Below are 68,198 nucleotides of genomic sequence, written 5' to 3'. Positions count from 1 at the left end.
ATGTGGCTCGCTGAAGACTGAACAAGCGTGTGGGCAAGTGAGCCAGGCCTGGAGAGTCACAGCTTGATGACAAGGCACAACAAACTCATCTGAACTCCCTTGGAACTCAGGGACAAGGCACTGGCACCACAACAGTCCACAAAGCAGAAGGGATCACCAGCGGCCATCACTCTCTTGTGGAGGGCGGCAGGAGGACTTCCTGCACTTGGTGGTAGGTCAAGGTCGGGGCCTATTGCCTTTCTGCAGTTCACAATCCTGCAGCCCAGCTGTACCAGGGAGAAGCTTCCTGTCTTCCTGTTGGACCACTGGTCATCCCCAGAGGGACTAACGTCCCCCAGCATGAACCCAGCAACACTCACCCTCTCCAGGAAAATGAAGCAAACAAGGACACATGGAGACACACACTAGGAGGGAATGATGGGAAACAGCTCAAGAAATTATGGTGCCCAAGAAGCTCTTCAAGGTGTCATCTGCAAACTGGAGAACCAGGAAAGTTGGCAGGATTCAAACCCTGAGACACCAGAAACCGGTGTGGCCAGTCTGAAGGCCTGAGCCCAGAGCACTGTGTTGGTTCCCGTCTCAAGTCCAGTGGATTTGCCCCTCCCTCCAATTTTACTCTCCACCCCCACCAGTCTACTGAAAGATGCCACCAACTTAGGTGAGGAAGGGGCTTTCCTCTAGCTCCTGATTCATACGCTAATTAATCTTTTCCAGAATACCAGTGTCACTGCCCAGCCACACCATAAGAAGCATTTGGGGGCTCAGCCCTGCCCAGTTAAGCTGACGTATCAAATTAACCAACCCACTGAAGGGCTTCAGGTTTAGTTTTTAATCTTCTCAAAAACCAGAAAACATCAGAGTTCTCCAGTTTTCCTAATCCCTGAGGGGCTTTTGGCAGTTGCCACCCCTGCGTCCAAGACACCCAACTATTTCCTCTCTCCTGAGTGCCCACCTCCACTGTGGCCACATCATGTCCAGTGCCCCCTGAGGAGGAGCAGGCCTGGTCCCTCATTCTCATGTTCAAGCCGTTCCTTTTGTAGCTCTCATCCCCGCCCCACCCCCTAAAATAGCCCCCAAAGCCCTAGCACCTGGCAAAGGCAGAGAGGGCCTGTGTCTCCCCAGTTTCCGTTGGGCTTGGCCCTGCTTCTGGTAGACCTCTGCACCCGAGGCAACCTGACCACCTCTGTGGAGGTGAGAGGAAAACCAAGTTGTCCCCTGGGTTCTAGATGGTCGCCATGTAAGACCTGGGACCCCAACAGGACACCCAGAAAGCCTTCCTGACTTGTGTTCCTGGCACCTCTCAGCACTTAGCTTGGCAGTACCTACCTGAGGAAGGACAGCAACCTGCCCTGGAGGTCAGTGGTCAGCCCTGCCCTGGCTTGTGGGCGGCAACAGTGAGGCAGGTCCTCTGCCACTCAGAAAGGGCCTTTTAGTTGTCCTGGTCCTTTGTACTGGTTCCAGAGCCTTGAGGCTGTGACGACACTACCCTTCTCACCCTGGCTCCTTCTCCAACTCTCAAGCAGCACAACCACAGAGTACCTGTGGTCCCCAACACTTGTCACACTGGCTGCTGGTGGTGACCACAGTCCCCAGCTCTGGCTCCCCCAGTGCAGTCCATCCTCACTTTGAGTGGTCACAGATACTCAGGGGCCCAGCCCACGATGGAGACCTTGACCACCTTTCCCCTCTTGACAGCTTTTAGTTTGGAACACACAGATGAAATAGCAAAATACAAGCCAAGCCCCAGATCCTGGTTCAAAAGCTTTACTAGGGAGCCTGCTCGCCCACCTCTGCCTTCTACAAAAGGAGGCCCCGGCTGGTCAGGCTTGGGGTGGATCCTAAACTGACATGTAGAAGCTAAGTATCGTCTAAAGCTTCCTCTCGTCCCACCCCCAGCAAAAAAGAAAAAAAAAAAAAAGGAGCCTAAAATGAGTTGAGTCATTCAGCAAACATTTACTGGGTACCTCCTGTGTGCCAGACTCCTCGAAAGACTGACTGGGGAACCTTGCCCCATGCCTGCTCATCTGCTACGGACCTGGAGAACAGGAGAGCCAACACTTTCTTCTTGTCCCGGGACTAGCCTAGAAAGTGGGACTGACCTGGCAAGCATTGTACAGCTTTGCTTCACCAAAGATGCACAGAGTGGTAACTCAGCCCTTCTGCTCAAGCAGGCAGTGCCCAGCTGATGCCATTCGGCCTGAGGCTGAAGGACTTGCAAGCAAAAATGTCTGTCAAACACGGAAGCAGGACAATTAGCTCCTCTCCAGGGCACGACAGCACTGGGTGGGCTTTGCCCTACTCAACCTGTCAGAACTTTTGTCAAGGTACCAGGTGGTGGTTGGGGAGGAGGGGGCCTCTTCAGGGCCCAGGTGATGTGGTATAGCCTGTGCTCTCTCCTCCAGCCCCCTGTTTAGACAGCTCCCAAGAGTGGGTCTTTTGCTGGCGGCAGCCTCCCCAGCCTGCACCCAGCCATGCCAATGCAAAGGCCTGGATGGAAGTTCTGAATGTCTTCATTCCCACGACTCAACAGGGAGCAAGCAACAAGGCACATGAAATTCACAGTCCTTTGGTCTCATGCCAGGCACTAAGCTGAACCCCCCTCTGCCCAGGGCCCCAGCCCTGGACACTTGACTCTGGGAGACCAAGGAAAGTGCCCTAAATGAAGAGTGAGAAGCTAGAAAAGTTAGTGTTGACACGGGTGACATCTCTTTCTTCTTCACACACACTCGGAGAAAGGATGAACTTGGCCGCTCTTGGGTAGCAGTCACAGTCCTCACCAGCCAGACATGAACTGTCACCACCACTACAATGCTTGCACGGACCCAGAGGCCCTCGGCCCTCCACATGAGATGTACGTCACACAGTGTATGTCAGCACAAACAGTGGACGCAGCCGGGCTTTCAAACAGATCATCCGAAACCACAAGCTTTGCCGAGGTCAGAGCCATGTGCAGCCAGAAGCCATCCACACTGCTCTGGAGACGATGGACTCCTGAGCCCCAGCCTTTGCCCCGGCCTCCAAACATGCACAGTCTGTCCAGGCACTGGGTAGCAGTCCTAAGGCACACAGACCAATATCCATGTAACCACACTTGCCTTCCAGCAGCCTCAGATATTCAAAGCTTTTCTCTACCATGTTTCCCCCTATGCATGTAATTAAACACTTGTGGGAATCACTTTAATAATAAACAGGAAATGAGCCTAAGTATTGTCCATTTCTCATTTTCTTTAGAGTTATGACTGGGGGTATGGGAAAGGCCATTGGAATCCAGAAAAGAAAGCAAGCAAGAAACAAGGGCCTTGAACTTTAAAAGCTCCTGTCTTCAGACTCCGTATTCCAAAAGCAAGTTCCGGAAGAATAGATGTCTGGTCTTGTGATGGCAAAGATTTCTTAATTTTTTTTGTAAAGGTTTTATTTTACTTTTAAGTGTATGTGTGTGTGTGTGTGTGTGTGTGTGTGTGTGTAGTGTCAGAAGATGACTACAGTGTCTATAGATGCCAGAAGATGTCTGAGATCTTGGAGCTGGAGTTAGAGGTGATGTGGATGCTGGGAACTGAACTCAGGTCCTCTGTAAGAGCACTACATACTCATAGCCACTGAGCTATCACTCCAACCTGAGAGTTTTCTCTCCTCTCTCTCTCTCTCTCTCTCTCTCTCTCTCACTTTATAGTTTATATATGAGTGCTCTGCACATATATCTACATGCCAGAAGAGGGCACTAGAGCCTATTATAGATGGTTTTGAGCCACCATGTGGTTGATGAGAATTGAACTCAGGACCTCTGGAAGAGCAGTCGGTGCCCTTAACCGCTGAGCCATCTCTCCAGCCCCCAAAGTTTTTTTTTTTATGCTTTTTTTTTTTTTTTTTGAGACAGGGTTTCTCTGTGTATCCCTGGCTGTCCTGGAACTCCCTCTGTAGACCAGGCTGGCCTTGAACTCACAGAGATCCTCCTGCCTCTGCCTCCCAAGTGCTGGGATTAAAGGCATGCACCACCACTGCCTGGCTTATACTTTGAATATTTTATACCTGTGTATAATGTATGTTGATCATACCCATGCCCCTCCCAGCTTCAAGTCCCCCTTTGCCCCACCTAGCATATCTCCCTCTCAACTTCATGTATGTATGTATGTATGTATGTATGTATGTATGTATGTATCCCATTGAGTCCAATTGGTACTACCCATATGTGCATGGGTACAGGACTATCTGCTGGGACATGGGCAGCCCACAAGGTGACCATACCTAAAGAAAAGCAGCTCTCTCCTTCCCAGCAGCCACCAAGATTGATCTTGGGGGAGGGGGGAACCACAGCTGCTGTGAGCCTGTGTGTGCAGGCGACAGCCACGCCACTCCCAGAAGACATCATTTCACAGCTCTCCTCCCATCCTCTGGCTCTCACATTCTTTCCACTACCACCCACTTCCTCGGGTATTCCCTGAACCTTGGTGGTGGGGAGGTTCTAGAAAAGTCAAGTCTGAGCACTCAGCAGTCACTTACCCCCAGCATTTGGACAGCTCTGAGCCTGCATACACTGCTGCCCAGTGCAGAAAGCAGCTCTTGATTATGACTGACAACTACACAAAGCTATGGAGATAAACACAAAGATCCAGAAGGCAGTTTGATAAATGGGCAACACAGCAAGGCCCGTCTTGAAAAAAAGAAAAAGGGGCTGGGAGATAGCTCAGTGGGTAAAGGGTTTGCCTGACAGGGATAAAGGCCAGAGTTCAGATCACCACACCTATATAAATACCCACCTTGAGTGAAGACCTGCCTGCAATTCCAAAGCTCAGGAGGTGGATACACGGGGATTCCTGGAGCTAGCTGGCTGACCAAATCAGCAAGCACTGGGTCAAAGGGCATATGCACCCATACACACATGGACATGCACACACCATACACATAACACATATGCCAAAAAAAAAGGAAAACAAAAGTCCCTAACATAACTTTTTCAAATCTCAAAAGCAAACTATATTAATTCAATGAAACATACAATCCTGTCTGATAATAGGATTTTTTCTTCCAGACAGGGTTCCTCTGTGTAGCCCTGGCTGTCTTCTCTCTGTTGACCAGACTGGCCTCAAACTCAAGAGATCTGCCTACCTCTGCCTCTTGAGTGCTGGGATTAAAGACATTCACCACCACTGCCCAGCTGGATTTTTTTTTTTTTAATTTAAGTGCATGAAAATGTTGAACATCCTACACAGTATAATTATTTCTTTATCTGGGTATAGAAGGTAAACAGCAGCAGGATTGCTCCTGAGACCAACCCTGGTTCTCCTGCCTGCAGACTGCTGTCTCTCTGGATGAGGTATGGGTGGAATCCTTGTGCACTGGGCTCTGTGGTGCACGAGCATCTCACTTCCTATGTGAAGCACCACTCCCAGCACACAAGCCTTCTTCAGGGACCAAAGCCACGTTTCTGAGGTTCATGATGCACGAGCCTTTATTTACCCCCACCCCAGGTAGTTGTACATTGATTAAATACACATTCGGTAGCTAAATAAAGAGGTGACTTTTGAGCTGAGCCTGAAGAGAGATAAGAAGTAGCCAGGTGTGGCAGACAAGGGCCCTGTGTAGAGAGCCACAGGATGAATGTCTGCAGCCAAAGGCCAGTGGGGAGAACTCTTAGCTGAGGGACAGAGTGGCAAGGAGTCTGGAGAGGGCACAGGGCAAGGGCTTGCAGAGTGGTGGAGGACGTGTGGGGCCATGAGAGGGCCTCCTCTTTAAGAAGAGTGAGGCAGAGCAGCGGTCAGGGTCAATCTCAGCAGGGAGAGGCTGCTTTGCCTGTAAGTGAGGTCACAGGAAAACCGCTGAAATGGCTGCCCCGTGGGTAGAAGGTTTTCACTGTAGATGTGAGAGGCCAGCCAGAGGCATCTGGAAGAGTCCAGAGTAGCCATGGCTACCTCTGGGAAAGGAGAACAGAGCAGACTGGCCACAGCCAGAGCTGTCTCTCTCAGGAACAGAGAGAGGTTAAAAAAAATGGGGTGGGGATGGACCCTGCCATTATAAAGAGGGGAGTAGCTGGGGGGTGGGGTGAGCTGTAAGCTGGAACAGCCTGGGAACTGGCATAGTGGAGAAATGAGAAGGGTCAGGAGGCTAGCATGGAGGTGTTGGTATTTATTAGGGGTGCATGTTACTAGGGACCAGAGGAGCCTTGGAGGTTAGCTTGGGCTCTGATATATAACCACAGATACATGGCAATAGAGAGCCAAAGGCAAGGGAAGATAATGGAAGCCGATCCTTTGGGCAGGCAGAAACCTGTCTCCTGAGCAATGCCGTCAGCAATCCTTCTATAGTCACTGCCTTTAGGGGTTTGGGACCTAACAGTGCATTTAGAAGTGCTAGGGGACGTGTGTGTGTGTGTGTGTGTGTGTGTGTGTGTGTGTGTGTGTGTGTGTAGCTACCAGGAAGCTACAGCTATTTTTGTGGTTTGACTGGGAGCAAGGTAGGTTGTTTTTGATAGCTGGGCATATTGTTTCTGCAGGCAGAGTAGAATGGTCAGGCCAGAGCAATTCTTTAAGGCTAGGGGCTATAGCCCAAAACAGCATGACTCAGTTCCTCACGACCTGAGGCTATGACCCAACATCCTTCACATGAGTTCCCAACACAGGCCCAAAGCAGCAGGGTCAGGAGACCATGGTCTGCAATCCTTGTAACTGAGAACCAAACTAAATGAGGTCCAGTTTTGTTCTCACCTTTACTTTTCCATTTTGGCCAACCATAGATAAACTTTATATATATACACATAATAGCCACATAATAAACCTAGCAATTGACTATGAGAACTGATTTGTGTCAGTTGAACACAAATCACATTCGCAACAAAATGAATTAAGAGCATATTGCTAAATAAGCTTCCTATCTGTGGCAGATCTTAGACACACATTACTGTTGCTTAGAGTTTTAAGAGGGATCGTTCATACATTCTACTCTTTGTCTCACAAATGTCTGGGAGTTTCAATGTTACACAGCAGTGAGAGTTGGCCAACGTAACAGAATGTCCAATGACCTTGTAACAGAATGTCCAATGACCTTGGACAGCAAACCGTCTTGTACAAAGCAAGAAAGCAGAAGGGAGAAAAAAAAAAAAACAGAGAGACAAACGTGTATATGTTACAAAAGGCATTGGCTCCCCCAAGAGTGGAGAATGAGTAAGGGGCTACCCTGTTTTGTTCATAGAGCTACAAGGACAGTTAGACACATTTGCCAGAACATGGCCCAAGCGACTGTTACCAAGAGTGGGAGTTGTGGCACTTCCTCTCTTAGCCAGAGAGCTGACAGGACAGAACAGAAAGGAACATTTAAATCAGAGGCCAGTCAAGCCTCGTAGCAGGCCCCCATACCTTAGCACAACTGACGCCATGATGAAAGTACCATTCAGGCCATAAACCTCAGCAGGAAACAGCCACCACCTGCCAAAAACCAGAAGCAAAGCCCTAATCCATCGAAGTCCATAACTCTGGGAAAGTTGGCTTCTGCAATCACGCTTCTGTCTAACTGTTCTTTTTGTTTGTTTTTCAAGAGGGGGATTCTCTGTTTAACAGCTCTTGGCTGTCCTGGAACTTGCTCTAACTCACAGAGATCCACCTGGCTCTGCCTCCCGAGTGCTGGGATTAAAAGTGTGCACCACCACCGCCTGTCTCTGGCTAACTATTCTTGCTAACTGATATATGTCGACCCAGGATATGGTTTTTTGTGCTTAAAAGCTCACACTGAGAAAGGATTATACTGTGATTCTGAACATCCACTGTAGGCATGGGCAACCTAATAAAGACTTTCTATGGACTTAAACCTGTGTTTGAGTAGTCTTCTCTGGTGGATATCCCATAACAGTATAACCTGGGAATGAGAACAGACTAGAACAGAAAGCATTTAAAAACCATAGTCCAGCCAGGGGTAGCAGCTCATGATTTTAATCTCAACACTCAGGAGTCAGAGGCGAGTAGATGGATCTCTGAGTTCCATGCTGATCTAGTCTACATAAGGAGTCCCAAGACAGTCACTGATGGGGGAAAAAAATCCAAACCTTAAGCCAGAATCAAGCCTTAAGCAAAGTGATTCAATTTACTAGGTAAAATTGAGGAAGGGTTCACCAGGAGCCAGGAGGAAGTGACAGATGTTTCCCAGCCCACCCACCCCTGGTGGGATTTGGGGGGCAGACAGCCAATACTAGGCTATGTAACTGGAGTACCAGAGTTAGTGATACCTGCCACTCAGAAGCCAATCACCACAGGGATCGAATCTTCTAAATTGTGCTTTATTCACAGAGTCAGAAATCAGAGAAGACAGTGGATTAACAACTTAAATGGGGCTGGAGAGGTGGCTCAGTGGTTAAGAGTACTGGCTGCTCTCACAGAGGACAGGGGTTCAGTTCCCAGCACCCACATCATGGTTCATAAACATCCATGACTGCAGTTCCAGGGAATCCTACACCTTCTTCTGGCCTCCACTGTTGTGAAGTAATTACACCAGAAAACCTACACAGACACTTTTTTTTTAATGATCCCTTTTTATTTTATTTTTTTATTTTTATTATTTTTGATGTTTTGTTGGCATGTATGCCTGTGTGAGGGTACCTTATCCCCTGGAGCTGGAGTTACAGACAGTTGTGAGCTGCCATGTGGGTGCTGGGAACTGAACCAGGGTCCTCTAGAAGAACAGCCAGTGTAGTGCTCTTAACTTCTGAGCCATCCTCCAGCCCCACACAGACACTCTTAAAGTTGAATGGAAAGTCTGTATTGCTGACTGGCAGCTGCGCAGGGAACTTGCCCAAATCATGCAGCCCCAATCTCACACTTCTTAGACTCATTTATGCACAAAAACCGCATCCTGGTCAACACACTTCCGTTAGTAAGAGGCAGAAGTACAGGAAAGTACAGGAACCAGAAAGCAAGGTTAGGGTATTCAGGGACTTTCCTGGATCCTGGAACTATGGGTCAGGTCTTTGATGGATTAGGCCTTTATTCCCATGTGGGCAGGTGTTGGGGCCTTCCTCTAACAGGGTGTTAGTTGTGCTGAGATCAGAGGGCCTGTTACACACGGGCACCAGGTACACACAGGGCACACCATACATACATGCATCAAAACACTCATGCACATAAAATAAATCCATTGAAAAGATTTTGAGCTGCCTTGTATCTTATCTCCAGCAAATTATATGGGGGTGGGAGGACAGGACAAACAAAGTCTACTGTTCCAGAGCTCGGTCTTACCCCTCCAGCCAGCAAGGGGGTCAGTTACCTTTCCGTGTTCTTCCTTTCCATGGAGTCAACTGTGTTTGGTTGTTGGGGGTGTAAGTTGGTTGGCTGATGTTTTTGATTGGTTGTGAATATGAGTCTATATGCACAGGTGGTGGGGGTGTGCCTATGTGCACACAGAGGCTGGAAGAAGGCACTGAGCATCCTCAACTGCCATTCTCTGCTTACTCCTTGAGGAAGTCTTTCTCCGGACATAGAGCTCCCATTTTCTCAGCTAGACTAGAAGCCAGAAAGCCCCGGTGATTTCCTGTCTCCACTTCCCTCAGAATTGGGAGCTGGGTGAGTGTGGTGGCCCCTTAATTGCACTTGTGGAATAACTCTTTTGATGGCACACCCAGTTATCATACCAAGATATTGCAGCCTCTAAATTCAGGGAAGTTGAATTCCAAAAGAGAGAGAAGATTCACCCTACCACTGGAAAGGTCTATAAGCCTTCAAGGTATGACTAGGATCCCTACATGATGGTGTCTTCCAATGCTTGGGAGGTGGAGGCAGGGAGATCAAAGGTTCAAGGCAAGCCTCCAGGACAAAGTGAGTTTGTTGATCAGTCTGGGCTTCATGAGATCCAATGGCAAAATGGTGATGATGATGGTGATGATAACCAAGACCTAGGAGATGGCTCAGTGGGAAAAGCACTTGCCACGTAATCTTGATGACTTGAGGTTGACACCTGGGACCCACATAAAAGTGGAAAGAGAACAGACTCCAGAATGCTCATTCTCTCTCTCTCTCTCTCTCTCTCTCTCTCTCTCTCTCTCACACACACACACACACACACACACACACACACACACACACACACCCCAAAATAAAAATTAAAAAAACCTGGAAAATGGCTTAGTAGTTAACTGCTCTTGCAGAAGATCCGGCACCCCATGGGTAATTCCAGTTCCAAGGGACCTGACACCGTTTTCTGGCCTCCACGAGATGTGCACATACATGCATGCAAGTAAGCACTCATATACATAAAATTTTTTAAAATAATTTTTTTAACTAAAATTAAAAACAACAAAACTCTAACAAAACAAAATTGTAACCAGTAAGAAGAGGACCGTCGTCTGATCTCCCACAATCCCAGCCTCACCTGCCCCTCGAGGACAAACTCTTCCGGTTCTGACCACGTGGGGCGCTCTAAGCAGCACTCCCAGCATCCCCCGCGGCGGTCCCGGGGATGAATGGAGGGAAGACACACACCCCCAGCGCGCGTGCGCACACTCGGGACCTCCCAGCCCGGGACGCAGGCGCGTGCGCACCGTAGGCTTAAATCCGGCTGTGGGCGGTGCTGTGCACATCCGAGCACCATGGAGGGCCAGCCGGGGCAGCAGCGCGGTAGCCCAGGCCGCGCCGAGAGGCTGAGCGAGCGGATGCTGGACGAGTTCGTGTCGCTGCATGGCCCCGCGCTGCGCGCCTCGGGCGTCCCGGAGCGCCTGTGGGGCCGCCTCCTGCACAAGCTGGAGAACGAGGTACGGAGCGGCGCGAACTGCGAGCGGGCTGTGCGGACGAGTAGGGAGCACAGCCCAGCGGCTCCAAAGGGGAGCCCCTGCAGGCTCAGGAGTGGGATATATCCGGGAGTCATAGGGGACCGGCCGAGAGCTGCGCCTGTGCCGCCATCCTACAGGACCTGGGTCCTGCCAAGGATGAGCTGGAACCTGCAAACTGACATGCGCTCGGCTCGGCGGCAGCCCAGCACCTCTACCGCGGTGTAAAGAATAAGAGTTGCTTCCCACGGCAGGAGGGTGAAAGGTGTTCCCTATCCTTGAGAGAATGGCTCTTTCACCTGAGCTCTAGGGGTGTGGGGCCTCTACTGCCTGAAAACTGGGCGGTGGGTTTGAATATTAAAGCAGAGCAGCTGCTGGGCTGAGCAGAGGGCTTTTTCCGAAGCTAGTGCTTGGCTTCCCTTCGCGACACCGCCTCCCAACAGAGACCCACTAAGACTGCAGGTGACCAGGAGAGGCCCAGAACTAGGCGTCCCCTGAGCCTTACTGTGGGGCCGACTTTGATCCCGTTCCACAGTATATATGAGCCAGATGTCTCCTGCTTAAAGCCTGTACATAGGGCTGTGGTGCAGCACACAGTGTAGAGTGCTTACCTAGTCTTGGGGAGAGCATTCCATCCCTAGCCCTATGGGTTGGGAAGGGAAGTGCAGAGATGCATTCAATGGACTATGATGCAATGTAAATGGTCCTGGGCAGTGTCCCGAGGTTTCAGCTCCCAGTCCACCCCCCGACAGCAGGGCAAAGTGACTGCAGTGGCCTGTGTGGTAGGTCAGGGTATTAAATGCGTTTTCCACTTTCAGTGTGGTGTTCAGGCACTACCCCATCATAGATGGGGGACTTCATTGTCAGAGGTACCCCCTTACAGAATGGTACTTCATAGAACTGGGTTCCCTTTGCTCATGTGCTGGGCCCTCCCCTTTTCGGCCACTTTCTGCAGACTTGCCTTAACCCCAGGCCAATGCTGAGGTAGAACCCGGACCCCCATTTGTTAGTGAGGATAAAAAGGTACCCATGATGCTGCCTGAAAGGACCCTTTTTTTGGAATGCCCTGGAGCCCAACTCAGCCAGCTTTCCGGGGGGCCCCCTCACTTGGACAGGTGACTCCCCACCGAAGCCATGTCTCATTTGGAAAGCAGGGATGGAGGCACCCGAGCACCTGGCTCCCTGGGGGTAAATGAGCTCCAGCATGTGTCCTGTCCCTTCTCACTTAGGCTGCCGAGGCCTAGTCAGGGACAGCCATCATTTCCCCCCCCAGGCCCTCCTGAGCCATTCCAGACAAAGCTGAGTCACCACAGTGAGACCAGCCACCAGGCCCAGAGGGAGTGCTCGGCAGGACTGTGTACCTGCCTGCAGAAAGCCACCCTCCCCCACCAGGCATCCAGCCCTGGTTCCTTTCCTTGATCAGTTCCACAGAAAAGATGGGAGGTGTTTTTAAAAACATCTACTGCTCTTCCCTCCAAAGGGGTTACAGCTAAACAGGGCAGGATTGGTCCCCCTCTACCCCAGCAGAGGAAGAGCCAGGCCAGGCTTCTTCAGGTTAGAAGGTCTGGGGTGAAAGGCTGGGGGTTGGAGGACCAACGGTCCCTGAGTTGTGGGTTCCAGTCCCCCAGTCTTAAGTGAGGGTGAGCCTCCCCCCAATGCAGGGCTGCTTCAGGGATCAAAAGAGGATTGGTTGAGATTCTGCTCCTGTTCTCTACCTAAGAGCTCCCCTTATCTTCCTGTTGGCCTGCCAGACTTCACTCTGGAGTGTGGTAACCTCCCTGCTCCCTCCCACACACTTTTATGTGCATTAATTGTGTATGTGTGTGTGTGTGTGTGTGTGTGTGTGAGTGAGTGACATGAATACATGGAGGTCAGAGGACAACTTTCAGAACTTGGTTCCACCTTGAGAAGTCTGTGGCCAAACTCAGATCATCGAGCCTTTGCCCCATGAGGCATCTCAGCAGTGGTGCCCCACTGCACCCCACCCCCAAACCCTTTCCTTTCTTTCCCTTCCCAGCCTGTGGTCACTTCCCTCAGCACCCTAGAATGCCAGGCCTGACTCTTTCCCCAGTGCTCCTCCCATAGCTTCCCAGCTCCCAGTAAGTTGAAAGAGTCTGGCCCTCGTGGCCCCAGCAGAGAAGCCCTTGTCTTCTGGCCTTACAAAGCTTATCTGTGCCTGAGTAGGTCCTGCCCAGAGTGGTGGAGGTTTGAGGGAGGAACTCGCCTGTTAAGTCCCATTTCATCTGATTCTCGGCGGGTGTCCTACCGAGTGGACCCTAACCCCTTTCACACAAGTGGGGAAACTGAGTCTCAAGTTAATTGTGGAGCCTGGCTTGTAAGAGCCTTTGCCATCGCCCAGGCCCCATTCTGTGCCTTGCTTTGTTAGTAATTAAAACATCCCAACAAACCCAGACCTTCCCACCGTAGAGATGGGGAAATTGAGTCACAGAGAGGTTGAGTTAACTTTTCCGAGATCACGTAATATGTGGCAAAGCCAAGGTTCAAACCTCCCAAGTAAGCCTCAGATTCCAAAGGTCCAACCCCCACCCCCACTTGCTGGCTTATGACAGGCCTGAGGTGGGAACCGGGAGGGAGCGTGGGAGAAGAGGCCGGCTTGTTGCTTCTCCAGCTGTCCTTGACTCCCAATTCTTCTTGGCCTGAGAAATCCAAGCCCACGTCGTACAGTCCCCCTCTGCCCTGAGAGTACCCCCAGCACCCTCAGGCCACACTTTCTGCTATGCTGGTATGGGGAGGTGCCTGTGGGCTGCCTCAGCTGTCCTGGTATCAGAATAGCTCTGGTGAAAGCGAAGTCAGGGTGCTCCCTGCCAGCCACCATCCTGATCCCCCATCTGCCTCCAGCACACCAGAGCCACCCTCTGCTTCGGGGCCTCATTTCCCCTGTAAAGCAAGGGGTGTGCACTAAGAAAATTCTGCTATGGATACTTTGTGCCTTTTCCAAAGTGTCCTGTCCTGTGGATGGTAACACAGGAGTGTAGCAGAGGTCTCAGTTCTTCGGTTAGATGTTACTAAGAGGATGTGTGGCAAACAGGGCTTGCTCCTTGGAGGTGAAGGGGTCAGGAGTGGGGTCTCCTACCCATACCCCTGATTCATTGTGCTCTGACCCTAGGTTTTTGATGCTGGGGACTTGTTTGGGATAATGCAAGTGGAGGAGGTGGAAGAGGCTGAGGACGAGGCTGCCAGGGAGGCTCAGAGGAAGCAGCCCAACCCAGGGAGCGAGCTGTGCTACAAGGTCATCGTGACCAGTGAAAATGGAGTCCAGGCTGATGACCCCAACAGGTAGGACCCGAGTCCGGGCATTTGTTTTTTTAAGTTTCAGACTTTGTTTTAGAGAGATTCCACCTAGACTCATTTTCCCTGTGATGTGTGTGGCCAGTGGTGTTCCCATGGGCTTTGGGGGGTCGTGTCTAAACCTCTACTGTTGACAGTCTACCAGGAATCGTGCTTGATGACCCCAGATTTTTCTCTGTAAGTTCGAGGCCAGCCTGGTCTACAGAGCAAGTTCCAGGACAGCCAGGACTACACAGAGAAACCCTGTCTCGAAGAAAAAGGAAGAGACAGGTCTCTCCCATAGGAAGTTCTTAGTGCCCTTAGGTCCTGGGGTACATGCGCATGCATGCATGTGTGCTGGGCTGCAGCCCTGCTGCTGCGCCCAGTGTGTAGAGAGACTTGGCTTGTGTTGAGTGCCTGTCACTGCACTCAACACCTGCAGCGAGCAGGGCGGCGGCATGAACCTTCACCCTGTGCCTGCAGCCAGGCTCCAGCATTTACCTGAGTGGTTGCAGTGAGCATGACCACATTTGTTCCATGTGATGCTCATGCCCATATGGGGTTGGAAATGGGGACCTCCCAGTGTCCTCCTTCAGAGTTGAGAGAAGGAGGTCTTGCTTCTCAGACCCACACTGAGTGGGGTGGGTGGCAGAGCCGTGGCATTGGGCCGAGGCACTGGGCTGTGGCAAGCAAGTCTCAGAAGGGCTGGGCACCAGAGCCTGGGCCTGCTCTACCTTCTGCTCCCTTCTCCCTTTTCCTTCCTGCCCTGCTTAGTGAAGTGAGTGGTTCTCAGCCTGTGGGTCACAACCCCTTTGGGGGGTCAAATGACCCTTTCAGAGGCGTCACCTAAGACCATTGGAAAACACAGAAATTTGCGTTACAATTCAGATTACAGTTATGAAGTAGCAACAAAAACAATTTTACGGTTGGGAGTCACCACAACATGAAGCACTGTATTAAAGGATCTAAGTATTGGGAAGGTTGAGAGCCACTGGCTTAGTGGTTCGTGTGTGGCTTATACCCGCAGCATCTTCCTCATCGACCATGCCTGGACATGTCGTGTGGAGCATGCTCGTAAACAGCTGCAGCAGGTACCTGGACTCTTGCACCGGATGGCTAACCTGATGGGCATCGAGTTCCATGGTGAGGTGCCCAGCCCAGAAGTTGTGGCCCTGGTGCTGGAGGAGATGTGGAAGTTTAACCAGACCTATCAGCTGGCCCACGGGGTGAGTAAAGAAAGTCCCTTTCTCCCAGGACTGGTCCCGGTGCCGTTACCAGAAGTATGTTTCCAATAATAATGAAAAGCGAAACAGTCGGGTGACAGCCAGGCGTGGAGGTACACCCCTTTACTCCTAGTACTTGGGAGAAAGAGGCAGATGGATCTCAGAATCCAAGGCTAGCCTGGTCTAACCCTTTTTTTTTTTTTTTTTTTTTTTTTTGAGACAGAGTTTCTCTGTAGCTTTGGAGCCTGCCCTGGATCTCACTCTGTAGACCAGGCTGCCCTCAAACTCACAGAGATCCACCTGCGTCTGCCTCCCGAGTGCTGGGATTAAAGATGTGTGTGTGCCACCACCGCCCAGTGGTCTGGCTAATTTTCAACCAACTAGGGATGCATACAAGACCTTATCTTGGTACCTGGGACCAGCCAAGGCTGGGGACTGAGGTGCCTACTCTGCCTTTGCACTTAAGGGACACAGGCCTCTCTCTCTCAGACCTCTAAAACTGAGCTCCAGTGACTCGGCTGCCCCTTCCAAACACGTTACCCTCCATGGCTCTTGCCACCCTTGCAGGCTCATCCTCCTGGCTCGAGCCCCTCCCCACTCTCAGCTTGGGGAAAACCATGTGTGTTTATTAAGGTCTAGCTCCTTGACCCTCCCTACGTGGCGTAGCACATGGGACACGTCCCTGCCGTTACTGAACCTAGTGCCCCATTTCCACAGGCCTGGGCCAGTTAATGGGATTGGGGGAACCTCCAAGCTCAGAGGAAAGCAGAGATGAACAGTGGTTGATATTGGGTACACCGGTCGGGGAGACAGCAGGTGGGTGGACATGTGGCCGAGGATTATTGTATCGTGCCCACAGACAGCTGAAGAGAAAGTGCCCGTGTGGTACATCATGGATGAGTTTGGCTCCAGGATCCAGCACGCAGACGTGCCGAGCTTTGCCACCGCTCCTTTCTTCTACATGCCTCAGCAGGTGGCCTACACACTGCTGTGGCCCCTAAGGGACCTAGACACAGGCGGTAAGTCCGGTGCCCGCACACCCCAGAGGACGGACCTTGGGCGGGCCTCCTGCCACCCCCACTGATGGGCATGCGTGTCTTGGCGCAGAGGAGGTGACCCGGGACTTTGCCTACGGAGAGGCAGACCCTCTGATCCGGAAATGCATGCTGCTGCCCTGGGCCCCTGCCGACATGCTGGACCTCAGCTCCTCCACGCCCGAGCCTCCTGCCAAGTACTATCAGGTGTGGCCCTGCGCCTGCAACCCTGGGCCTAGTGTTTAGTGGTTTCTGGAATGTTCTCTATCCGTTCACCAAATGTTAATGTCAACTGGATTCCAGGCTCCAAACCAGCGTCTGTGGGAATCATTTGGCAAACACCTGAGAGATAAGGGGCTTAATGTTTGCCAGCTGCCTGGGCCATAGTTTGTCATCTGTCCTGATCTAGATCCCAGGTCGCCTGGGTTTGGGAAAGGGTGGCCTATGCTGCTAGGTGTGGCTGTACACGCTGCTCTGCCCCTCCTCTTCTTGTGGTGCTCCCCCACAGGGTACAGGAAGACACTAGTTGTTCCTTGGTGTCCATGGGGATGGGTTGCAGGACCACACAGATACTAAAATCTGTGGGGACTCTGGTTTGTCACTTGAAACGGCCAGCACTGCCTCCAGTATCCCTTATCTTCTCTGGATTGTTTGTAGTTCTCGGGAGACAATCATGTGATTTGGGAATGACGGCACAGAAAGACATCTGCACACATTCTCAACAGAGGACTTTTTCCCCAAAAAGCACTTTTGACCTCCTGTTGGTTGAATCTGAAGTAATGGAGCCCATAGGTTCAGAGGGCCAACTGCATTATAGGACATTTCACAGCACAGCAGACCCTCAAGGGGTCCTTGCTGTTACTGGAGAGCCTGTAGGTCAGGACTCTGTGGATTCACTCGGAAATGCCTGGCTATGAGGAGAGGACCAATACCAATCAGTAACACAGCCCCTAGTGGCTAGACAGACAGCTTAGTGGTAAAAAGCACTGGCTGCTACTGCAGAGGACCTGTGTTTGGTGCCTAGCACCCAGGTCAGGTAGCTTCACAACCGTTTATAATTCAAGTTCAGTGGATTCCAGCACCCTCTTCTGGCCTCTATGGGCACTGCACACACGCGATGCACAAATATACGTGTGCAGGTAAACACTCAATGCACATAAAAGAAAATAAAAAAAATCTTTAAGGGGATGCAAGAATCTTCTCCCTTGTCCCCAAATCTGTACACACAGGAGCCTGTGCCTAGTGTTCACTGTTCTGTTGATGGTAAACACACTGGGGTGTGGAGAGTTAAGAGACCAAGGCCAAGGCACCACAGGGACTCTACTGTATTTGAATCTACTCTGGCATGCAGACATCTGATACCACTGAGTGCCTCCAAAGGTTGTAGAAGGATTAAGCTCATTAACTCAGGCTGTAATGAAAGCTGTGTGAGTTGCTGACTGGCAGGGGCAGACCACAGTCATGGTCTTCTGGCACCTTGCTGAATCCAGCAGACAAAAGGGGCTAGGGGTTCAGAGTTGGGCCCCTAGCCTCCTGAGTGCTCGTGTCCAGTCAGGGTTTGGTGAACATGGAATTGGGTGCTCTGAGTGAGGTTTGAGGACGGTTAGGAAGGTCCCACTGGCCTCCAACTGTCTATCAGTGGACCATGAAGAATTGGCACCCCCTTTGGGAAGCTGCTGCAGGCAGGAAAAGAGACCCAGGAGGCCAGACACTCCTCACCTGAAACCTTGTTGCACAGGACCATGGGTCCAAGCTTCGATCTGGCCCTGGGGTGGCCTGTGCTGGTGACAAAGGACTCTAGCAGCTTAGGACAGCAGATACTTATTGCCTCCCACAGTTTCTGGGGGGCAGGAACTGGAGACAGTTGCTCACAAGTACTTTTGGTTCGGGGTTTTCTGGGCACACAGACTGTCCCCCAAAGCTGAAGAGTCTGAGCCTTCCTGGAGTTGAGACGATCGTATGTAGGACTCGGGCCTGATGAGTCAAGCTGGTTGTCGCAGGTGTGGGTCTCTCCCCCAGTGCCTCTCTGAGGGCTCCTGAGTGTCCCAGAGGCACGGCAGCTAGCTTCTCTTCAAGCGAGTGATCCAGGAGCAAGGAGCGAGTTGAGGAGCCTGTGATCTGGGCTCAGGAGCAGTACTTCACCTTGTCCCTGCTGCTCATTCCAAGTAGCTAGCTCCTTGGGGCCTGGGATGGACTGGGCTCTGCCTTTCAAGGGAGTGTCAGAGTGTGGGTGTGTTTTAAATGTTAGTAAGCCAGCCTCGTCCGGGAACAGCCCTGGGGGCTCCTCTCAGACCAAGCGGCCCCTCCCTGCACAGTTCTGGCACCTCTTGGCCACCCGAATCTGGAACGCAACGTGGAGACTGAGAACAATGGGTGTGTTCTTTGCCCAGCCTGGACTCTTGGGGACCACTGAGAGTTAAGGATGTGAAGAAGGGTGTGGCCTGACCTGTGGGATTGGGGAAGCTCGAGATCATTTGCTCCCTTCACTGAGGTCTGTTTCTACCTCTGATTCTAGGCCATCCTGGAGGAAAACAAGGAGAAACTGCCCCTCGCCATTAGCCCAGTGGCACGTCCCCAGGGCCACATCTTCAGGTACATAGCCCTTGTTCTCTGCTCTCACCGAGACTTACCTTCAATCACTGCCGTTCCCAGGTCCCAGAGCAAGTCAGTGGCCCAGACAGGCCTTGGAATCCAGGAATGTTGGCGATGGTACCAGGTCCAAGGTTCTCAGAACCACAGAGGAAAGCAAGAGGGTGGGCGGGGCTGCCTGCAGGAGGCAGCTGTTAAACTTGCCCTGGAAAATTAGAAACAGCTGGACCCAGTGGCACATTCCCCTAATCTCAACATGAGAGAGAGAGACAGGAGGATTACCACAAGTTCTTGGCCATCCTGAGCTACAGAGTGAGACCCTATCTCAAAAAAGGAAAAAAGTTGCCAGACGGTGGTGGTGCACGCCTTTGATCCCAGCACTTGGCAGATCTCTGTGAGTTCAAGGACAGCCTGGACTACACAGAGAAACCCTGTCTCAAAAAACCACCAAAAAGGAAAAGGAAAAAGGCACCTGTATTTCCAGGAGATCCTGTCCAAGGAGTCTGAGGATGTGGGCAGTGACGGGGAAAAGACATGGCTGTACTTCATGCCACAGGGCCTGGGTACAGAGCCGCGCCCACCTAGTGCCAAGCAGGGCCTCTGCCTTCCTAGAAACCCTCTCTCCAGGCCTCTAGATGCCATATCCATGACTGCTTAAGCTTGGTTCAGCTAGAATAGGGCCGTGTGCTCCACTCTGTCAAGTTCTGCCGGGTGCTAGGGATGGCCTCCCTCTACTGAGTCCTCCCCGTCTTGCCTGAAGCCAGAGCCCTAGCCAAGCAAAGCGGGTATCCTGAGACACAGATGTGGCTGTGAACCCCGTTCCCACCACACTCTGTCCCCTCTGCAGTGGACTAGATGGGGACCCAGAGTCCTGCTTGTGGCCATGGTTCACACTCGCACTCCTGACTCAGGCGGGTTACCTGCCTGATGCCAGCCCTTCCCAGCAGGCCCGTGCCTCACTTTGAGCCCTCCCACTGAGCATCCTCCAGCTGCCTTGTGCCTGTCCCTCACGTCCTGTGTCCTCTTTGCCTTCACACTCTGTTCCTTCGGAAGTACAGCCACCTCCAGGCCCGTCCTCACTTCTGTGCTGTGTGTGAATCATGACATAAGACCTGTCCCAGGACACTTGTCTTGACAACACACCCACCAGAGGCCTGCAAATTCAGGAGAGCCCTCCGGGGACTCTAGCTCTCTCTTCGTGGGCTGAGATCATGGGGATTGGGAGGTTAGTAGTGTCTCCCAAATGGCAGCGATTGAGGTGTTTCCAGGATTTTAGTCTCTTATTCAAGAATGAAATACAAGGGCCAGCAAGATGGCTTGGCCAGTAAAGGCACCTGCCGCCAGGCCTGGTGACCTAAATTCAATTCCTGAGAGCCAGCTTCCTGCCACAGGTGGTCTTCTGACCTCTCCACACGCACAAACATGCACAGACAAATGAATGTAAGAAAGAAAGTACACGGATCACAGAGTAGCAAGGAAACTTATTTCAAACAAAGTGATAGTAGAGCTTAGAAAGGAACACACTGCCGAGACTGGTGGAGTGAGTGGGCCACAGACTGAAGGCACTCGAGGGTCCAGTTAGTGTTTGGGGGTTCCTTGTGTGGGGTTCAAGAGGGCTAGTTTCTGGGGGTGTAACTTCGGGTGGTTCCCCGTTTTTTGTCTTGTTTGTTGTTTTGGTTTCCAGACAGGGTTTTTCTGTGTGCACCTTGCTCTCCTGGAACTCACTCTGTAGACCAGGCTGGCCTTGAACTCAGAGATCAGCCTGCCTCTGCCTCCAGAGTGCTGGGATTAAAGGCGTGCGCCACCACCACCCAGCTTCTCCATTTTACTGAGAGGCTTAGATTACTCTTTACTCACTGTGCATGTCCATTCCTAAAATGCATCCAACCTTGATTTACGTGTTGCTATTTACTCATGGGCATATAGTGGTAAATAAGAGTCTCCCTAAAAGTTGACAGTTTGGGCTTATTGCCCGTGTACCCTAAGCCCATCAGACCAGACTGACCCTTCTCCCAGGATGTATTTTTGAATTGAAACTGTGCAAGTTTGGTGTCATTATGGAGAGGAGAAATTTGCTGGTGGGAGAGTGTAGCCCAAGCCAAGCAGAGTCCCAGGGTGCTAAGCTCTTCCTATGCTGGCCTGCCTCATATCCATCCTGTTTTCCTAAGAAACCAGCATCTACAGAACACCTAAGCCATCCTGTTGCCCTGATGGAGATGTGAGGCAAGCGCTGTGCTCTCACCTTCTATAGGGAACCTGGGGGCATAAGTGTCTCTCTATACCCGGGCAGAGGAAATAGGTGTAGCCCAGGCTGCTGATGCCAGGAATTCCCTGGGACTTGCTGCCACAGAGCCAGGGTGAGCAGGAGCTCCTACCCACCGTTGGGCCACTGCTCACTCAAGTCTCTCCACAGAGTCCACTCCGACATGCAGCAGGTACTCTGCCACCTCTCCCACCCACGTTTCGCCTTTACTGAAAGCGAGGCTGACGCCGACATCCTCTACCACTTCTCACACTTCAAGGACTACAGGTGGGTGGGTACCTTGCAGCCGGCAGGGCCTCACACCCAGTGCCTCTGCCTGCCTGCCTGCCACTGTCCCCAGGGCCTCAAGCTTCCCTCTAAAGTCCCCACACCCCTCTCGGGATGCTAAGCCGACCTCTGAGTTAGCCATACCCACCTCCATCCACAGGACGCTCAGTCAGGAGAGGCCACAGGTACTACTCAACCAGTTCCCCTGTGAGAACCTGCTGACCGTAAAGGACTGCCTGGCTTCCATCGCTCGCCGGGCTGGGGGTCCTGAAGGTCCCCGCTGGCTGCCCCGAACCTTCAACCTGCGCACTGAGCTGCCCCAGTTTATCAGCTATTTTCAGCACCGGGAGAGACAGTAAGTCCCCTAGACTCAAGGCAGGCCAGACACTCCTGGACGCTTCTGTTACAATGCTGCAGCTCTGCCCCATCCTTATCCCATGCCCAGCCTGCTCCTTAGCTGAGCACCTACTGGCTCTCTGGTTGCTTCTGTGTGGGTAGGGGTGGGGAGTGCAGCTTCCACCTTGTACCATTTCTTAGCTTGCAGCAAACTCCTCCTGATTACCCCAGTGCCTCTGTGGCACCGGGTTTCTAACAGACATTGCTAGCCAGTCTGCCTCCAGATCCTTGGACACATTGTCTGAAAGGCGGGTATGGCTCAACTATGTCTTCCCCAGGGGTGAAGACAACCACTGGATCTGTAAGCCCTGGAACCTGGCCCGCAGCCTGGACACTCACGTCACCAACAACCTCCACAGCATCATTCGGCACCGAGAAAGCACCCCCAAGGTGGGCTTGTAGCTCCCCTCACCCAGATGCTCCAAGCACGGGCAGCGACACCAAAGAGAATAGGGCCTCAGGACCTCTGGCTAGGTCCGAGGTTGGGAGAGTCTGCTGTGACTCAGGGTCACACTCTGTGGGGATCAGAGTGTACCACAGCAGCACATGGGCCCATCACCCATGGAGATCACTACCATAGACCCAGGGGCTCCATGGGTGATCCTGTAGGGAGGGCCCTCCAGTGGCTGTGTGGGAGAGCTGCCTTAGACACAAGGCTTTCCTAGGCCCTGGCTACAGTGGTGGGACACGTTCGTGGCAGAAGCAGGAAGAATATGAACTTGGAGGACTGTCAGTCATTGTGGGGACCTGAGACAGCAGGTGGAGTGAATGGAATGACTGGTGACAGTTCCTCCTTTTATAACCTAGAAGTCAGGGCTAGGGAGATGGCTCAGTGGTTAAGGGAACTAGCTGTTCTTCCAGAGGACCCAGGTTCAATTCCCAGCACCTACATGGTAGCTCACAACTACCTGTAACTCCAGTTGCAAGGGGATAGGACACCTTCACACAGACATGCATGCAGGTAAAATACAAATGCACATGAAGTCAAAATTATTTTTAAAAAAGCCAGGCAGTGGTGGCACAAGCCTTTAATCCTAGCATTCGGGAGGCAGAGCCAGGCAGAGCTCTGTGAGTTCAAGACCAGCCTGGTCTACAGAGCGAGATCCAGGACAGGCACCAAAGCTACACAGAGAAACCCTGTCTCGAAAAACAAAAGGAAACAGAAAAGAAAGTGCTTGCTTCACAAGCATGAGAACCCAAGTTCAATCCCTAGAATCCATGAAGGAAGCAGGGGGTGTCAAAAAGAGCCAAGCATGGTCAGTCAAGCCTGCTTGTCGCACTCCAGGCTAGTAGGAGACCCTGTCTTTTAAAAAAAAAATCAATATGGATAACCCCCAAGGAATGGTAGCCAAGGTTGGGCTCTAGCATGCACACATGCATGTACACACAAGTGCTGAAACTTGATGGGATTTTTTTTTCTTTAAATAAAAAAGGTAGGAATTAGAGGGGTGGGTTCATGGTTAAGAACACCTGCTGCTCTTGCAAAAGAACCAGAATCTGTCCCCAGAACCCACATAGTGGCTCACAGCTGTCTGTAACACCAGTTCAGGACATCTAGCACTCTCTTCTGCAGATAAACACTCTTACACATTAAAATAAATAAATAAATTTTCTAAAGTATAAAATAGGGCAAGCGTAAAGAATTTGCCATGATGCCGGGCGGTTGTGGTGCACTCCTGTAATCCCAGCACTTGGGAGGCAGAGGCAGGTGGATCTCTGTGAGTTCAAGGCCAGCCTGGGCTACAGAGCTAGTCCAGAACAGGCTCCAAAGCTACAGAGAAACCCTATCTCGAAAAACCAAAAGAAAACAACAACAAAAAAAAGGTTGCCATGCCTTAGCTAGTTTGAAAATGCAGGTGAAGTAGGGGACAGCTGTAGCTGGCCGTGATGACAGGCAGAGTCCTGTGGACACAGGTGAAGGAGATACTCCCTGTCATGGGGCTCGGTGCAGGAGGCCCCAGGTGCTCTGTCCTGCCCAGGTGAGGTAGGAGCTACTGGCAAGTCCATATCTGTCCTCCAGGTTGTGTCCAAGTACATTGAAAGTCCCGTCTTGTTCCTTCGAGAAGATGTGGGGAACGTCAAGTTTGACATCCGCTACGTAGTGCTGCTGCGCTCGGTGAGGCCACTGAGCTTGTTCGTGTACGACGTGTTCTGGCTACGCTTCTCCAACAGGTAAGTAGGACAGGCTGGGGCCCAGGTGCTGGGAGCAGGGCGGGGAAGGGGCTGGACAAGGAAACCCCTTCTTCACCGTGGCGCCTGAAAGCTTGCACTAGACTCCCTCCTCCATATCATGCAGTCCACAGCTCGAGTGTTCAGTGACATCATTATGATCATGAATGTGACACTCCTGTGAGCTGGACATTAACACAGAATCATGACGTATTGTGGCTCGCAGAGACTCTCCACAGCACATTGGGCTGAGGGGCTGTGCCAGCCCCAGCCAGCAGTGTGTGGCTGCTCTCCATGGAGCTCGGGAGCCCACGCTTGTCTGTCCACTTTTCTGCAGGCCCTTCGCACTCAATGACCTAGACGACTATGAGAAGCATTTCACCGTCATGAACTATGACCCAGATGTGGCGCTGAAGCAGGTAAGGCCTGGCGGGGCCCAAGAGCAAGTCTAGATTCTGGCTATGGCAGTCAGGTCCTGTGTCCTCTCAGGAAGTCTTTTCCACCGTGCTAAAGAGTAGCCACTGTTAAAGATGGAGGAGCAGGATTTCCTGGTCCCAGGATGAGCCAGTGCAGTGAGGTCTCCATAGGGCTCACTGCCACACAGCAGGTACTATGAGGTGGCAGTGCCATCTGCAGGCCAGGGCTAAAGGCATCAGGGCAGACAGAGCAGGCCAGCAATGTACCTGGGACAGCAGGGTGCTGGCACCAGGTCCTACCTCTGGGTGTGGGGAGGAAGGGAGCGGTAGACTGATTTGTTACATCAGGGTCCTCTCTGACATGGTGACTGGCTAAGGAGTGTAAGCTCATAACCCCTGACCCTGTCCAACCCTGTACTGTACCTCACTCTCCTCCCTTCCCGGAATGTGTGATTTTCCTTTGCAGGCACACCTTAATTCTTTTTGTATTTATTTTCAGTAGTTATTTTTTGGTGTTTTTTGAGACATGGTCTCATGTAGCCCAGGCTAGCCTTGAGCTCTCAATTCCCCTGACTCAGCTTCGCATGCGAGTACTGGGTGCAGAGGCTGCTTCCCACGGCAGACTGCTCTCGGAGGTGCCTCTCTGTGCCCTGTCCAAGCGTCTTCTGAGTGGGTTTGTGAGAACGGAACTACCACAGCTGAGTGGCTGTGCTGACTCAGATCCTGAGTGGCCCTGTTGCATCTTGTCTCTCTTACCTTTGATTGGGTTGAAAGTCAGGACCTAGACTGTGCATCAAGGCTCTTGGCATTGTTGGAAGCCAGCCCTGAGGACACTGAGCTCTTTTCCTCTGCCTCATGATGGCATCACCTGAGAAGGCCTTTGTGCAGGGACTCATGTCCCGTGGGGCCTGCACAGGGGGCTCTGCAGGGGCCCATGCTGGCTCATCCTCTGGGAGAAATCTGAGCCACTTTACTGAGATGTTTGGGGTAAAGTCTTGGTCTAGAGATCTTGTCCTAGGTTGCTTCCAAAGGGGGCCCTGCAGTATAGAGCTGAGCTCTACTGCCAGTTGGCTGAGCTGAGCTGGATACAACAGCCATGCCTGATAGCCTTTGACCTCACTTGAACCTTCAGCAGCCCTGTAAAGTCAGTGGACTGAGCAGGAAGTGATACCCTTTTCATAGAAGAGGAAACTGAGGCTCAGAGTGGTTATTCTGCTTGTCTAGACTAACCTTGGTCTCCTGTCCTCGTGTATCCTGTGGGCCAGAGCTGGACTGAACCCTGTCCTGTGGACTGGTGGCCTGCTTTCAGTCTAGAGACCGCCGCTGCCATGGTAACTGACTGTCATCTGTTGCAGGTGCACTATGATGAGTTCATCCCCCAGTTCGAGAAGCAGTACCCAGAGTTTCCCTGGAGTGGTGTCCAGGTGAGTCTTGGACTCTGCCAGGCTGGGGCTGTGGAAGCCACTCCCTTCCCTCACAGATAGAGAGGTCATCTTCTCACTGGGCAGGTAGAGATGGTTGGACTAAGATCCCTCCCTCCCTGAACTCTGGGCCTGTGTGTGGTGTGCCTGGAGGCTCTTCAGAATGTTCCTCAGCAGGAAGGAGGGAATTTGGAGCATCCTGAGGTAGCCCAAGAGCAGCAGTCTCCACCAGCCCCAGAAATCCAAGCCCAAGGGGCCACGGAATGATGGGAGGCTAGTCATAGGACAGGCAATCAGCAGATTTGCTGGAGGGAGATTCCTGCACTGGGGCATGGCTTGGAGATGAGTGCTTGCCTGGTATGCACGAAGTTCTGGGCTCCTTCCTTAATGCAAAGCAGAATGGACTCCAGGAGTGTGGGGACAGGCAGCCATGCCGTCTTGCCAAGCCTAGAGACATGCAGAATGTAAGAGAGATGACCTGGATGACAGGGCTCAGACAAAGACAGTGGGCCTTGTCAGTTCCAAAGTCAGGGTTGAGTACACCCTGTGATGGGGCATTCCTTGTCCCCAGGCTGAGATCTTCAAGGCCTTCACAGAGCTGTTCCAAGTGGCATGTGCCAAGCCACCACCCATGGGCCTCTGCGACTACCCCTCATCCCGGGCCGTATATGCTGTTGACCTTATGCTCAAGTGGGATAGCCATCCAGGTGGTAAGGGGACTCTCTGCACACCAAAATTCTCTGCCCAGTCCTCCTGTCCCCGGCCCTGCCAGCAGTGCCCAGGACAGCCCTCGCTATCTTTTGTTGTGTTTTGTTTTATGTATTTGAGGTGTGTGTGTGTGTGTGTGTGTGTGTGTGTGTGTGTGTGTGTGTGTGTGTGTGTGTGTGGTGTGTGGTGTGTGCGTGGTGTGTGCGTGCCTCGTATCCTGAGGAGTCAGAAGACACAGAACCCCTGGAACTGGAGTTAAGAATGATTGTAAGCTGGGCGGTGGTGGCACATACCTTTAATCCCAGCACTTGGGAGGCAGAAGCAGGCGGATCTTTGTGAGTTCGAGGCCAGCCTGGTCTACAGAGCGAGATCCAGGAAAGGCGCAAACCTACACAGAGAAACCCTGCCTCGAAAAACCAAAAAAAAAAAAAAAAAAAGAATGATTGTAAGCCGCCACGTGGATTCTAGAAACTGAATAACTGAATCCAGGTCTTCTGCAAAAACATCAAATGCTCTTCACTGCTGAGTCATATCTCCAGCCCATGGCTGTCTTTTCACAGAGAAATTTCCCAGGTGGTCCAGCTTGGGTATCCTGGCTGATCCACTGAGACAGGGACTACACCTGCATCCGAATGCAGGGGGAAGGTAGCTGACTGGGGGCCACCATAACTCATAGGACAGGAGAAGGAGCGCTAGAGCCGCCCTCCCAGCCCTGCACGCTGCTCCCTCTGACCAAACTGGTCATCGAAGCTTGAAGCGACATGTGCTCATTGCCCTGAGGGCAATGAGGTTAGGAGTGGCTTCAGTCTTGGGGAACAGGCGTCAAGCCAGGAAATCCATGTTCTAAATCACACCCTGTCACCCACACACTGAGACTCAGGGCCTGAGTCTGTGCCCTGCATCACAGTCCCAAGACAGATGTGTACCCCGACCTTGCTGCCTTCAGTCTTCCTACCTCTCGGTCTTGCCACCAGGAAAGCGGGTGATGCAGCCCCAGATCCTGGAGGTGAACTTCAACCCAGACTGTGAGCGAGCCTGCAGATACCACCCCACGTTCTTCAACGATGTCTTCAGCACCTTGTTTCTGGATGAGACCAACGGCTGCCACGTCACCCGCATCATCTAGGTGCCCAAAGCCCTCCTGCCTGTGCTCACAGCTGGTTCCAGCCCCTGCTCTTGGAGCTGCTTCCTCCGGGCCAGTCTTCTCCCTCCTCCCCTTCCTCTCTATCTCCTCCTTCCCTTTCCAGCCAGAGCCTTGGTCTCAGTTAGGCTCTGCCCGGAGCCACGTTCCTGCTTCTTATGTGGGACATCAGGTCTATACCATGTGGCAGAGCTGGAGAATAAGTGATGTCCACAGGCCTGGGTACTGCCCCTGGCACGCTCCACACCTCCTAACACCCTCTGTCCTCTGATGAGCCTGAAGCTCAGCCAAGGGCTTTGTTCCTGGCACCCAGAGTTTTCGTACAGAGGAAGAGGTGTTCCACAGAAACAGGGTTCCATAGGGAAGTGTTTGGGAACCCTGTATCCAGCAGGGCCAGGGAGTTCTCTCCCAGAATCTCTGCCCTCCTTTCCCATGGCTGCTGTAAACAGGGTATTAGTACCCTGTATTGTACCCACAGGTCCCAGAACAGCCAGGGGAAAACATTTGCCAACCTAGCCTTATGCCTAGGCATCGCCTTCTTCACCAGCAGACTTCCCAGCCAAGTGTGGCTTGGTACTTCCCTTATGGGAAGCTGATCTCTGCATGCTGGCATCTCACTGAGTTCCACTGGCCTCTTGAGGTGGTCAGGGTGCTCTGGGGTTGTGAGGCTCCATGGCAGACTCCAGGCCAGGGTGACAGTGGAAATGCCAGAGCTGCTCAGATGGCTCTGGGGAGAGCTTCCTGTGGAAGTCAGGCTGCCTCTTGCCAAGGCCTAGAGTCAAAATGTGTGTGTGTGTGTGTGTGTGTGTGTGTGTGTGTGTGTGTGTGTGTGTGTTTGTTTTAACCTACAGAAAGAAAATGTAAAATCTAGTTCCTCATTTTGTTACTGGAATCTGGAGTCAGCCGCCATTGTTTCCGTGACTGTGGGGCACCTGGGTCCAGCCCACTAGTGAGTGGTCTGGTTAGAGTGGGTGGGAGGTGCTTCCAAGATGATCTGCCGCTCAGGATGCTGGGCTCTGTGGCAGGTGCTGTCGCACCTTTGAAGGTAAAAGTGACCCTCTTAGCATAACTGGACATGGTTCTCCCTGCCCGTCTCTGGGCATGTGGGCCACCTGCTGGCGAGCCTAGTGATCCATGTTGGGTCCAGCCATTGCTGGGGCAGGACCAACCCTTGTGGTTTTATCTCTGGATAGCTGAGGCCTCCCTGCCCTTTTATACTGCAATAAAATATGTCTCCTTTTCACCTGGTCTTTTCTCTTGGGGGCCCTGGAGGCATGGGCCTGGGCTGGCATGACAGCTGTGACCCCTACTGTTGTGGGCAGAACCCAACATGCCGCCGTGTGTGCTTTTAGAAATGAGAGAAGAAAAAGAGCCAGTAGACCTCCCAGCTCCCTCACCCATTTTACTTCTTAGTGACAGTCCTGGTTCCAAGCTGGAGAAGAGCTCTGACCTGTGCTGTCTACACCCCAACCCTCGGGGGCTTTGGTGTTCATAGGGCCTAAGGCTTGGCCCACCTGGTGGTCTTGGGAAGTGACATTTCTGTGTGTTGTCTACTTGTTCTGGGGTGGGAATGAGAGGCCCCAACTCATGGGATGGTCAAGAGGGTATGGGGGCTGATGAAGGACACCAGCCCTACTGAGTGGCACCATGTTAAAACACATAAGGCAGAGCTGTCCCAGGAGCAAGACAGCCCAGAGCAAGGCCACTACTTCTGAGCAGCCACCAACAAGGGGTCATCTGTGCCCTTTAGGACAAATGCTTGAGATGCCAGGGCATTTGTTTAGCAGTCCCACGGGGATGGCCCTCAATAGAGGACCAGCAAGGCACCTGCTGCCAACCCTGAAGACCTCTCTAGGACCTACATGGTGGAGAGAACCAACTCCCCCAGGTTGTCCTCTGGCATCCATGTGTCCACCATGGTACTTGTGAGTGGTCATGCATGTACACACAATACAAATTTTTCTAGAGCAGTCAGGCTCTCTCCCCACGTGCTCCAGTTGGCACAGCAACCTTGGGCTTGGCCACCAGCCAGCTGGAGAGAAATCCACACCCTGACCACTTTCTCTGTTTAAGGGCTTACCAAAGACCAGCACATGAAGTTAGCTAGAGAACCCAGGCAGCCAAGGCAATGCTGCTCAAGGAAGCAGGAGGCAGAACTCTGGCCCTTGGCTCCAGGGAGATGCCAGTTGTTGACCACAAACTGACAACCCTCTCCTATTCTGAGTCAACATGGCTTCCCTGCTGACGGGTGGCCACCCAGCCCCTCTATCATCAGTTGGCTGGGGACATAAATGTGAAGGTGTAAGGCCTCTGCTGTAGGAAGGAGCACAGACCAGGGAGTGATTTAAACCAGCAGATGCAGCGTGCCCTTCTCATTAAAGGCTGCAGAAGCTACTGTGGTTAACTGCTGATGGCAGCATACACAAGAGGGTGCCTCTAGTGGTGGACTGGGGAAGCACATGTGTAGGTGGCAGATGGGCCTCCATTTGAGCAGAATTGCTTTGTGGCCTGCAGGTAGCATGCTGTGGAGCTCTGCTGGGGCTGTGTGACCTGCATGTGTGACCATGAAAACAATGCCAAGAAAGCCCCTCCAAGCCTCAGGTGAATTGTCCCTAAAAGTGTCCAGCGTGGGTGCCCTGTGGGGACCATCTATACCCATGAGGCATATGAAAGCAGGATGGGGGTTGAGACAGTGCCTGTGTGAAAGGCACCTTCTCCTGTCTCCCAACTGCTGCCTAAAGTGGTTCTCGGTCACCCAGATGGAGCCCTGGGGAGGGGGAGGTGACAGCGCCTGGTGTAGGCAGGTCTGGGCCAGCAAGATGGCCCCCGTCTATGGTGCTGGGAATCAATACACCCGTCCTGCAAGATGGGTGTTGGCGAGCCACTCTAGGTTGGAAAAGCTGGATGATGCAGCCCAGACAGGCCCAGCCTCAGCAGCAGAGCCATGCTGCATGGCCATAGCCCCTGCTGTCCCGCAGACCAGGTGCCCGACAAAGTACAGTGTCTGCTACACATGAAGTTAAAAGATTTTATTTAGCTCTAAAAGCCCCATGTTCCTAGGGCATGCCTGGAGCAGTGCAGAAAGGCAGGTACAACTGTCCCTGGATGGGACTTGGCACTGACCACCTTGACCTGCCTGGTGGCTCCCTGGGCCAAGCAAGACCCAGGTAGACCAGGCAGGCCCAGGGGTCTTGAAAGCATGATGGGCTACCATCCGTGGTACCTGGCCAGCAGTGCTGTGGTCTTGATGGGCAGGGTACACTCACTCTGGGAACCGTGGGCCACCTCCCCGGCCAGGGTTATCACGCCATACATAGTAGTTGAGCGTGGTGGCAAAGGCTAGCCAGGCCAGGTAGGGGTAGAGCAGGCGGGCAGCTGACGGGCTCACTCGGTGCCAGGCTAGGGTTGTGGCGGTTGCAACCCCACTGACGAGCACAAGGTCTGCCAAGGCCTGCAGAGACAGGAGGTGGGGAGGCTAAGACCCTGTTGGGTCTAGAAGTCAGAAGTCTCGCTTAGCCCTGACTGCACCCCTGGGGTGTGATGGCTGCCTCTGCTCTCTGTTCTCAGCCTCAGTTTCCTTGTCTGTAAGTCCCTGCCTCTGTGCATGGAGACAGCCCTATGTATGACAGACAGGGACACAGCATGTCCAAGGGTGAAGCAGTGGCCGGAAGGCATCTGACCTGAAGATACAACGTTGTCAAGTGCTGACCCGAGAGGCCGGTGTGAGGGGGGTCAGACGGCTGTGGTGTGCATGTCACAGGCTCAGCAATGACATTTTTTTCAAGGTCTCACTATGTAGTCTTAGCTGACTTTGAACCAGCTATGTAAACCAGGTTATCAGACTTAAAGCAATCCTCCTGCCTGTCTCTGCTAGGACTGCAGGCCAGGCATATATCACCAAACCTGAACAGGAACATTTTTAAGGAGAGGCTTTGTCCCCAAGTGTCATCACGCACAGCATCAGATGTGATGCTGGTGTCTTCTTGCCATGGCTTCTAAACCCAAGATTACAGCCCCACCCACTTCAGTCTGGCCCTCTGGACTTTCTTCACGGAGGGAAGATGGACTGAGGTGGCGTTAGTACACAGGTCACTGTCACCTAGGCTGGCCTAGCACCCTCCCGCGCTCAACTGATCCTCCCACTTCAACCTCTTGAGAGCTGAGACGGTACCTGACTCACGGAACTTCTAATGGGGCTGCAAGCCACAGGCCTCCCCTGCCACCTGCAGATACTGATGTCATCTGGGATATGGTATCACCTGTTCTCCCAGGGCCATCTCCAAGACCCAAGAGTTAAGCTGTGGCCACACTTACCCAGCCCATCTGCCGGGCACCAAAGAAGATGGGGGGCCATGCCCAGTTCAGAGCCAGCTGACCAGTGTAGAGACCCAAGGGGACCACAGCCTCTTCTGTGAAACCTCCCAGCTCCTTCCAGACCATGTAGGAGCCATACCTGAAACAGACAATGGGTCAGGACATCACAGGGCAAGGCCAAGAGTGCTACTGTCCTGAGACCACTCGGTGATGGCTCAGATATGCCCTGCCACTGACTTCTGTGTGATCTCAGAGAAGCTGCTTGCCCTCTCTGGGCCTTTGTCTCTTCTAAGATTGCTATGAAGATTTGAATTGAGACCCTGGTCAGTGTGGAGCTACAGGATGAAGGCTGGGGGTAAGGGGACAAGCAAGTGGCAGCTTGGTCATGCAGGTTCTTGAGGCCATGAGGCAATGGCTGCAGGGGTCTGGTTCTGTACAGTACAACCAAAGGGCACAGCTGCTGCCTGTTCATCTTGGCACATGGTGCTGTTGTCCACATTGACCTTTATACATGGGGCAGCCTCGGTAATGTGAGCCCAGGCTGGGTTCCCAGAGGCAAGCAGGAAAAAGTTCAGTCTTGCACTGCATAAGTTGGCAGCCTTGCCACCCTCCCTTTCCCACGGGGGAAATGATGCCACTCTGTCCTGGGGCCTCCCTCTGCACAGGGGTTCAATGCCCAGCCTGATTCCATGGGGAACAGGGCACTGCAAAGTGGCACCTGCAACCACCTACCCCATGGCTGAATACAGTGTGCCCCAGATGGGACCCAGTGTCCAGCGAGGTGGATGCCAGGAGGGTTTCTGCAGGCTAGCATACCAGCGGAGGCCCTCACCACGCACAAAGTAGGAGCCCATGAAGCCTCCCAGACTGGGTGCCAGAGTGAGGCCCACAGCAGGCACCCAGGAGGGAGCCATAGCTACTGCAACTGCTGTTCTGGAAAGATCTGAAAGAGAACACAGGGTGAGCGGGAGAAGTTCTAAAGAACCATGGGGAGCAGCCCAGCATTGCCTTCAGCTCCTCTGAGGTCCTGTCCCCCAGGATCAACCAGCCCACCTATTCCTGACGGGTGAGGCAGGAGAGCAGAGTCCACACCCCCATCCACACTCATACCCCTGCCCAGAGGTTTCACCCAGCATTCTAGGCCAGGCTCTGCCCTGTTCACAAAGCTATGCTCACACAGACACTCAGGAAAACACTGAAGACTGGGTCCCAGCCCTCTTTCCATGTCTTACAGCTCGTCTCGGGCCCTCTGCAGTCAATCTCTGGGCTGGAGTCAAGACTCTGTGAGTTAGAGAATGGGGGACCCTAGTGTGGAAGTCCAGGGCCCACTCTGCCTCTGCTCTCTGTGGAAGTACTAGGGCAGTCAGTACCCTGACTGGGGCTTAGTTTCCCCATCAAAAAATTGTTCCCACTAACACCTACACTGACAGTAGCTGGAGAATTGGGGTGTCTGCTTGCATTAGATAAAAATGCAATGTTGGGGAGGTGGTCCAGTAGGTCAAGCATTTGCTATGTAAGTGTGACAAGTGGAGTTTGGATCCCCAATATCCATATGAATGCTGGGTAAGTATGGTGACCCACCTGTAAGTGGAGTCAAGGATAGGGTTCCCAGAGCAAGCCAGCCAGACTAGCTGGAATTACCAAACTCTGGGTTCAGCAAATAAAGCAGACAGCTATAGGCACACCTTTAATTCCCACAGAGCCAGGTGGATCTCTCTGAGTTCAAGGCCAGCCTGGTCTACAGAGCGAGATTCAGAACAGGCTCCAAAGCTATGTAGAGAAACCCTGTCTGGGAAAAAAAAAAAAAAAAAAAAAGTGGACAGCTATTGAGGAAGACACTTAATGTCAACCTCTGGCCTCCAGAGAGAGAGAGAGAGAGAGAGAGAGAGAGAGAGAGAGAGAGAGAGAGAAGGTAAACTAGAATAGCCCAGACAGACCTTGAATGTGAGGACTTCCTGTGCCAGGCTCCTATGTAGCTGGGATGACCCACCATTGAGTCATGGCTTAGAGGACATTTTTAATGAGTTGAAAACTGTTTTCAACATAATCTTTTTTTTTTGGGGGGGGGGAGCATACAGGTAACTGCAGAGGATGAGCGACAGGAAGTAGGGTGGGCCCACTTGGGTGGGAAGGTGGCAACTTCTGGAGGTCAAACCTGGCTGAGAAGCTTTATGGAGGGGAGTACTTGGGGTCTGAGGGGGTGCCTGGGGGTCTGAGATGCTACCTGGGGAAAGAGGAAAGTGGATGGGCCGTTAGTTCTGCATTTGTCTAAGTCTGGACCAGAAACTGCACTGTCCTGCCAACACGGTGCATCCTGTAGCCCCTCAGCACTGGGGAGCCCGAGGCAGGAGGATTGTGGGTTCTAGGCCAGCATGGATACACAGTGAGGTTCTGCTTTAATAAGAGGGGCAGAGGGAGGAGGAGGGAGAGGATGACTGTCCCTGCTGGAGGTCACTGTTCCTCCTGTTGCCAAGACCCCATCACAGTATCACTCCTGCTCTAAGACCTGGGTGACCCCTGTCAGGGCTTTCTATTGGTTTTGTTGTTGTTTGGTTTTTTTGTTTTGTTTAAACAGGAGCCCAAGCTAGCCTAGAACCACTCTGTAGCCCAGGCTAACCTTTGAATGCATGATCCCCCTGCCTCAGTCTCCTAACTCCTGAGTGATAGGATTACAGATCTGCACGACTGTAGTAGTCTGGTTTACACTGTGGCTTCCTCTCCTCTCTTTTTTAGGGCACAAAGATACTATGTAGCCCAGACTAGCCTCAAACTGATACTAGTCTTCCTGCCTCAACTTCCCAATGGCTCAGATTACAGGAAGTACTACCACCACCATTAGCATGTTTCATTAGCTGAGGTGAAACTCCCCAAATTTAAACTAACGATCTTGTGGCCAACACCAAGTTCCAAACTTGGTGTCCATCTCCCACGAAGAAACCAATGGCTGCTGGCAGTCTCTCCTTGCTCCAACCTAGCCCTGCCCCTCCCCATAACCACGAACCCCCCATAGTTAGGTCCCTCAGCACCTTCTCTGGATATTCCTTACCAGGTCAAAGCCTGTGTACCTGGCTTCCTTCCTGAGAACCCCGTCTTAGACACACACACACACACAACCTGTAGCAGTACCTCTTTCCTCTCTGCAGGCTCTGTGGGGGACCCACTCCCACTTTTTCTCCCAGGGTACTCTTGAGGGAGCAGTGAGAAATACTTAGATGGAAATATAGAGGGAGAGAGACAGAAACACAGGATAACCTCGGGAGGGCCTGGATCAAAATCCACCAGCCTTTTCTGTCTCTTCTAAAGGGCTTTTAAAGGAATGCCAAGGGGTGGAGCAAAAGACCTCCCCCCAGCACAGCCAAGTGCAGACCCTTCCAAACACCTGGTAACGACACGTGGTCCAGCCATCCCCTGATGCAACCCTGCTGTGTAAAGCAAGCTCAGATCTCACTAGGAAACCTCTGTGGACCCCAACAAGGCTCTGCAGGCAAAAGTGCTCCTGTCACAGCACCCAGCATGTGCAGGGCAGGCCTAACTCTGTGCCTAGGAAGTCCCAAACAGGATCAACCAATGTCTCTACTAATGGCTTTCAAAGACAGCAAGTCTCCCATTATCCATCCACTCTACAGAAAAGGGTGGTAACTATCCCAAAGGCATACCATGAGGACAGGATCTGGGGACAGGACACTGAACCTCAGGTTCCTGCTACCATCCTCCAGCTGTCCCCCAAAAGGCCAGGCTGTGTCATACTCAGCTGCACTGAGATCAGAGGCAGGACCCCTATTGCGATCCAAGGTCACAAAACAAGACAGTCACCCATCCCACTTGAGACTGAAGGAGAAAGTTAGTTAGGCCGGGGACCTTCCCAGGGGCCTCTTGGAGACTGCCCAGTTCCTGAGTCACCCGCCTGGAGGGGTGGCAGACAGGCATGGGTGGGGCCCATGAAGCTGAGTCACCCTGGGCTAGGCTGAGCTGAGTAGGAGACCAGCCTAGGGTGGAGTCCCGGGAGGGTATAGGGGACAGGGCAGGAATACTCTGAGTGGGCAAAGCCATCTGCTCACCCTTTATTTCAGTCTCTCCAGAAGGCACACAGCATCCTAAACTTTACCCTACTACTAGCTTACTAGGGGGTCTTGGGATGTTCCAGGAAGGAAGTCGGGACACCAAGACCTCGCCGGAAAACTCCACACAGGGCTGTGGCTACCAGTGAGGGACCACTCAACTGCTTCCTCTAGGGGAGGAAGTGACTACCTCTCGACCTCTGGAGAGCACCTTGGACAGAGGACGTAGTACAAGAGAGAGCAGACCATTATTGCAGGCCTTTTCCACTTTCACTGCTCCAGGACTCTGGGGAACAAACCAAGGCATCACAAACTGCTCAGTGTTCCTCCTTCACCTGTCAAAGCTTCCTGTATTCCTCACAGCGGCCACAAGGCAGGGGTCAGCCACCTCTCTTTCATCCACACAACTTGCTCAGTAGCCAAAGGGTACTAATGCCCTTGCCGGGTGAAGAAATTGAGGCTCAGGAAATTGTAGAACATTCCAGGCCTGTGTCTCTAAAGCCCACAATGACACACGGCCACTCTGGGATAGCTTTGTCGTCTCTGCTTGGAAATATAGCACTCTGGGCAAGGATCAGGCCCACAGGCAGCCACTATTCTCTTCCCAGTGTCAGAAAGGTCTCAGGCCAACAGCGCCATCCTCTCCATCCCTTGGTGCTATCACTACGTGGAGCCTCGGGGCCCCATCTCTTCCTAGGACAGCCAGATAGGATGCCTGAGCCCTCCCTCATGGAGTCTGGAGTCGGCAGCCTCTGTAGTATTTCACTCCTGGCTAGGCAACCACAGACTACTGTAGGGGCATCAGTGCTTCTTAGGGGCATCAATGTCCCAGTCTGTGAAGCTAGGGCAGAGCCAGTGGGTCTAGGGCACCTGTTGCTCTGGGGCTTCCCCCAGACACAGTGACCCAGAAACAGAAGGGCTCCAGCTCCTCCTTCCCCTGCCTGAAGCTCCTCCCCATCCTTGAGCGTCCCTTCCAGCGATCCATTGCTGTCCCGAAGAATTTTAGGGCTTTTTATTCTTAAGGAACTTGCAAATCCTCATTAGACCTTTTACCAGCCTTTCTCATTCTGAAAGTAATCACGGTGTCGGTAAGAGGTCGGTTAGGACCGGCAGGAACTGGTCCTCACGAGATCTGGGGTGTGGGGAAATGGCGTTGCCGAGTGGCAACTTTTTCATACAAAGCAGGCTTTTAGGCGCCGCTTGCATAACCCCTAACAAGGGGGACGCAAAAGGAAGAAGCCGAAAAGTCGGATCAGGGAAAAGCTGAAGGATGGAGAGAACAAAAAACAAGCCTGCTGTCTGTTGATCCCTCCCGTCAGGTACCCACTTTCGGCAGTTTCTGAAGGCCACCGGGTCTCAGTCCAGCCACGGCCAGGCACCGATGTGCACACACAGTGTGCGAGTGCACACATCACTGCGCAGGAGAGGCGGCCACACTGTGCATGCAGGGGAAGTAGGCTTTGGCATCAAAAAGCCAGGGCGCAAGTCCTGACTCCTACCCGCTAGTGTGAACCTTTGCACAGCTTCAGCTGCCCACGGATCCCAGTGCTCCCCCACTAGGGAGGCAGGATTGCCAACAGCCAGAGGCCCCCTCCCTTCTGAGCTCAGCTGCCGCCAGCAGCAACCTATCCGGTCCCCCCACCGAGGCGCAGGACCTTGGCCGCTGTCCCCAGGGTGCCAACCACCCTGAGCTGCACACTCTCTTGGGAGGAGTCCCTCCCGTTTGGTGCTAGCCTCAGTTTCCCTTTTGTCTCCCAGCTGTCGGGGTCTCACCTATCCGCAGCCCCACTCACTCACGCAGTTGCTGGCTGCTCCCCGAAGGACACTGAACACAGAGGCGGTAGCCGCTGACCCCGCCCCACCCCACCCCGCCCCGCCCCGCGCAGCAACCGGAGGCACCCTGGTTTCTTATGCACGCCCTTGGCCAGGCATTCCTGTCTTCTTGGTGGGCTTGGACAAAGAGGGGAGAGATCCCTGCTCTGCCCAGAGCAGGGAGGCCATTGTTTTGCAGATAACCAATGTCAGGCTGTAGTGGCACTTGCTTGTAATCCCACCACCATAGGCTGAGACAGGAGGATGACAGTGAGCCTGCAGCCAGTCTAGGCTTCTTTTGCGACTGTGTCTGACTGAATTCAACCTATCAACTTATTCTGATTTTTTTTTTTTTTTAAATGAGGGACTGGGGATATAGTTCCGTGGTGGAGTACTTTCTTTGCATGCGCTGGCCCGAGTTGAATTCCTAGCACTATCCAAAACAAAAGAAAACAAAACTTAACCACTTTCTGCCCCTTGTGGTAGTAAGGCCCTAGGCACTCTGCCTGGCCACACCCACTTGCTGGCAGCCCTCAACCTCTTCCTGTGAGTCAATTAAAGTAAACTGGCTGGCCAATGAGCCCCACCCGGATCAGCCTGTTTCAACTTTCTGGGCCCTGGGATTATAACTGTGCACCACTACACCCAGAGTTCTGGAACTGAATCTCAGATCCAGGTGGTTACAAGGTGACCCACTAAGACATCTCCCCAGTCCCAGGTCTCCTGTTCTTTTTGTTTGGTTGGTTGGTTTTGTGAGACAGGGTTTCTCTGTGTAGCTTTGGGCCTTTTCTGGAACCCACTCTGTAGACCAGGCTGGCCTCGAACTCACAGAGATCTGCCTGCCTGCCTCTGCCTCCTGAGTGCTGGGATTAAGGGTATGCACCACCACCACCTGGCCTGGATCTCCTGTTCTTAAACAGCAGCACAACAGAAGGGGTGGTTATGACATCTCTCAGCACACCTCTGTTCTCTTGCCAATCCCTGGGGCAACTTACTGTACATGCCCATCACCTCTCCGTCTCTCTGTACCTCCCTGAAACCCTTGTTTCCCTCCTGGATGGGTTTCGTGTCCTACTGTGTATTTGCCAATGAATGTCCCCTGGAGGGAATCTCATAGTCCCCACAGTGAAGAATCAATGGGCGGAACCAGGTGGGCCTTGAAGAGGGGATTAAGTCCCAAGGACTCACTGTATGGCCTCATCCAGTCGTGATTCACACGGGAATAGATCCATCCATTATCCCGAGTGTGGGTCTGGTATCAAAGCCAGCTGGTGCTGGCTGTTGGATGAGGTCCCTCTTGCCAGATGATGCCCTGCATACCTTGGATTCTGCAGAATCCCCACCAGCAAGGAAACCCTTGTCAGATGCAGCCTCTGACCTTGAACTTTCCAACCTGAAGGTTGTCCGTAGAATAAACTTCTACTCTATGTAAATGAACCAGTGTGCGGTGCTTAGTGATAGCAACAGAAAAACAGACCAAGCATCTTCCCCGTCAAGGGCCCCTGCTTTGTCTGGCTTGAGCCAGCCCTCCTAGAGCCCTTGCTGGTGTGCTTAGAAGATGACTTTACAAATCTGTCCTCCCTTGTGGAGGACTGACGGCTCTCTAAGAAGGCTACTGTCCTTCAGAACTTTGCAGGTGTGTTGTGATCTAGTGGCCTCAGGCTACCTGTGCTGTGACATCAGTATGCAACTGTGCAGGTTGCTGGTCTACTCGGCTGCCGGTGCCACCTTGTTGCTACAACCTTTGGATGCAATCTATCTGGTTCTTTATGGAACAGGTCAAGTTTGGGCTGCAAAGTTTTGAAATTTTGCAAACGCAACCTTCTGTGTGAGAAGCTTAGCCCATCAAGCCATCATCCAAAGGGCTTGCTCTTTCTTATTTTTGTAATTATTTATTTATTTTTGGTATTTTGAGACAGGGTTTTTCTGTGTAGCCTTGGCTGCCCTGGAACTCCCTCTGTAGACCAGGCTGGCCTCAAACTCACAGAGATCTACCTGCCTCTGCCTCCCAAGTGCCGTTTTTATTTTATGTGTATGGGTATCTTGCCACAAGTATCTTTGTTCACCATGTCTGTGCCTGGTGCCTACAGAGGCCAGAGAGGCATTTGACACTCTGGAAGTGGAGTTAACAGATGGTTGTAAGTCTCCATTCGGGTGCTGAAAATCGAACCCAGGTCCTATGAAAGAACAGTCCGTGCTCTTAACCTCTAAGCCATCTCTCCAGCCCCCATTTTTTATCTTTGTTTTGGAGTCTTCTGTGTAATTTAGGCAGGCCTTGAACTCATGATCCTCCATTCTGGCCTCTCAAGTGCTGGGGCTACAGGTGTGCACCACCCTGCTTGAGCTTCCACAGCCCCTGCCCATGTGGAAAGGCCTGGTCGTTACTTTTCAGAATTGAATTGCTCCCCACCCCCAATGGTTTCCTGCACTCTGTTTCCTCACTTCTCTTTCGGGAACACCTAACACTCAGAGCCCTGGACTTCCTGCTCTGATCTCTCTCTCCCTGGTCTTGCTTTAGTTCTTATGTTTTACTTGTTTGCCTCTCCTCCACTCCCGACCATGCCAGTGTTTTTTCTGGATTTCACTGAGTGTTTCAGTTCGGCTTTGCTATTTTTTCCCATGCACACAATTATATCATTGCCCATTTCTGTCTTATAAGCACGCTGTCCTACCTCCTGAAGAGATCAGTGATAATTTTCTTTCTTTCTTTTTTACATTTATTTATTTGGTTTTTCAAGACAGGGTTTCTCTGTGTAGTTTTTTGGTGCCTATCCTGGATCTCGGCCTGTAGACCAGGCTGGCCTTGAACTCACAGAGATCTGTCTGGCTCTGCCTCTCGAGTGCTGGGATTAAAGGCTTGCGCTACCGCTGCCGGATTTACATGTATTTATTTTGTATATGAGGTCTGTGGAAAGCCTGCAAAAGTTGGTTCTCTCCTTCTTTCTATCATCTGGGTTCCAAGGACCAAACTCCGTTTTCAGGTTTAGTATCAAGCACACTTATCCACTGAGCCATCTCACTGGCCCCAAAGTTAATGTTTAAAAGCAACTGTTTTCTTCTTTCCTCAGTTTCCAAATTCTGTATGTTGGCTTTCTTTTCTGTTCAAAACAGGCTTTCCTCAGATGCCCAGGAATCCTTGGATGCCTTCTCACAAATGAGCAAGGCTGGGTGATGGTAACACATGTCTTTAATCCCAGCACTCCGGGGGTGGGGGTGGGGGCAGAGCCAGGTGGATCCCTATGAGTTCCAGGCCAGCCTGGGCTACAGAGCGACAGACAAGACTGTCACACAGTGAAACCTTGTCTCAGAAAAAAAAAAAAAAAAAAAAAAACAAGGAAGGAAGAAAGAAAGGTAGGTCTGTGGATATCAGTTTGGTAGTTAAGGTTCACTATTCCTGGAATATCAATGACTTCAGGATTTTCCTTTTGGAATGGCCAGCATCTCCAGGACTTGAAAGATAAGGGTCTAACTTTAGGATTCTGGGAGCTCAGTGGAGCAGAGCGCTGGAGGGAGTCTCTACATGCATCATTCCGTGTCAGCCTGTTTCAGTGGAATCCCCACATCCATGCCTCGCCTTCCCTTGACCTTTTCCAAACTGAAGTTCAGATGTTTCCCAGGACAGGGAGCAGTGGCTGCGGAGAGGAAAGGTTTCTAGGGATCTAACCAATTTTCAAGGATATTTGCAATTAGGTCGCTTTATGCTTTCTTTCTCCCCTGTTTCTAGGAGCACCTGCTACTGCATCTAGCTAAGCTTTTGGGGATAATGCTGTAGGAATGAGACCATGGCAACTCTCTTTTCTTTTTCTTTCTTTCTTTCTTTCTTCCTTTCTTTCTTTCTTTCTTTCTTTTTTTTTTTATTTTTTGAGACAGGGTTTCTCTGTGTAGTTTTGGTACCTGTCCTGGATCTCGCTCTATAGACCAGGCTGGCCTGGAACTCACAGGGATCTGCCTGGCTCTGCCTCTCGAGTGCTGGGATTAAAGGCGTGTGCCACCACTGCCTGGCTATCTTTTTTTTTTTTTTTTTTTTTCTTAAACTTTTTCATTTATTTTACATACCAACCACAGTTTCCCCTCCCTCTTCTCTTCCCGTTCCCTCCTCCACCTCCCATTTACCTCCCCCATCCACTCCCCCTCTGTCCAGAAAGAGGCAGGCCTCCCATGGGAGTCAACAAAGCCTGTCATATCACATTGAAGCTGGACCAAGCTCCTCTTCCTGCATCAAGGCTGGGCGAGGCATCCCTACATGGGGAATAGGTTCCAAAAAGACCACAACAACTCTTATAAAAGAAAATATTTAATTGGGGCTGGCTTACAGTTTCAGAGGTTCAGTCCCTTATCACAGTGGGAAGTATGGTGGCTTGCAGGCAGCTCCTAAAGGAGCTGATCTGGATCCATAGGCAGATGGAAGAGATTGCCACACTGGGCATGGCTTGAGCATCTGCGACCTCAAAGTCCACCCCCAATGATACACTTCCTCCAACAAGGCCATACCTCTTTAGTGCCACTTCCTGTGGGCCAGTGGGGGGCATTTTTATTCAAACCACCACAGTGCTTTTCCTCGTCAAAAGCAAGACTTCAGGGTTAGAGAAAGATGGTTCAGCAACGAAGAGGACATACTGTTCTTCACAATGAGATGAGAAGATCTATGTGGAGATAGGTTTCAGTGGACCTGAGTTCCATTCCCAGAACCCTCTCAAGTGGCTCACAACCACCTATGACTTTAGCTCCAGAGGATCCAACACCCTCTTCTCGACTCCATAAGCACCCACACTCATATACAGATAATTAAAAATAAAAAAATAGCCAAGTGTAGTGGTGCACAACTTTAATCCCAAGCACTCAGGAGGCAGAGACAGGTGGATCTCTGTGAGTTGGAGGCTAGCCTCATCTACATAGTGAGTTCCAGGTCGGCTACAGAGTGAGATTCTTTATCTGTCTACTAATTTAATCTATCATATATATGAGAACATAAAATAAATTTAAAAAATAAGACTGAACATCCTGAAATGCTTATTTGATTTTCTTCAAACTCAGTGAAATAGATGTTCAGTTGTGAATTACTGTGGACTGAGTGATATCTCCCCTCAAAATTCCTATACTGAACCTTAATCCCCAGTGTGATGGTATTTAGAGGTAGGGCCCTTGAGGGTTGGGGTGATTAGGTCATGAGGTAGAACCTTCATCAATTAGATTAATACCCTTAAAAGAAGATACCCCCATCTATCATGTGGGGGTAGGAAAAGCAAGTCATCTGCAAACTGGGAAACAGACTCTTTCCAGGGACCACATCTGCGAGTGTCTTACTTGATCCTGGACTTGTCAGTCTCCAGAACCCTGAGATATAATTCCTATTATTTAGGCCCTGAAGTCTATGGCATTGGTATGCCAGCCAGAGTATACTGAAACATATCTCCACATAGATCTTCTTATCTCATTATGAAGTGCTGTGATGTGTGTGTGTGTGTGTGTGTGTGTGTGTGTGTGTGTGTGTGTGTGTCCTGGGTGCCTTAGCAGAGACAGGTAGGAAATGAGAACTGATCAGAGTTCTGGAATGTGATGCAGGGGTGAGGTCAGAACCAATCTGACCCAGACACATACACACAGACAGACAGACAGACACACACACACACACACACACACACACACACACACACACACACACACACACAGCTCTCAGAGACCGCAAAAACACAGCTTCCAGTGCACTGTTCTGTCACTAACCATGTGTCACTCAATCTTTGAGGCTTTTGTTAACTGATGATTTTAAAAAGCAAATCTGAAAACGATCCTGGACTTGGTTCCATGACACGAAGATGTATTGACTGTTTGTTAAGAGGTGGGCACCTAATTGTGTTTTGTAGGAAACTCAAGAACTGCTTGAGTACAGCTGGCAGAATCATGGGGGAATAACGTGCCTGGGTTCACAGTACTCTTTCACGTTCTACTGGACTGCGTTGCACCATTTAGTACGTAAATACCTACTGAGGGCTCACTGTGGAAGGCTGTCTGTGGTTCCTGGCTGGAGAGGTTTAAGGAAACTCACCGACCACGCCAGGACCAAGACACACCTGCAAATGGTTTGAAAGCGGAGGTGGATCGGTAACATAGGAACTTTTTTTTTCTGGCTGCCTAGACGACCCGACAGGAAATACGCGAAGGACCGCACCGCTGCGCAGCCGCAGTGCACCTTAGTCGCCGCTGTAACGAACACCTACTCTGTGTCTCGCTATGAGCGCCCGGGTAGCTCGGGCCGGGTGGGCCTGGGGGTCCTGGGGACGCCGCGCCGCCTCGAGCCACCGGGAGCCACCGCCGAACGTCGTGGACGTGGCGGAGCTGCTGCGGGACGCCAGCTCGGCCGAGGAAGGGGCCCAGGAGGCGGTGGCGCGGCGACCGCCTGCACGCTGCTCAGTGCTGCTCTTCCCCGGCCAGGGCAGCCAGGCGGTCGGCATGGGTGCCGGCCTGCTCGGCTTCCCGCGCGTGCGCCAGCTCTACGAGGCCGCGCACCGGGTGCTGGGCTATGATCTTCTGGAGCTGTGCCTGTACGGGCCACAGGAGGACCTGGACCGCACGGTGCACTGCCAACCCGCCGTCTTCGTGGCCTCGCTGGCCGCCGTGGAGAAGCTACATCACCTGCAGCCGGCGGTGAGCCGAAGAGAGTCTGCTGGGTCTGCAGGGTTCTTGTTGGTCCCCATTCTGGTCCTCATTGATAGTATTCTACACTTCCTGCCCCCCAAAAAAGGATCCCTGCTCCAGGGGTGTTTGCATCTTAGAAGAGACACAGTTCACACTTAATGCACCGAGTTAACATAGTACATTAAAGATGAATGTGTTGGTCCGGAGAGATGGTTCTGAAGTTAAGAAGACCTGGGTTCGGTTCCCAGCACCCATGTGGTGCTTCACAACCGACCATAACTCCAGTTCTATGGGATCCAACACCGTTTTATGGCTTCTGTGGGTACCAAGTGTGTGCATCAAGTTCCCATAACATTCAAGCAAGCAAAACATTAATACACATAATATATTATTTATTGAGGGGCTGGAGAGATGGCTCAGCAGTTAAGAGCACTTCCAGAGGACCCAGGTTCAATTCCCAGCACCTACATGTCAGCTCACAACGGTCTGTAACTCCCGTTCGAGTGGATCTGACCAACCTGGTCTACATAGCAAGTTGTAGGCTAGTCAGGGCTACATAGTGGGACCCTGTCTAGAAAAGACATGGCATGGCAGATATTACAGCATGTGACTTCACTTGCTGTCGAGCAGTACCAGTTAATACATGTTAACTGGTGCTGAGACCCTCTGTTTTGCCTTGACAGTCACCTTGTAAGATGGAATGACAGGAAGCTCAAGGTTACATTCCTCAGTGCTTACTTTGGGCCAAGCCTGTACTGAGATTTTAAGAGATTGTCATTACCTAGTTAGTAGTAGTGTGAAGTCTAGGGGACTGAAATCCAGTTCTATGTGTGGCCTGGAAAAAAAAAATTTTTTTTTCATGACAGGGTTTCTCTGTGTAGTTTTGGTGCCTGTCCTGGATCTGGCTCTGTATACCAGGCTGTCCTCGAACTCACAGAGATCCTGCTGCCTCTGCTTCCCGAGTACTGGGATTAAAGGCGTGAGCCACTGCCCGAAAAATCATATTTTTAATGCCTGTACTTTTGTTTTGGTCGGGAGCATGGGAAGGATGAACTGTAAAGTAGCTGTGTTGTCAGTGAACTCAAAATCCTTTAGCTTCTGTCCCCCCCCATCCCCCCCCCCCCATCCCTCCCCATCCCCCCCATCCCTCCCCATCCCCCCCATCCCCCCCATCCCCCGTGCTGTGATTACAGCCGTGAGTGGTCAAAGGCAGTGTGCACGTAACCCCATGTACCCAAGAAACTGCTCTGGGCAGAGGCAAGAGTATCTAAAGCTCTGGGTCATGGTGTGAGTAGGATTGGCTTTAGCCTTCCTTTCTAGGAAAGGACCTCATCAATAAAGGGCTAGACTCAGGGGTTGTTGGCCCAGTTCTGTGTCTGCTTCCGAGCTGGAGTACCAGGCCAACAGAATCAGCTCATAGTGACACTTTACTGCCCTGCCAATTCCCAGGTGCACATCCCAGGACCGAACTCTTCCCGAGTGTTCAGCCTCCTTGTTCTGCTCTGTCCCCACAGGCCATTGAGAACTGTGTTGCTGCAGCTGGATTCAGTGTGGGGGAGTTTGCGGCCCTGGTGTTTGCTGGAGCCATGGAGTTTTCTGAAGGTACACAAGGACCTTGGCTTGTTCTTGCTGGGCTCAGTGGGGATGGGACTCTGTGGACAGTGGTGCTGGACCAACTCCAAGGTTACCGGGAAGGGAGCACAGGGCTGCAGGTGACCCTGGAGCTCAAGGACTGGATTCCACTGATCCCCTTTGAAGTCTGAAGGATTCAGTGCAGGTTTTCTGTGTAATCTTAGGAAGTCTGTTGCCATGGCCACCTTCCTTCACTGTCCTTTGCATTCTTTTTAAATTACATAAAATTGTGTGTGTGTAAGGAGGTCAGAGGACAATTTTTAGGAATTAGTCTATCCTTTCTCTTCCTTCCAACATGTGGATTTCCAAAATTGAAGTCAGGTTGTTAGGTTTGGCCCCAGTCACCTTTATCCACTGAGCCCTTGCTGGCTCTCCCTTTGCAAGTCTTTTTTATTTATTTATTTATTTATTTATTTATTTATTTATTTATTTATTTATTATGTATACAGAAGGGGGCACCAGATCTCATTACAGATGGTTGTGAGCCACCATGTGGGTGCTGGGAATTGAACTCAGGACCTCTGGTAGAGCAGTCGGTGCTCTTAACCTCTGAGCCATCTCTCCAGCCCCTCCCTTTGCATTCTTAAGGCACTCACTCTCTACCTGTCACATTTAGAAGATGCTCAGTAGGTGTTACATCAAAAAAAGAAAAGAGTAAATGAATACTTTGATTATTGCCTAGTGTATGTATACAAAGCCTATTCCCAGCGTGAATGCAGGGAACTGAACTTGGATCCTCTGCAAGAGCAGTTAGTACTCTTAACTGATGAGCCATCAGTTAAGATTTTTTCCTAAGATTTTTTTTTTTTTTTTTTCTGAATCCAGGCACAGGAGCATATGCTTGTAGTCTTGGCTACTTGGGAGGTTGTGGCAAGACGGTCACTTGAGCTGAGCTTGGGGCTCATGCCCTTAATCCCAGCACTTGAAAAAAATGAGAAAAGGCAGGTGGATCTATGTGAGTTCAAAGCCAGCCTGGTCTATATACTGAGACCCTGTCTCAAAAAGGAGGGAGCATTTGAGTTCCATTCTAGCCTCAGTAACTAAATGTTACTGTCTGAGAGAGAGTGGAGAGTAGAAGGGGAAGAGAGGCAGAGACAGGCAGGCAGACAGACACACACACACATACGGAGCAAGAGAGCGAGAGCACACACCACAAGTGCCTGACTGACTGATCAGTTCGTTGATTTAAAGTTTGCTTTATAGGTCAATGCAGGGAAGGGACTTGAAGTCACATTTCTCGAGAGATGAGACCCAGGTGGCCAGCAAGCATGTGTTTAACAACAGTGGTCATTAAGGAAATGCAAGTCAGCCCACATGAACAGCATTTCATAGCCTATGGGAGAGGAGGGTTGAGGATGCACAGAAATCAGCCCAGGATCCAGCTTCTGGGAATGTAAATAGTACAGCCACTGTATGGTTAAACTGTCATATGAAGTGCCCACAGCACATGAATCCAGTAGGTAGAAGGGGCAGGTCCTATTGGGGTTGGAGGAAGAAGAAAAGGGAATGAGGTGTTCTTGAGGGAGTGGTGTTGGGCATTGAACCTGTGGCCTTGAGTGTGTTAGGCAAGCACTCTGCCACTGAGCTACATCTCCAGTCCCGATTCTGGGGTTTTGTTGTTGTTGTTGTTTGATTGGTTGGTTGGTTGGTTTTTGTTTTTGTTTTTTGAGACAGGGTTTTTCTGTGTAGCTCTGACTGTCCTGGAACTCACTCTATAGACCAGGCTGGACTCAAACTCAGAGATCCACCTGCTTCTGCCTCCCAAATGCTGGGATTAAAGCATGAGCCATCACCATCTGGCTTTACCAATGCTGTTTTAAAAAGCATGTTACTGGGGTTGGGGATTTAGCTCAGTGGTAGAGCGCTTGCCTAGCAAGCACAAGGCCCTGGGTTTGGTCCTCAGCTACGGAAAAAAAAAAAAAAAAGCATAATACTATTACAGGAGGGATGGCAATGTTTCCATGTCCTGCTGAAAATACTAGGTTTGTAGTTTTTGTGTGTGCAGCGTACAGAGTGACAGCACATTCAGGTGCGTGCTAAGTGTCTTTGTGTGGCATCTGTCATAGTTACTACTTTACCACACACAGGAGAGAAATGGTCACACTTGCCCTCCACCTTGCCTAGTCTTTTCTCCAGCTTCCTGTCAACAGTTCTACAGGTGTGTACCCCACAGTTGCCCAGGGCCATGGAGCTGTAAATCCCACACAACACACCCATTCCTGAGTATGCACAGAGAAGAGTGTGAGGCTGGCCCCTCAGGCCCTCTGTCTGGTGTCAAGCCCCAGGCAGTCCCTGTGTCTCCTCTTTCTGGTCAGACCATCCTGCCCGAGGAACAGACATTGGGAGTGAACAGAGGTGCCCGTCCTAGCCCTTCCTCTCTGTCTCAGTTAGAGCAGCCTGCCTGACTGCAACCCTGTCCTCGTTTCTACTCCTTCTGCCTCGGCAGTGTGGGGTCCAGGGCTCTGCATGGATTATTCCTGCCTGGTTTATGAGTCATGTCTCATGAAGTTCGTGTACATTTTGTAGTTTTACAGCCGCCAGTGTGTCTGGTGGTCTTGATTGCTGGTCCTTTTCAGTTTCTCTTAAATAACAACTCCTATTTTCTGTAACAGCCCAGACAGAGTGGATATTGTTGTCCTGGTTTGCTAGCCAAAAGTTGAACCTGAAGGTGTGGCTTGTCTGAACCTGAGCAGTTCCAAGCCTATTCCTCTCCCCCCACCCCACCTCACCCCCACACTGAAGCAGCCATACTGATGGTTGAGACCAGGAGATTTTAGGGGCCTTCCTGAGCATTGTAGGGTGCTCCTTGTAGCAGGACCCCTGGTCTCTGCCTATCACCACTGTCAGTAGAATCTCTCAGAGTGTAGCAGCCAAATAGTCTCCTGTCCTGAGATAATATCTATTTTTATGTGTGTGTGTGCTTGCATGAGTTTCTGTGTGCCATGTGTGTGCAGTACCTAGGGCACTGGAACTGGAGTTGTAGGCACTTGTGAGATGCCCAATGTGAGTGATGGGAATGGGATCCTAGTCCCCTGCAGAAACATAAGCACTCTTAACTTATGAACCATTTTCCCAGCCCCAGTTATTTGTGTTAATAGAGTGGGCACACTGCTTTTCACTTCTGTGTCGTCCCCCAACCCCCATGGTTGTGTGCACATGTGTGTGCAGGTATACAGACTTGTGTGCATGCACTAACGGATGCTAGAGAAGAACAATGGGTGTCTTATCACTCGTTCCTCTGAGACAGGGTCTCTGCCCCTGCCCCACCCTCCCACTTTGCTGGGTTATAGGCTTACCTAGCCATACTTGACTTTCTATGTGGGTGCTAGGGATTTGAACTCAGGTCGATCTGTGCAGTTAGTGCTCTTCTGTACTGGGTATGACCCCTCAGCACGGCAGATAGAGATGATTGGAACTGTGACCCCTGAACTGGCATCAGCACCACTGCCACTGTTCCCCTCGATGGTGGCTCCCCCTCCGTTTCACAGTCAGACTTACAAACGCACTTCTGTCCGGCTAGGTCTATATGCGGTGAAGGTCCGAGCTGAAGCTATGCAGGAAGCATCTGAAGCTATCCCTAGTGGGATGCTGTCCGTCCTTGGCCAGCGTCAGTCCGACTTCTCCTTCGCCTGCATGGAGGCCCAGGAGCACTGCAAGTCTCTGGGCATCGAGAACCCAGTGTGCCAGGTGTCCAACTACCTCTTTCCTGACTGCAGGGTCATCTCAGGACACCTTGAGGTTAGTGCTGATGGGAGCAGGGGAGTCTGCACACCTCTGGGTCCCAGCAGCAGAGTGGGCGCCTTGCTGAGCGTGGCCTGGAGAAACGGCCGAGGGTGGGTGTGGCAGAGCAAGTGCTGCAGAGAGGAGCAGAAGCCCGGGCACCACCTGCTCCCCGGCGACGGGATTTCTGAACCAGTCGTCTGGTCAAGTCAAAGGGCCAAGCCACGCCACGCTAGACCTTTCCACGCTAGGCCTGCAATCTGGCTGCTTGCTTTGAGAGAAGGCCTGTTTTCTGTGGCTTTGTCTGGCTTTTTTACCTGGCTTTTTCTTTTGCTATTATTTTTGGGGGAGGGATGGGGGCATTGAGACAGGGTTTCTCTGTGCAGCCCTGGCTGTCCTGGAACTCACTCTGTAGCCCAGGCTGGCCTCAGACTCACAGAGATCCACCTGCCTCTGCCTCCTGAGTGCTGGGATTAAAGGCGTGCCCCACCACTGCCGGACACCCAGCCTTTATTTTTTTTTTAAGTGTCTGATTTTGTATTCAAGTGCTCGGTCCTCTGTTCTGCAGTCTGCTGTTTCTCCAAGTGTCACTAGAGACACACAGACCCGTTAGCGTTCCTCTTGTCAAAGGAGGAGCAGTGTGACAAGGTGACACCAGGACACAGGAAGGGGCGGGTCAAGCACCAAGTGGAGGGGCAGGAGCCCTGTGGAAGTGGCACCTACCTTAAGGTGCCAGGAAAGTACAACTAGAAGCTATGTAAGAGCCAGTTATCACATGTCTGACTCCCTCGCTGTCCGAGGGAGCACCATGGAAGGCGTCGTTATCCCATTTCACACAAAAGGAAGCTGAGATGGGCCAGAAGTTCGAGTCTTCAGTGTAGCCTGTGCTGGTCTTGAGCTCAAGTTTATGCCACTGAAGGCCAGTAGCTGGGCCGAAGGCACATACTTTTAAACCCGGCATTGGGAGAGGAACACAAAAGGATTTGACATTCAAGGCCAGCCTGGACTACCTACAACCCTGTCTCAAAAATAACAGCGTATAACCAGGTGTGATGGTGCACATCTTTAATCCCAGCACTTGGGAAGCAGAGGCAGTGGCAAGAGGATCTCTGAGTTCAAAGCCAGTCTGGTCTACAGTGAGTTCCAGGACAGCCAGGGCTACATGGTGAGACCCTGACTCAGAAAACTCAAGCAAGCCAAACTGCACACACAGTTCTTTGCCACTAAACCCCATCCTCACTCTGGTGGTTTCCTCCCACTGTCTGGGTCTTTGCTGGGGGACCTTTCAAATACCACCTCTGAACCTGTGAGCACCACAGCACTTTGGCGACTCATATCACGTGGTAGAAGGTCGCCGTGCCACCTCCACGAGCAGCCTGAGAAGTGGCTCGGGAGGCCCCAGGCAGGCAGGCAGGCCTGCTCTACCACATCCAGTCTGCGCACTACACCAGGGAGACCTTGGCTAACAAGCCATGTACTGCTCTGGTAGCCTTGCCAATGCTTCCCCAGAAAGCCCAGGTGAAGGCTGGGGTTCCCCCAGCGTGGAGCCATTTCCAGCAACTGATAGGGAATAGCTCCTTAGCCTCTGGCACCATTTAAAAACTAGGGGCTGTATAGAAGATCTAGAGACTGTGTGCCCTTGCTGCCACAGCTCTGCCACTGATTAGTCAAGAACCCTGAGAAGCACCACGTGCCACAGGAAGTGTCACGGAGCAGCTATCTACATCAGGGTCTGCATGACGTCAAATCCAGGCATGGTGGGAAGGATGGTGTTTAGGGTCAGAGAGTCGCCCAGTTCCTGGGGTGTGTCCTCAGTGGGTGTCAAGGCACTGGGGTCGAAAAGGAACTGGAAACAGTAACCGCAGCCCAGACCTGTCATGGCATGGTGCCCACACCTGCCCTGCCAGGCACTGTGGCACTGTCGGTCACCCTGAGGCTGGAAGCTGGGACTAAAGACAGGAAAGAGGTTTGGGCTTCATCGGTGAGAAGTCCCATTACCATGCCCAGGTGAGCAGGTACATTCTTCAGAGAGTGGGATACAGAGATGGGCAAACAGCCCAAACCAGCACCATCCTAAACTTGGAGGATGGACGGCTGCTGCCGTGTGATTACAGCAGGTGTGGAGTGAGAACCTAAGGTCTGCTGCCCTGATCATCGGACTGCCGTGCCCAGCACAGCTCTCACATAGCTTGTGGGTAACTGTGGTTATCCTGTTTATAGATGAGCAGACAGGCACAGAGGAAAAGTATGGAGCCCTGCCTCAGTACAGGCTCGGGATGCAGCAGGAACTTGGCCTACAGAGTGGGTAGTCTTTCTGTCAGAAAGCCCCTTGGCAGCTCTGGCTGTGTCTAGACATCTTTATAGATTCTGTGGTTTGCACACAGCAGCACACTTAAGACTGTTGGCTGGCCCGATGCCCTCTGAACTTGCCTTGGGAAGTAGTCTTCTATAGAGGACTCAAGTAGGTACCAGCATCTGGGGCCCTAAGGGCAAGGAGCTGGTGAAGTGGGCATGGGTCTTCCCTCTGAGTTCCTGTCCTGCAGTCTCCATAGAGAGGGACATGAAGCAGGCTTGGTAGCAATCACCAGAAAACAGGATTCTTGGTTGAAAACTAGTATTGCGCTAGGTACTGCCAGCTCCTCCAGATGCCCTGTGCACCTTTTTTTTTTTTTTTTTTTTAAGATTTGTAAGGGGGTTGGGGAATTAGCTCAGTGGTAGAGCGCTTGCCTAGCAAGCACAAGGCCCTCGGTTTGGTCCTCAGCTCCAGAAAATAAAAATTAAAACTAATAATAGTAATATAATAAAATAAAATAAATTAAAAAAGATTTGTTTTTGTCAGGTTTGATGCTGCATGCCTTTAATCCCAATGTCCAGAAGGCAGAGGCAAGCAGGTCTTTGTGAGTTTGAGGCTAACCTGGTCTATGCAGAGATCCCTGTCTCAAACAGACAAAATATTTATTTTGAATTGTGTGTATGTGTGCATGTCTGTGTCTGTTGTGGAGGTGCCTGTGCATATAAGTGGAGGTCAGAGAGGACAGTGGGTCCCATGAAGCTGGAGTTGCACATGTGGATGCTGGGAACTGAACTCAGGTCCTTTGCAAGAGCGGTATGTGCTCTTAACTGATGAGCAATCACTCCAGACCGTCTCTGCATTGGAGTTGAATGTCCCCTTTCCAGCAGCATTGTGCCATTTCAGGGGCAAGGAAGAGGGTCCAAGCTACCATGCTGGTCAGTTCTAAGCCACGTCAAACTACGTTTCTACTTAACGTAGCCATGGTCACTTCTCATTTGGGGCAGGTGAATGTCACCTCCATACACAAAGACCATTGGGACTGGAGAGATGACGCAGAGGTTAGGAACACTTGTTCTTGCAGAGGACCCATGTTTGGTTTTCAGAACCCATATGATATTTATAACCATCCACAACTCCAGTTCATGGGATCAGACATCCTCTTCTGTTGTCCTCAGGCACCAAGTATGCATATACATGCAGGCAAAACACTCACACACATAAAAATAAAATAAATAAACCTTAAAAAAAAAGAAAGGCAGGGGTTGGGGATTTAGCTCAGTGGTAGAGCGCTTGCCTAGCAAGCATAAGGCCCTACCCTAGGTTCAATCCTCAGCTCCCCCCACCAAAAAAAAGACAGACAGACAGACTGCTGGGGCATTGACTGTACAACCAAGTTAACTAGAATTGAAAAGTGAACTAAGGGATAGCTGAAGGGCTTGCGGGCCACATGTGGTAAGGCATACCTTGTGATCCCAGCACTCAGGGAAGCTTAGGAAGGAGGATTGTGAGTACAAAGCTAGTCTGGCCTCTGGACTATGGCCTTGTCTCAAAAAGCCAAGGGCTGAGGGCAAAACTCAGTGGCAGAAGTCTTGCTTTGCATGCACAGACCCCTGGATTCCATCCCAGCACCACACACACACACACACACACACACACACACACACACACACACACACACGCCAGCAACAGCTGGAACTGTCTGTGAGATTCCTCATTTTTTTCCCATCAGGCCCTGCAGTTTCTCCGGAGGAATTCTGCTAAGTATCACTTCAAGCGCACCAAGATGTTGCCAGTGAGTGGTGGCTTCCATACCTGCCTCATGGAGCCAGCCGTGGAGCCCCTGGTGAAAATTCTAGGCACGATTAACATCAAGAAGCCACTGGTTGCTGTCCACTCCAACGTCAATGGGCATAAATACATGCATCCCCAACACATCCGGAAGCTGCTGGGGCAGCAGGTGATATCTCCGGTGAAGTGGGAACAGACGATGCACTCTATCTATGAGCGGAAGAAGGGCACCGAGTTCCCCAGCACCTTTGAGGTAGGCCCAGGGCGGCATCTGGGAAGCATCCTCAAGAGCTGCAACAGGCAGGCATGGAAGTACTACAGCCACGTGGACGTGATGCAGACCAGTGTGGATCCTGACCACTGAGGGTCTTGTGTGGAATGGCCCCAGGATGAGCCTCTGTACCCACCCTCTTTCCTCAGACTTGAGGACAATGGTCACTGCAGTGTCAGCTGTGGCTAAGGCTTCCCTCAGAGCATAGCCCTTGAGTGCCACATTGTGTGACTCAACCCATCCCTACACCTGACAAGCTGTCTGGCTGCTGGGGGAAAGAATTCCCCAGACCACCTGCCCGGCCAGCATGCTGCTCTGCCTCTGAACCCAACCAAGCCCCTCAGTGAATCCAGGAAGGGCTAGCCTGGGGCAGCCTTAGACTTGCCCTGTTGGTGCTGTGGACACTGCTTGGCTTCAAACCAGTCCTGGTGCCAGAGGGGCTTCTCAGTCACCTGTGTCAGCTGTTCACCCAGGGCCAAGATCATAGCTCCTTTGGCCTTCAATCTGGCCAGTGGCCTTGGCAGCCACTTTGTCTGCTCCTCACTCGACAGCTGGGAGATTGAGTACCATACACTGTACATATCCAAGAAGCACATATTAAGTGCCTGCTGTATGCCCTAGAGTGGGTGGTCCCTTGTAGAGGAAACTTGGAGCATGGTGTAAGGTGTAGGGTGTATCTGGGCAAGAAGGGTAGCCTGGGACCCTGACTGCCTAGGCCAGCCCCAGTTCATCCATGGAGACCCCACCACCACCAAGTTGTTCATGGGACAGTGGTCACTGAAGAATCAGCTGTGTATGGCTTCCCTCACAACCCAGCCTGCTCCACAGCAGGGGTGGAGTGAGGCTCCTGGGAAGACACATAATAAATGTGAGCCTTTCTAAGCTGCCTGGCTGGCTTTCTCATTCAGTGATGCTGGGGAATCTCGGGAATGGAGCCCATTAACTTGTTGTTGGGGAGGCTTGCACCTAGTCTGGATGGCCTTCTCAGCAGGACTCTGCTGGCCTCTGGACAGGACCTGGCCTATTACCCAACTGTCCCCATTCTTGTGCAATTGGTCTTGGTCCTGGCCAGTGGTACTTGGGGGCCTTGTGACCTCTAGATGCCCTGTGGATTTCAACATGAGTGCAAGTGTAGCTTACCCCCACCCTGAGTGAGCACGTCTATCCTAGCTGAGGCAGGAGGATGGCTTTAGCTCCCGAGGAGTCTGGCATCAAGCAGACAGAGCAGCCCTTCTATAAATGAGTAGGATTCTGGAAAGCTATTAGCATTTGCTTGCAGGGGATTGACTCCTGTGGTTCTCTCTGGGCCCCTGGCTGTCTGCAGGGTAGCTACCACCTCAGAAACCTGTGCTCACCTCTCCCGAGCCCAGCACGGTGTCGATCTGAACTAGTGCATCCCACATGACACATAGGGAGTGGTGGGTCCCATCCAGTGTGGTCATATGCAAGGCCTCAGATGCTCCCACAGCCTTGTCACCTGAGGGAAGTTACCCCACTGTCCCAGAACTCTCCATCCCTCCTCGGGCCTGGGCCGTGGAGTGGTGTGTGAAGCTTCTGTGGAAAGGTGACAAGTCTCCACCTCCACCTTGAGCACCGGGAGCAATCCTAGATCTGCAGTCAATAGCTCTGGTCTCACCCAAGACTGTGGACCTGGTGACGCAGCTTGGGGTGGGGCTCTGGTGTTTGGTTTTGTGTCTTGAAAGAGGAGTACCCAAAGCAAGTGGCCTTTGTTCTTCCGAGCAACATTCATGGACGCGCTAGGAGGCCTGGGGCAGCTGTGACAGGGTGGGAGCTGCCACCTACCAGGCTGGTGCCAACTCACAGACATACCCAGGGCCTGGGAGCTAGGGAAAGCCTAGAGAAACCAGCTCTGATCTGCTCCCTGAGAAGGCCATGCAGGCACTCTGGGTGTGGCCTCAGTTTCCCACCGCCTGGAGTGAGGTTCCAGCTTGAGGGTCATAACTGCCTTGCTGAAGAGAGAGCCTAGAGCCTGTGGCCACATGGGTAGGAGGCTCACTGAGGTCCATGGGCTGATGGTGGTCTGTGGGAAACATGGGTGGGAACCGGAGCCCAGTGACATCTGCCACCCAGGCCACCCATTTGCCCAGGCCAGGAAGGCCCTTTCCTCCGTCTCTAGAGCAGCGCTTATTCTTGCTGCCCCCATCCCCCCAACCCTGCTGCTGGAGGACTCAAAGCCACAGTGCAGTTAGCTCCTGTCCCAGGAGTAGCCAGCTTGACGGCCCCTCTGGTCACAGCCCTTTGGGCTGAGATCCCACCAGCCCATCTCCTGATCCTTGGTCAGGAAGCCAGGTGGTCCCATCCTCCCGGGAAGGGCACTGAGGCTGCGAGGTAAGGCTAAGGTGGTAACAGGGACCCAAGACAGCAGAGGGACTCAACACAAGCACCCCACCCAGAACTGGGGAATGTGGGACAATTCAAGAATACATCGTGAGGGCATTTGGGAGGGGCCAGAGAAAGTGGCCGGCCCCTGAAGTCACAGCCAGTACATGGGGAGGGCACTGTTTGGGGGTCTGATGGGAATGGGCAGACAAAGTTCCAGGTGGAGGCCCTGGTTGGTCCAGAAAGAGAATGGGCCAGGCCTGGGGAGGTACTGAGCCCCAGTGGTGGGAGTCTGGCCTCCTCGCTTGGTGCCTCCTTGTACAGCATCACGTCTTTTCTTGAGAGCTGCATACCCTCCCCCAACACACACAGGAGATAGACAGGCTTCCTCATTGGGATTCCGGGCAGAAGGGGACAAGACAGTGCTGTGGAGCTGGGCATGGTGGCACAGAGGCAGAGGCGGGCAGATCTCCGAGTTCAAGGCCAGCCTGGTCTACATAGCGAGTTCCAGGACAGCCAGAGCTACACAGAGAAACCCTGCGGGGGGGGGGGGGGGGGGGGGGGGGGGGGGGTGGTGGTGCTTATGGCCGTTGGGTGCAGGCAGGGCGCACAGGAATATGGGCAGAGGCCACCCTTTCCCCTCCACCATCTATATCCAGTGTTGTGACAGTCCTCCCCCACCCCCCCCCCCCGAGGACCAAAGGGGAGGCCAGATGGAAATGACACTTTATTGAACTCTCCACCTCAAGAAATCTAGTCCAGTAGATTCTGTGCCTCAAGGCTTCACAAACAGGGGGTGTGGCCAGCACTCCCCCCCACTGGTGGCCACAGGACCAGCCTGCAGAGAGGAAGGCAGGCAGGGGTCAAGAGAGGGGCCAGCCAGGCCTCAGGGGCATGTAGCCAGTAATGCCCCTGAGGTAGAGTGAATTCATTTGCCTTACAAAAAACCCAGAAAACCTGTATGAAATCTCAGCACTATCCTGAGTTAAATATTTAAAAAAAAAGGGGGGGGGCAGTCAGAAAACACCACAGTTAGGGTGCCGGCACCTCTAGGGGGTGGTTGAGGGGCAGGGACCGGCCCTGCCCCCCGCTGGGCTTCACTGAAGCTGCAAATGCAGGGCCTCGCCCAGCAGCAAGAGCACCAAGAGCACCATGGGAAACAGCTGTCCTCGGGCCTGGTCAGGTGACACCTATGAAACCAAGAGGGAGGGAGAGTGAGGCCCAGGGACCACCTGGAGTGAGGAGACAGCTCCTGGGACCTGGGAACAAGCACCTAGGTACAAGGGGGGGGGGGGGGATCTGGGACACGGTGTGAACATGGGCATTCAGCCAGTGGGGGTGAGCAGGGTCCTGTCTGCCAGAGGAAGGATCCCTGCAGCAGAGACAGGAAGGCACTGTTGAGTGTGAACTTGAACCTTCCTGAGTTCACCAGCCAGTCAAGCAGTTGCAGCACACACTAAGGCTCCTGGGATGGGGCAGAAGTTCAAAGAGGCGGGAAAGAGGCTATAGAGAGGGGTGGAGACTGTGGCAAACCAGACAGTATAGCTAAGGAACTGCTGGCTGCCCTGTGGGCAGGGTAACATTGGACTAGAGGCATCAAGACTCTTACCCAGGTGCCAGGAGTCAGGACTCTCCAGGAGCAGATGTTTTCCCTGAGGTTGGTGAGGCCACGAATCAGGCTCCTGAAAACGCCCCTGACACCCATCTGGCTGTAGGTGACAGCGAGTCTGTAAGGCAAGGAAAGGGCAAAGTGGTTATGGTTGCAGCAGACCCTGGAAGCCTACATGTGTGACCCATTACAGCATGGCACACAGAGCCTCTGTGTCCCCCGGACACCCTGCTCTCTCCACTAAGAAAGCCGTCTCTTCCCAGACTTCTGGGTCTCTGCTCAGAACGGGCCACAAGGAGCATCCCCACTCTGAAGACCCCCTAAGTAAGTCGCTGCCTATACCTGTCCCCCTGGGAGACCAACCAAAGGGCTGCCTCTGGGGCCTGGCCCACACTGGGAGTTGGGACCTCTCAGGACCGTCCAGCTTGATGAGGGACAACAGAAAGACCCCGGGTGATGCTTAATCCACTGCTAAGGCCAGAGGGGAGGTTGGGGGACCCAGGTGGTGGCTGGGAAGCCAAGGGTTTCATGCTTGCCTGGGAGCTCCCACACTTCTCCCAGTGTTTGCAGGGTGCCCTTGAGGCCCAGTCCTGGGCTGGTTCTGGCTCTGCCTGCCCGCTTGGGGAGCTGGTTACCTGTGCATGGCAATCCCAGGCAGCTGGGCCAGACGAGGGCTCCGCAGACACAGGTCCATCTCATCACCGATGTAGGCCAGCCTCTGGGCCACCTGGTTTCTGCAGGAAGGCACAGGGAAGTTTGGCGTGGTTATGCTGGGAAGCTATACCAGCCACCCATCCCAGTTCCTGTGGGACTCAGGGCCCAGAGAGAGGAGGGCAATGGGATACTGGAGGCCAGCAGCAAACCTTGGTGTCCCTCTCATCCATGAGTACACTCTGTGCCCCTGCAGGACAGGCCACAGGCTGAGACATCAGGCAGAGGGGCCAACAGGGGACCTACTACATGGGGCCTGTACCCCATGTCCGCCTTTTGTGGAACTCAGACACACATTAATGCTAGGAGTGTCTCATGAACCTGCCTGGAAGCCAGGGACAACTTACCCCAGAAAAACCAGCACCCGACCTTTCCCCTAGAGGGTCCTGGGGGAGGGGGGCTCCCTGGTGGGCTTTGATGGTATCAGTGGATGGTAGGAGTAGTGGGGGTGTGCTCTGAGCCCCCCTTCAGGGTCTCAGTTTATCTTCCTGCTCCGAGACCTGCCCCTGGTCCCCAGTGCTGAAATACTGTGTCTGCACCCTCTCCAGATGGAGAGTGGTTAACAGGCCCTTTGTCTAACCACACTTGCTAAACCGAATTCCCAAGTGAGCCAGACGTGGTGGTGCATGCCTTCAATGTAAAGAAAATCTCAGGAACTGTCGAGATGGCCCAGCAGTTAATAAAAAGCACTTGTTGCTCTTGCAGAAGACCCAGGTTCGACTCCCAGTACCCATGTGGTTGTTTACAACCATCTGTAACTCTATCTAGTTCCAGGGGATACAACACCCTCTTCTGAGTTCTGCAGGCACTAGGTATGTACTCAGTGCACAGACATACGTGCAGGCAAGCACCCGTGCACATAAAATAAATCTTAAAAATTGTGAAAATTCTCTAGCCAAATGAGAGGCACATATGTGTGCATGGTGAACGCATATACAATGTCCTGGCTGGTTTGTGTGTCAACTTGACGCAAGCTAGAGTCACCAGAGAGGAAGGAGCCTCAGCTGAGGACATGCCTCCATGAGATCCAGCTATACGGCATTTTCTCAATTAGAGAACAATGTGGGAGGACCCAGCCCATCGTGGGTCGTGCCATCCCTGGGCTGTTGGTCCTGGATTCTATAAGAAAGCAAGTTGAGCATGGTATGGGAAGCAAGTCAGTAAGCAGCTCCCCTCCGTGGCCTCTGCATCAGCTCCTGTCTCGGAGATCCTGCCTTGTTTGAGTTCCTGTCCTGACTTCCTTCAGTGATGAACAGCAGCAACGTGGAAGTGTAAGCCTTATAAACTCTTTGCTCCCCAACTTGCTCTTTGGTCATAGTGTTTCACTGCAGCAACAGAAACCTTAACTAAGACCTATACACACCGAAACCAGCCTGATTAAGCCCTTCCTGGGGTTTGCCCGAACATTCCACCCCAGTGACTCAGCAGCTCACTGGAAAGTCCCTGCAGAGGGGATCTTAGGGGCCATCTGCCCCACCCAGCACAGCCCTGGCCGTCTGCACCACTGACCCAGTGTCCCAGGTCTCCTCCTGATTCCGATGGTAACAAGAGTGTGAGGAGCCTGGAAGGCTGTCTAGCAACCGGGTTGGGAAGTTTTGGTTCCACCTATACCCTGGGAGACCCCAAGGAAAACACTGTCCCAGGCTTCACCTCACTCGGGATTGGAGCAGGAAGCGAGAAGACAGGCATCCAAACAGCCCCATCTTAGTTCCACAACCAGAGTAACAGAGAACCCAGAAGCTGAGGACACACATGCAGAGGCTGTGCTGACCCGCCTTGTGTGCAGAAGGCCTCGCTCGCCCTGGTCAGTATGGCTGCTCTTTTTCTGCTGGGAAGTATGGGTCTCACAGCCTGAGCAGGGAAGGCCCTTGCCTTCCCTATCTGGATATAATCCACCGACAAACATGCCCCCTCCTAGTGAAGCCAGACGACCCAGGGTTGCAGTGTGCTGGTCCTGAGACCCAGGAATCACTGTCAGGAGCCCTGTTCTCTCCCACCCTGCCTCCTCAATACTGTCTGACACTCCCGCACTATACAGAGGGTGCTGTTTCAACGCATGTCCAGAGGAGGGCGCTGGTCAGCAGGGCCCCACCTGTCCTCCAGGCACTCCGTGAGGTCCAAGTCTCCTACAGGACTAATGTTTTCTTCCTCCACAGGCTCCTTCATGCTGGGAGCCCCAGCAGCCACTGAAGGTCGGGGGACCTGGTCATGCAGGACAGTCTTGATGAGGTCTCGGGCCATGAGTCTTGCCTCCGACATGTCTTCTGTGGGATAAAATAGACCGAGTGTGACTAGACTCCTCAGAACTGTGCGCTGGGGGCAACACCAGACCAAAGTACGCACTTGGCATGCCGGGTACGATGAAGCTCATGGGGACTGCACAGCCTTGAAATCTGAATGTTCCTGACCCTCTCCTGCCCCTGGAATGAGTCCCAGAAACCAGAGCTGCCATCACCAAGGCCATTCACACAAGCTGGACTACCTCTCCCAAAGCCAGCCATAAAGCCTCTAGTCCCTCTGTCCCTGTCCCCTGAAGACCTGGAGACCCCAAGAATCTGAACAGACTCCCCACTGCTCCCACCCCAGTCTGTCACAAGAGTGTGCAGGACCCTTTATCCAGCTCTGCACACACTGCCCAGTCCCCAGACCTGAACATCAAACCCAGTTTCTCCAAGAGCTGAGAGAAAGTTGGAACCATGAAGTGCTTGTCTTCATCACACAAACACAAGGACCTGACTTAGGATCTCCAGAACCCAAGGCTGGGCACAGTGCCGCATGCCTAGAACCCCAGTGCTGGGGAGCTGGAAACAGGAGGCTCCCTGGGGCTTGCTGGCTAGCCATCTCAGCTTCATCAAGGAGCCCGGGGTTCCAGATCCTGTCTCAGAAACCCAAGTCAGGGCTGGAGGCAGGGCTCAAGTCATTCAGAATGTGTACTGCTCTTGCAGAGGCCCAGAGTTCGATTCCCAGCATCCACATTATCAGCTCACAACTACTTATAACTCCAGTTCCAGGGGACCAGAGGCCTCTTTTATCCTCTAAGGGATACCTACACTATCATGCATATACCCGCACCCCCCAACACACACACAATTACAAATAAATCTTAGGGTAAAAAACTCAAGGTAGAAAGCTCCTGGCAAACAGCACCCAACACTGACCTCTGGCCTCCACATACATGCATGCACATGTACACGTACACACACACACACACACACACACACACACACACACACACACACATATGCACACCCACATACAACACAGTCATATACACATAATTTCCCACGTCTCCAGGTCTTCATGTGTAAAGGCTCCCTGGAGATGGGAAAAGTGACGCCACTTTCCTTTCTCTGTCTGTGACAGGGACATGGGCCATGACCCCTGTAATGGGGGAAGAAGTTTGACTTTGCTGCCCTCCACCTAAGAATGACCTTCTTGCCTCAGTAGCCATTCCTTCTGAGCTGTTCGAACCATCCTCCAGTTCTGCAGCCTCAGCAGCTTCCGAGTCCTGCTCTACACAGACTGTGTGTCTTAGCACATCACCAAGACCTGGGGTTCCGAAATGAGAGGATGCTCGGGGCCCTGGATGTTCCCTCCTGTAAGTATGAGGGCGCCCAGCTCTGTTCCCCAGGACAGAGGAAAGTCGGGCACCCTGCCCACAAAGGGACTGAAGCGAGTTCCCTGGGTGAGCAACTCCTCGGCCATGCGAAAAGCACACCTAGTCGGTTCTGTTGCTTTTGTCCTGGGGACAGAACTTGAACCTTGTGCAAGATCAGATCAGGTAGACAGTGGGGCAGTGGTGGCACACACCTTTGATCCCAGCACTCAGGAGGCAGAGGCAGGTGGATTTCTGTGAGTTGAGACCAGCCTGGTCTACAGAGAGAGTTCCAGGACAGCCAGGGCTACACAGAGAAACCCTGTCTCGAAAACAATGACAAAAGGTAAGCTAGACAGTGTGCTGCCACTGGACTACAGCTCCAGCCTCACACTCTTCATTTGTTTGTGGTTTTTGTTTGTTTGTTTCAGTATGTGTGGATGGCAGACGAGGGCACACGCCCCACTGCACACATGGAGGGCAGAAGACAACTCTGTGGAGTTAGTTCTCTCCTCCCATCCTCACACAGCTTCAAGGAATCAAACTCAGGTCTCTGGGTCTACCTAGCAAGCATCTTATCCTCTGAGCCATCTCTCGAGCCTTCAACACCCCACCCCCACCCCACTTTTCTTGAGATAAAGTTTCTCTGCATTAGCCCTGGCTGTCCTGGAACTTGCTCTGTAGACCAGGCTAGCCTTGAACTCAGAGAGAGCCTCCTGAATTCGAGGATTAAAGGGGTGTGCCACTATGCCCTCCCTTTTATGTCTGTAAGGAATATGTCCTTATTACGTCACCAGCCTGCGACGGCGACCCAGCATAAAAAGCAAGAGCACCCCCCAACAGGTCAACCTGGTCTACAGAGTGAGTTCCAGGACAGCCAGAACTCTTTCCACATTCCCCTCCGCGTGGTCTCTTGGTCTCTCTGTCTCTGTGTGTGTGTGTGTGTGTGTGTGTGTGTGTGTGTGTCCGTGTGTCCGTGTGTCCTCTTTCTCTCCTTCCTCTTAATAAAGCTCTAAAAAGGTAACCATGGCTCGTGATTCTTCCGCCACTGTGGCATCCAGCGCTCTCTTCTGCAGGGGGGCCCCATTATAACCCCTTCAATGTCGACTATTGCTCTCAAATAACAAAGGCAAATGGGCAAAATAAGACAAGAATTCTCCATGATCCCACAATCCCTTGCTGGCCAATCTTTCCTCTAAACACATCTGTAGCCATATATACATCTTCAAGATGAAGGTGGCCACACAGTACTTCACAGCCCCTCTCCCTCCTGACAGAGGCTCCATTTGACTCTCTCACTAGCTCTCAACATTTTTTTTTTTTCCGAAACAGTTTCTCTGTGTAATCCTGGCTGTCCTGGAACTCACTCTGTAGCCCAGGCTGGCCTCGAACTCACAGAGATCCTCCTGCTTCTGCCTCCCGAGTGCTGGGACTAAAGGCGTGCACCACCACCGCCTAGCTTTATCCCTCAACTTCCGCTCAGACAACTCTTTTACACTCTCAGTCATGAGGCCCATTGAGACCCTCCTACGTACTCCCGCCCAGCATTCCTTGCAGTGCTGGCCATGTGACCAAGTCTGGCCGGTGAGGTCTCAGAGAAGTTGGACACAGGGTTTGGAAGAAAGGGTGCAGGGGCCAGGCTCGTGTCACTGAGACCCGGGACACAAACACCACTGCCTGAGCCTTTGCAGGCCATGCTGCCCCAGGTGGAACTTTTTGCCACCGCCACAGCGTCCCCATGTCTGAAGAAGGCTGCTGTCCTGGGACAAGGAGTATTACAGGCAACAAGGGTCTTTCACACAGGACAACCACATTTTACCCCCTTACCACCTCTTCCTGAATAGGAAGGAAAAGTTACATCTTGGACTGATCCCTGAGGAATTCTTCATCCTTTATGCTAAAACTGGTGTAACAGGACCCTGTCTGTGTGTGTGGAACTGGGATTATCTTATATTTCCTACTGAAAGAAAGGCATGTGATTACCCCCAGAGACCTTCTCTGCCTTATCAGTAGCAGGGTTCATTGTCTATGTGATGAAGAAACATGGTATCTCTATTGGAGAATTTTGATAAACTTGTTTGTTTGTGTGTTTCTTTGTGTAGCCCTGGCTGTCCTGGAACTCACTCCATAGACCAGGCTGGCCTCAAACTCACAGAGATCTGCCTGCCTCTGCCTCCTGAGTGCTGGGATTAAAGGTGAGTGCTGCCAGGCGGTGGTGGCGCACACCTTTAATCCCAGCATAGGCAGAGTCAAGCGGATCTCTATGAGTTCGAGGCCAGCCTGGTCTACAGAACGAGATCCAGACAGGCACTAAAACAACATAGAGAACCCCTGTCTCAAACAAACAAACAAACAAACAAACAAAAGGTGAGTGCCACCATTGCCCAGCTTATTGATAAACTTCATGAGCACAAAATTGCTCAACCAGAAGTAAAGCAGTCGACCATCAAGCAAATCCCGGACCCAGTTTACATGGAGAAGGAACAGCAGGCGCTGGTTCAGAAGCACCATTACCTCTTTGACACGGCCTGGGAGGTCACCTACCGGGAACAGCTGCATAGAACATATGGAGGTAAAGAGTCGCCTGGACTACCGTATCTCTGTACGGGACATGATGTGCGGCACGTGGTGCAGAGCATCTCTCTGCAGGCAGGAAAGGGAGACAACTGCCCAGTGCATTGTGGGTCTAAAGCCGCTTGAAAAGAAGACTCAAGGGCAGCCAGCTGTGTGAACATATCCACCTCAACTGAGACAGGGAGAGAGAGTTAACTAAAGGGGAAGTAGTCTGAGTGACGAACTCTTCTGTATGCCAGTAACTGAAATTACAGTGTACCCTTCCTAAGACACGATCGAGGTTCACTTAGTGGCTTAAACCCACTGCTAGTCAGCAGGTCTCTCTGCTCCTTGCTCTGCATCTACAACTGTCTAGTGACTGACTGCTCTTGCATAAGCAATTTGCAGCAACGTGCTGCCTGACTGAAATGAACACGTTATGAATTTGTAAGTAGTTACACCACCTTGCAATGAAGTGACAATTCAAACAGAAGCAAAATAAAAAATAAAAAATAAATTAAAAAAAAAAAAAAAAAAAAAAAGGAAAGGAACAGCCCAGACCAGGGCAGCTTCCCTCCTGAGGCAGGAGGATCTCTCTGAGTTCGAGGCCAGCCTGATCTACAAAGTGAATTCCAGGACAGCCAGGGCTATGCAGAGAAATCTTGTCTTGAAAATCCACAAAAAAGGAGGGAGGAGCCGGGCGGTGGTGGCGCATGCCTTTAATCCTAGCACTTGGGAGGCAGAGACAGGCGGATCTCTGTGAGTTCGAGGCCAGCCTGGGCTACCAAGTGAGTTCTAGGAAAGACGCAAAGCTACATAGAGAAACACTGTCTTGAAAAAAAAAAAAAAAAAAAAAAAGAGGGAGGGGAGCAATGAGCGGCCCTAACTAAGAATCCAAAATTTAAAACTTTGGGCCCCAACATCATATCACATGTGTGATGTCTCAGAGTATGGGAACTTTATCCCACCCACAGACTCACTTAATGTTCCATATAAATTACCTTCACCTCATATGGGAAAATGCATAGGAGAGGTACCTGAATTTCATGAGTCTGACCTCATCTCCAAGTTAGCTCTTTTGTATGCATGCATGTGTGTACATGCATGCATGTGTGCGTGTGTGTGTGTGTGTGTGTGTGTGTGTGTGTACACACAAGTGTGCATGAAAAGGCCAGAAGTCAGTGTTGGTGACTTCCTTGATTGCCTTCCACCTTTTTTTTTTTTTTTTTTTTTTAATTTTCCATAGCTGAGGACCAAACCCAGGACCTTGTGCTTCTGCCACTGAGCTAAATCCCCAGCCCCCCATCTTATTTTTTGAGACAGAGTCCTTCACTTGGACCTGGAGTCGTTTCTGTTAGCCTGGCTGGAAAGCAAGCCCCAGGGATCCCCGTCTCTGCTACCCCTGCACTAGGATTGCAGGCTTGCACAGCCAGGCTTGGCTTTCTGTGTTGGTGCTGAGGATACCAACAGCCATCTCCCATGCCCCAGCCCTCAATGTATTTTATTATATATAAGCAGATGGTATCTCAAATCCAAAACACTCTGGTGCCCATCCTGAGACTGTACACAGGTCCTGCTGGCTTGAGCCTGCTTCCCTACCCTGCACTAGGCTGTGTCCAGAGTGTTTGTGGAGATTCCTTTATTTCACCTCCCAACAACCGAGTGAGGGCCAGAGCACTTGCCTGGCATGCATAAGACCCTGGTTCATCCCCAGCAATACGCACAGACACACAAGAACCAACCTAAATGTGATTTTCCAGTCAAAGAGAACACCAGGTCTTGGAAAAGTTCATTGCCTGAGCTGAGAATGGACAGTGACCCAAGACTTCCCATCCCTAGGCAAGGCGGACCAGTGTCCACTATAAAGTGGACTGACTGCAGGCACACACCCCAGGCTAAACACTGAAGCAACCCGCTGATCACTCCCTGCACTAATAAAGAGATGGCTGGAAGCCTAGGCCCTCGGGGGACTAGAACATAAGCTAGGACCCTCCAGGTGTCTCAGGGCTGACTTGAGACAGGTGACTGTCAGCAATGCACCCCAAATGCATGCGATCAAGGAGCCTAGTGCACACGAGGTGACATCATCGGCTACCGCAGCAGGTATGGGGGTGTGGTGAGCTCCGGGCTTTGAGAAGCCATATAAGGACGGCATTGTTCTTCCTTCCAGAAGTGGACAAAGAATACATGTCCAGAGTTTCTGTCTCAACAAAGAGGTGGCTGTCTCCCCTCCTAAGAGGAAGGCACAGGGAGGTTGACATCTGTTCCCGACAGAGCTCAAGTCTCACAGGAGCCGGGCTGCAAGGTGGGTAAGCGTAAACACAACCACAGCAGCCACACCTGCCAGGCAACACCTTTGCCTGGAGGCAGAAGCTGTGGGCTGCAGTGGGAGGGAAGGGGGCGCCACCTGCTCGGTGCACCTGCAGGCAGAGCTGCAAAGTGGGAGGAAGTCCCTACCCCCAACACTACCAGGCCACTGACCTGGGGAAGGAGCCAGGCAAGGTCACCTGGCGTCACCCATGTGCTCACCCAGGTACCTTAAAACTCTTGACACATTTGTCCCAGGGAGTACTTGGCAGCAGTTAAAAAAAAAAAACAAAAAGAGGGTTGGGGATTTAGCTCAGTGGTAGAGCGCTTGCCTAGCAAGTGCAAGGCCCTGGGTTAGGTCCTCAACTCGGGGGGGGGGGGGGGGGGGGGGGGGGAGAAAAAAAAGGGGAGATCAAGGATTTGCAATACAGAGAGAGATACCAGCAGGTCTTTAGCTAGCTTGGCTGGAAGCCACTCAAGAGCCCCATGGGCCACGACAGGCACTTTCCCAGACTCAACTTGCATTTCCTAGGAGCCATTGCTCACACTGGCCAGCAGCCAGCAATGTGCCATCTCCTAGGGGCAGTCTGACCTCCCTGACCATGTCACTGTACTGCCAGTTTACTGAAAGGCAGAGAGAATACCGGGCTCACACAGAAGGCAGGAGGTGGCGGTGGAAGCCACAGATGTCCTACACTTGGGTCTCTGAGGCAAGGGCAATACTCAGCATGAACAACTAGGGGGTCCCTTCCTTCCCGCTAAACCTCCTTCAACAAGTCAGCAGTTATGTGTGTCTATACCACGTCAGGCCACACATGGTACTGTGCAATGTCAGAAGGGACAGACAGGGGTCAATACGCAAAAGTCATTAGCTCCACACACCAGACAAAAATGATGTCACTGATCATG

At 52.1% G+C, this 68,198-nt stretch overlaps 5 protein-coding genes and 1 pseudogene across 9 annotated transcripts in view; 4 read left to right on the top strand and 2 right to left on the bottom strand.

The window, feature by feature from the left end:
- The window catches only part of Scube1 (signal peptide, CUB domain and EGF like domain containing 1), a 54,750-nt gene extending 51,546 nt beyond the window's left edge, over positions 1 to 3,204 (top strand). For all 3 annotated transcript variants that reach the window (XM_036208025.1, XM_036208024.1, XM_036208023.1), the window contains one exon: positions 1 to 3,204. This exon is cut by the window's left edge and continues 1,601 nt beyond it. The gene's annotated coding sequence lies outside the window, so the exon portion shown is untranslated.
- Positions 3,205 to 10,515: 7,311 nt separating this feature from the next.
- On the top strand, positions 10,516 to 28,896 carry Ttll12 (tubulin tyrosine ligase like 12). The gene is made up of 14 exons (XM_036208800.1): positions 10,516 to 10,723; positions 13,866 to 14,035; positions 15,054 to 15,252; positions 16,109 to 16,268; positions 16,357 to 16,490; positions 18,799 to 18,875; positions 21,286 to 21,402; positions 21,563 to 21,757; positions 22,077 to 22,188; positions 23,819 to 23,970; positions 24,305 to 24,386; positions 25,739 to 25,807; positions 26,376 to 26,514; positions 27,487 to 28,896. The coding sequence occupies exons 1-14, from the start codon at positions 10,562 to 10,564 to the stop codon at positions 27,636 to 27,638; spliced, it is 1,920 nt and encodes a 639-aa protein (XP_036064693.1). The 5' UTR covers positions 10,516 to 10,561; the 3' UTR covers positions 27,639 to 28,896.
- A 1,771-nt stretch (positions 28,897 to 30,667) lies between these two features.
- Positions 30,668 to 37,878, bottom strand: Tspo (translocator protein). Of its 3 annotated transcripts, none has more exons than XM_036208594.1 (4): positions 37,823 to 37,878; positions 32,700 to 32,910; positions 31,968 to 32,106; positions 30,668 to 31,104 (listed from the first exon to the last, which is right to left on the bottom strand). In XM_036208594.1, exons 2-4 carry the CDS (start codon positions 32,879 to 32,881, stop codon positions 30,916 to 30,918), a joined length of 510 nt encoding a protein of 169 aa, XP_036064487.1. In that variant the 5' UTR covers positions 32,882 to 32,910; positions 37,823 to 37,878; the 3' UTR covers positions 30,668 to 30,915. The 3 variants fall into 3 exon arrangements, with proteins under 3 accessions (XP_036064487.1, XP_036064486.1, XP_036064485.1); XM_036208593.1 differs by having other exon boundaries at positions 37,799 to 37,861; XM_036208592.1 differs by lacking the exon at positions 37,823 to 37,878 and adding an exon at positions 37,353 to 37,427.
- Positions 37,879 to 44,029: 6,151 nt separating this feature from the next.
- Mcat (malonyl-CoA-acyl carrier protein transacylase) lies at positions 44,030 to 55,042 on the top strand. Its single transcript, XM_036208365.1, has 4 exons — positions 44,030 to 44,479; positions 45,985 to 46,072; positions 49,623 to 49,840; positions 53,845 to 55,042. Exons 1-4 carry the CDS (start codon positions 44,066 to 44,068, stop codon positions 54,265 to 54,267), a joined length of 1,143 nt encoding a protein of 380 aa, XP_036064258.1. The 5' UTR covers positions 44,030 to 44,065; the 3' UTR covers positions 54,268 to 55,042.
- Positions 55,043 to 57,611: 2,569 nt separating this feature from the next.
- Bik (BCL2 interacting killer) lies at positions 57,612 to 61,093 on the bottom strand. The gene is made up of 4 exons (XM_036207797.1): positions 60,927 to 61,093; positions 58,759 to 58,857; positions 58,124 to 58,241; positions 57,612 to 57,704 (listed from the first exon to the last, which is right to left on the bottom strand). The coding sequence occupies exons 1-4, from the start codon at positions 61,091 to 61,093 to the stop codon at positions 57,612 to 57,614; spliced, it is 477 nt and encodes a 158-aa protein (XP_036063690.1).
- A 3,030-nt stretch (positions 61,094 to 64,123) lies between these two features.
- Positions 64,124 to 65,160, top strand: LOC118596834 (annotated as a pseudogene).
- Positions 65,161 to 68,198: the final 3,038 nt, after the last annotated feature.

Source organism: Onychomys torridus, chromosome 16, assembly GCF_903995425.1.
Source record: "Onychomys torridus chromosome 16, mOncTor1.1, whole genome shotgun sequence".
In the NCBI taxonomy this organism is placed as follows: domain Eukaryota; kingdom Metazoa; phylum Chordata; class Mammalia; order Rodentia; family Cricetidae; genus Onychomys; species Onychomys torridus.
This window is presented reverse-complemented; position numbering and strand designations above follow the sequence as displayed.

What these genes read in the sequence shown, in the direction of transcription:
- Tspo (XM_036208594.1), bottom strand. Translation starts at nt 32,881, where the DNA reads ATGGCTCCCTCCTGGGTGCCTGCTGTGGGCCTCACTCTGGCACCCAGT. An exon ending in ACACTGTATTCAGCCATGGG is followed by an intron (nt 32,107 to 32,699) that starts GTAGGTGGTTGC and finishes TGTCTGTTTCAG; the next exon opens with GTATGGCTCCTACATGGTCT. An exon ending in GTGCCCGGCAGATGGGCTGG is followed by an intron (nt 31,105 to 31,967) that starts GTAAGTGTGGCC and finishes CTGTCTCTGCAG; the next exon opens with GCCTTGGCAGACCTTGTGCT.
- Ttll12 (XM_036208800.1), top strand. Translation starts at nt 10,562, where the DNA reads ATGGAGGGCCAGCCGGGGCAGCAGCGCGGTAGCCCAGGCCGCGCCGAG. An exon ending in CCCCAGGGCCACATCTTCAG is followed by an intron (nt 18,876 to 21,285) that starts GTACATAGCCCT and finishes GTCTCTCCACAG; the next exon opens with AGTCCACTCCGACATGCAGC. An exon ending in TGGCTACGCTTCTCCAACAG is followed by an intron (nt 23,971 to 24,304) that starts GTAAGTAGGACA and finishes ACTTTTCTGCAG; the next exon opens with GCCCTTCGCACTCAATGACC.
- Mcat (XM_036208365.1), top strand. Translation starts at nt 44,066, where the DNA reads ATGAGCGCCCGGGTAGCTCGGGCCGGGTGGGCCTGGGGGTCCTGGGGA. An exon ending in TACATCACCTGCAGCCGGCG is followed by an intron (nt 44,480 to 45,984) that starts GTGAGCCGAAGA and finishes CTGTCCCCACAG; the next exon opens with GCCATTGAGAACTGTGTTGC. An exon ending in AGCCATGGAGTTTTCTGAAG is followed by an intron (nt 46,073 to 49,622) that starts GTACACAAGGAC and finishes CTGTCCGGCTAG; the next exon opens with GTCTATATGCGGTGAAGGTC.
- Bik (XM_036207797.1), bottom strand. Translation starts at nt 61,093, where the DNA reads ATGTCGGAGGCAAGACTCATGGCCCGAGACCTCATCAAGACTGTCCTG. An exon ending in CCTGGGATTGCCATGCACAG is followed by an intron (nt 58,242 to 58,758) that starts GTAACCAGCTCC and finishes CTTGCCTTACAG; the next exon opens with ACTCGCTGTCACCTACAGCC. An exon ending in TCCTGACTCCTGGCACCTGG is followed by an intron (nt 57,705 to 58,123) that starts GTAAGAGTCTTG and finishes TTGGTTTCATAG; the next exon opens with GTGTCACCTGACCAGGCCCG.